The sequence below is a fragment of the Enhydra lutris genome, unplaced genomic scaffold (assembly GCF_002288905.1).
Source record: "Enhydra lutris kenyoni isolate GAN:26980312 unplaced genomic scaffold, ASM228890v2 scaffoldscaffold3, whole genome shotgun sequence".
In the NCBI taxonomy this organism is placed as follows: domain Eukaryota; kingdom Metazoa; phylum Chordata; class Mammalia; order Carnivora; family Mustelidae; genus Enhydra; species Enhydra lutris.
The window spans coordinates 62227014-62299102 of record NW_019154087.1 but is presented as its reverse complement, the minus strand read 5'-3'; positions in this window follow the sequence as shown (position 1 = coordinate 62299102).

Genomic DNA, 72089 nt, shown 5'->3' with positions numbered 1-72089 from the left:
TAAATAAAATCTGAAGAAGAAAAAAAGTTCTGCTTTACCGAGGATAGTCTGGAAAATCCTAAAAACGGTGAGCAGATTGTAGAGCTTCCATAATTCAAACAACATGGTATTGGCACATGAATAGACAGAGAGATCAATTGTACAGAAACAAGACCAATCACAAGTGGAAATTTAATATAGGATAAAGGTGCTGTCTTATATCAAGGGGGAAAAGATGGACTTTTTAATAAGTAATATTGGGTTAAATGAAAAGTCATGTGAAAAAAAGATAAAACTGGGTCTTTTCTTCATCCAGACACAAGAAGATAAATTTCAGATGGGTCAGAAATTTAAACATAAATGAAACAATACACATATTAGAATAAAATATGGATGAAATCTCCTGTAACATGGGAGTGGGGAAAACTCTCCTAACTATGACTCAAAATTCAGGTGCAATAATGAAAAAAATGGGCGAAAGGCATCATAGCAAAATAAAAAAGGAAGAAAAAGGAAATAAATAATAAAATGAAAAATTGTTATGAATTCAAAGTTATATGAAATGGATTAAGTAAAAACTTTATAGATCTGAATTTGAATTGAAGTATCAGTATGAACTCAAAAATGTTTTGTCTGCAAAAAATACATATTTACTCTGAAAAGACCAAGAAGTGAAAACCAATCCTCTCCCAATGAACATCCCTCAGGCCCAGATTGTGGTCTTTAGATGTCATTTCCACTTTAAAAAAAAAAAAAAGGAGAAAAATCTGATTTCTGTGGGGGGAAAAACTGACTCTGGAAATATACAAGACAAGCCTGGAACATCTTGTTATATAGACAGCAAGGAAGACATCAAAGACCACTGGAGTTGGGTCAAAAAACTCAGGAGCCAACTTGAAGAAGCTCCCAGGAGCCACAGGTAGAAGAACATTATGATCATCGATAAGAATAATAAATGCAATGGATTTGAAACACCTAAATACATTTATTTAACCCATGAGTTCTGAATAATACTTTAAAAAGAAACTCACTGGGCACATTTAGTGGATGGTAGGGAAATCAACAAACAATTTTGGATCAAACATTTATCTTGACTTTCCTATATGAACTGTACCTCAGGGTAACCAAACAGTTGATGAGAAGTTAGAAGTAGACTTGTTAATAAGTGAAGAAGGAATGATAGAATTAGGATAACACCACTCTGCAATCCCTAATGTTATAATGGATCTGAATGATAATCATCAATGACTGCTGTTATCACAAAAAGGGAGACAAAACAGACATCATGTGCATTTTCATGGAGTACGCTGAACCTGAATCCAAGGGAGACTCCGTCCACATCTAAAAACCAATTAAAAGGAAACAGAGTGGACAAAGGAACATTGAGAATAACAACATAAAAATGTAGACAGCCAAAGCTGTAGAAAACTACAGGACAATGACTTCTTTCTTCAAAGAATAAATTTCAGGAAAAGAGAGAAGGAGGGAGTGAAAGAGGGTGAGGAGATTAAAAAAAAAAAAGGGAGGAGGAGCTTATAAATTAAAAGCAACTTAAGAGACATGTCAACCATTATAAGGTGTTAAGCTCATTTGATATATTATTCAAATAAAGAAACTATTAAAAATAAGACAATTAGAGAAATTTGAACACTGATGGGATATTTATTATATTAAATAAAAATGTTATTTTAATTTAGCTGTGAAGATGATATTTTGGTTACATCACAATTTATTTTTTCTTTTAGAAATACCATAGCAATACTTTTGAAGGAAATAATATGATATCTTAGATTTGCTTCCAAATCATCATGAGACAAGAGGAGATGGAGGAAAGTGTGAGTATAGAGATGAAACAAGATTGGTCCTGAGTTGATCATTCCTGATGATTCCTGAATGGCTATATGACAGTTCACTGCATTATTCTCTCTGCTATGTACATTTGGAGTTTTCCATAATAAACAAAATGATTTAACTTTCATTTCCTTGTATGATGAATTCTGGTTAGCTTGGGTGCGGCAGAAGTATCTCAGGAAGCTTCTCACTTAATGAACACTTACTGTATACATAATGTAATGACATCCCCAGCTGGAAACTGCAATAGTCCAGGTGAAAAACAATGTGGAATTACAGTGGTGGTGGTGGAAATACGGAAAAGAAAAGGACAGAAAGTTGTTTCTTTATTAGGAAAAAATGTTAGCCACTGTGAAATCTATACAGACTCCAACAAAGGAACATTTATACATGTTTTATTTAATGTCCTTGGAAGGACTGATGAACAAGCCAATTGTCTAAAAAGATAATAGATTTCTCTATTTGAATGGAAGTTTAAGTTCTTTGAATTTTGTTAGAATTAAATACCTTGAGAATTTACATCCTTTTATTCATTTATGTTCAGAAACCAAACATTCTATTACAATTTACAAGGTCTGCACTGTTATCTATAAAATAAATGGGTAACAAGATTCCTTGTAGAATAATTAACAATGCTCCATATTGTTGCTGCTACTTATCAATTCAGGCCTTTATTTTACCTATTTATTCCAACCTCTGCTTTCTCGCAGCAACCCACATTGGGTTTGACGTGGTCTCTAAAGAGTGCCTGTGAAGGGTCTCTCCTCAAGTTGCCTCGAAGAACAGGGAGTCTGTGGAGATGGGTAAAGCCCACATCTGGAATTAGAAAACCATCTGGAACCAGAGCAGCACCCAGAATTCACTAGACTCTGGGTCTCTCTCTCACAGGCCCTGCTCTCTCCATGCAGAGGCTCTCATCTCCACTCCTTACGCTTTCCTCCTTTCCCTGAGATTCTGTGCAGGCTTCACTTCAGCTTGCCCAAGATCCATGAGGATCTTTCCAGACCCATGCGTTTACTCTCTCCCTGCCACTTTTAATTTCAATTACCAAGTGAAGAAATATGACTGTCCAAGTCCTATTTTCCTGGTCCATGGGGCAGCCAAGGGACTGCCCCTGGACAAGGGCCTGTGCTTGTCCAGTCAGCTGTGGCCCAGGTGGAAGTGGTTGAGTTACAGAGCAGAAAACATGGCTGCCTGTAACTGCACCTTGAAGGGCCTATGGGTGGGGCAGAGCTCCTTAGAGGGAGACCTGGGAAGACTCTGCTATACAGGTTTCTAATACATTGTCAACCCAGGTCAACTGCTGCTAATTTTGATATGAATCTCGAAACCAGTTTGGGTGTCCACTTACCAAACCCCAAATTCTAACATGTCTAAGTGCAAAAGGATTCATTTAAGGTCGGACAGCCTATGCAGTATACCCCATCAGGAAACAGCCCTGGGTCCCAGGAAGTAAACCATTATCAATTCCTGCCATTCTCTCAGCTCTATAGAAGATAGAAATTAAGCAAACTACTACCTTGGCCAGTAGGGAAAATGCTTGGGGTGTGCTGGGGGTTAGGGGTCAGTTTTGTTCCCGATTTTTATCTGCGTTTAAAGCTACCAATTATTATTTGACTAGCTGCAGTTTGTCGTACACGTGTCCATCAGCCTGCCCAGGACTTTCACATATGCCACCTCATTCAATTCTGCCAACAACAGTAGGCACTGTCTCTGTCTGACTGATGAGCAAAGCGAGGCTGAGGGAGATTGAGTAGTTTATCTAAGGTCACACGGCTACTAAGTGGCATACCCAGAATCTGAATCTGGAACTGACTCCCATATCAATATATTGTGTGGTCTTCTGTGCTGACGTCATTGGATACAAAGCTGTCCCATGACCACTTAGCTCATGGGGCCTCAATCCTTCAGTAAAGAGGAACCGTATTTTTAATCAGTGAATGTTTTTCCCAACTTGTTTGGACATTGTCAGATGTCCAAGCTGCAGTGTCAGAGAGTAACCTAGCTCATTCCAGGGGTAAATGTCCCTGATTTAGCAAGCTCATTCCGTGACTACAATGTTTTCTAAGAAGGGGGTCTTAGCCGACACAGCATGCAAATACATTTCCAAATGAACTCATTTATGATTGCATTAAGAAAAACTCCTATGTAATGAGTTTCTGTGGCCTTGTTTATGAATAGGAACTTTAAGATTCTGCAATTACCCAAAGCAGTAAAGCAGCAAAGAAAGCCAGCATGTTAAATAATAATTGCAAATTTTATATAAATGAGAGTGGTTTGATCGAATTTATTAGATATGTGTTTCTGGCATTTTAAGATATAAAGCATTTATCACAAAACGATGATTTCTTCACTTAAGCTCATTAGGAAATCACACATCAATTCACGCATAATTACAGAGGAATTTCTGCTGCTCCCTACAAATCATTACCACGTTAGCTAAAGTTGAATTGGTTTTTACAGGATTTGGGAAGGTGAGTTCTCAACAGAAACCTATGGAGAGAGGAGTATGTCTCATGGGGGGCCCCATCTCCTTGAATCAGTCAGAGGAAAACATGGCCCAAGGATTCTGAGATAGGAGCCTGGGCCTAGTCCTGAAGTAAGAACCTGAGGCTTTTTTTCTTCCCATCAGCATCTTACCACACAAATCCTCCTACTCCCGTTACTTAATGAAGAGTTAAGAACCTAGAGATAACTATTCGCACCAGCCAAATAATGATCGCTATTTCAGAGTAAATTAGAAAGAAGAGAGAGTTATAAGAAAAACAAAAAGTAAAGGGGTGCAAATATAAGCTTAAGAAGTTTGTTGAATTCAGGCATTGATTTATAGTCAATGAGCAAGATTCAAGGCTACCAAGTGTCCATCAGCAAACCAAGAGGAAGAACAGTCTTTTGATACAGATGCCAGGTAAGGGGCCTTTCCGGCTTTATATATTCTTTCTGTAAAATAGCTACTCACTGGATATTCAAAAGTATACTTCCTTGCAAGCCTGACTGCCATCCTTCTTTCCTGTTCATATAAACAAGATATATAAGTAACTATGTGAGAAAGTAATAGGAGAGATGGTAGGAGAGAGAGTGAGAAAGGTGATTTTGGGAGCAATAATTGATGACTAGAAGTAAAAAGGGGGGACTTCAGAGGGCATGAATCACTGATCCATTTCCTCAATATATAAAGGGCTTTTATGGATCAATAAGAAAATAATCAACAATTCAATAGAAAAATGGGTGAATATCATGCAAAGGTAGCCAACAGGAAAATAAATACAATTGACTTTCCAACACAGGGAAGATGTTCAATCTCATTTTAAATTAAATAACTATAAATTAAAATAGTAACAAGGTATAACTTGTAACCTATCCGATTGGCAGAGATCAAAAAGTGTGGTAATACTTCGTGTTGGTAAGGGTGCTGAGAAACACTCATGTATTTGAAGTATAATGTGATACAACTCTTTTGGGAAGTAAACTTGTCCATTATAACAAATTTTAAAATGCACACACTCTTTGGCCAAGCAATTTCATTTCTACAGATTTATTCCATAACTATACTTACATAGGTTGACAATTTATACCTGGATATTATCATAGCTTTGTACTGGAAATCCTAACTTGACCAACAATTACAAACTAAAGAATGTGATGTAACAGTTAAAGAAGAATGAGATAGGTTTATTTTTGTGTATTGATAATAAACTTTTACTATTGATTCAAATCCAAGAACTATCACAAAGTTTTAAAAAGGGCAATAAACTATGTTAACATATATATAAACAAAAGAATATGTATGCATAGGAATACAGAAAATACTCATATAGAGAATATATATGAAAACGGAAAAAACCTTTTCCCTCTGAGAATGAATAACAGAGTTTGTTATTTTATTATTGTCCATGCCAAACCAGCATTAAAAATTATAAAATTTATTCACTAGAACTCTGAAGGGTTTTTTTTTTAATGTGGGAAAAGCAATCTTTGAAATATAAACTCTGTATGTGTGTGTGTATGTGTGTTTGTGTGTACATAGAAACACTTAATGTGGTTGTAGATAGACTATTTCTGGAAAGAGAGTGTCACAGTCTTTAGGGAAAGATGGGTCGGGGGACATGGAATGAATATCTTTTACAGTAAATGCATTCAGAGCAGTACACTTTTTTTTTTTAAACCAAGTTCCTATGCTACGGTTTTAATTAAAAACCAGACTTAAGGAGACAGCGCCTTGTGATATACATAGAAATGGCATCTGTAAGAATGACTTAAACCAAGGAAAATCTCAATTTACATTGTTGGGAGCAGGGAGTCCTCATCTGGAGAAGACAGACAAGGTCAGACAGAGGGGCCACTGTGAAGTTGGACCATTGTTGGACTCAAATGATTTTCAATTTCTCTGCTTCTAAAATGGCGGAGGAGGAACATACTTTCAGCTCCTCCTACCTCGGAAGAGTTTTCAAGGGTGAAGGAACTATTATATGAAGTGTTTCCTAATGGCTTTTCTACAATATGTCTTCTCAGAAAAGATGTGGGAGATAAATGACATACATCAGTATTAAAATTCCTCTTCAGAGAGCAAACCACCCTTTGGAGGGAAATGGCTTTGGAAAGTGAATGAACTTCTTCAGGGAATTAATGCAAGTCAAAAATCTTCAAAGAAAATCGCTTAATTGAAACTTCAAGATCTTTTCCTATGGGTAGTTCTTGGGGCTGAAATTTCTCTTCAACTTGCCTCGGGCCACGTAAGGCATTTGAGGCCCTCAATCCCACACTCCCACCAGCAGGGCAGAGGCAGTGGGCTAAAGAGCTGTCATTTGTCCTTGGACCCACTGGGAAGTCACAGATAAATCACTCTAGGCACCCCTGGATATCTTTCAGTGTCCTGAAAGTAAGCTCGGAATCAGGAACATCCCACTTCTGGGACCTTATCTAATTCCTAAATACCAGGACTGGAGTCTCTGTCAGACCTTCTAGACACATTCAAGGTTTTGGATGCTCTTACCTCAATTCCAGTGAGACCAGATGCTGACCAGAACATGCCATATCAGAGCTCCAGGAGGCCAGTTAAGAAAACAGAACCAAAGATTTTCTAAAAAACTCTCTGCGCTGAGACCCAGGCAGCTCAATATATTTTCTCCTGTGAATGAATTTTGCAAAAATTCAGCCGAGGATCTGAGCTGTTCCATTCCAAAATTTGTTAGCCTGATAGCCAATAAAAACAAACAAAAGGCGGGGGGAACCCCACCAAATTCTTCTTGAAGGACTAGTTGAGGAATTATACTCTGTCTTTTTCCATGTTCAAATCACCAGACAAGTTGAGAGTAGGAACAAGATTCTCTTGGTAAGAATGGAAGGGGGGGAGAAGGGGGAATTCATCTCCTTTTCAGGTGCTGAAGGAGAAAAGCAATGAATAGAAACATGAAATGGTTTTCCCCTTTTTGGGAAAGAATAGTTTTAACCTTCAAGTAACTGCAGAGGTTGTTGGAGCTTATACAAGGAAACTCTTCAGAAAGACAGGGACATGAATCATGGGTCGTTTTATCTCCACTTTAAAGCACTAGAACATTCAAATTCCCTAATGAAAAGAGAGCTGGTGGTGCAAACGATCCAATCTAATGGATTTATTAATATCCCCCAATGCCAGCCCAGGAGGATCCTAGGTTTCTGTTGGTGACAACAGCAGTGCTTTTTCCTGAGTCTGAGTCACAGTTTCCCCAGTTGTGGGGTTGAGGTCACCAGAGAGGGGAAGTCTGAGCCACACAGGGTGTGCTTTTTATTTTTAATGTACTAGTGAGAAGTCGGCAGGACATGGTTACAGGAAGTCATGGGCTGGAACGTGGCTGCTTGATGCTGGGAGTTTGACAAATGTCTAAAGGATGTTCTGTTAACAATATGAAGGCTCCAAATGGCAAAGTGGGAAGGAGCAATCCAACTAAGTGCATTTCAAAGGGGTGAGTGCACGTTGCCCAGTGCAGTTCCATGCCCCTGCAGGTTAGCGAAGAAATAAGAATGGATGGGAAGTAGCTGGCCTGCCTTTCCCAGTGATATATGAAGGAGTACAGGGGCAGAAGTCTTATGATAGGAATTTATTTTCTCGGGAAAGGGCTGATGCATTTCCTTTTCTGGCAACATACATCAGAGTCTGACATTTATTTGACATTCTCTCATCAGATATTCATGAACACATTCCCAGAGCTGAGCGTTGTACTTGGAATGGCATGGCAGGCATGATGGATGAGAGCCCTTCCCTCAGGAAGCTTTCAGGTTGCTCATGGGAAAGGGCCAACGATGTAGTGTGTGGGGGAGGAGCACAAGGAGGGTAAACACGGATGCCTGGGATACACAGGAGGGGCAATTGGGGGTCAGAACAGGTAGCTCTCGGAAGAAGAAGCAATCAGGTCCAGCAAGATGTGAAATAATAGAATATCTATGTATCAGTGTCTGCCCCCAGTTTCTGGTGTCAAGCTTCTGAAACTTTTGGGATTTCCTAAGTGATAAGAGCACTAGGAACAACTTTTATTCTAGAATTTGGCTTTTGACTCTGGTTCCTGACTCCTTTGGGCTTTCCTGTGTGATTATGTCTTTTATTCTAATGAGGTGACTCCTCACTAGAGATAAGGTGGATCCTGGGTGAGGGGTGGTCACCAGAAAGACTAAGCCATGATTTTAGAAGCTTGGAATTGTCAACCCCACTGCCATCCTCCAGGAAGGGAAGAGGGTCTGGAAATTGAGTTAATGATCAATCACGCCTATACGATGAAATGATAAAAATCCCAAAGTACGACATTCGAAGAGCTTCTGGGTCAGTGTTCACGTCTAGGGAGGGTGATAGACCCCGGATCGACAGGGACAGAAGTCCCTGTGCTTGGGACCTTTCTGGAATCATATGTGTCTCTTCACACGGCTGTTTGTCTGTATTCTGTATCATATCCTTTATTACATAATAAGCTGGCAAATTTAAGTGAGTGTTTCCCTAAGTTCTACGAATTGCTCTAACAAATACTGAAGTTGAAGGGGAGGCAGTCATGGGAACCTCCGATTTATAGGCAAGTCAGACAGAATTTATGAGTAACCTGGGGACTTCCTACTTACAACTAGTGTCTGAAGTGGTGGTCGGGGGAGGAGGTCTCGTGGGAGTGAGCCCTTAGGCTGTGGGGAATTTGCTAACTCTGGATAGTGTCAAAGTTGGGTTGCATTGTAGGACCAAGCCAGTGTTGCAGAGGACACCCTGATGTGGGAAAAGCCCCACATATCTGATGTCAGAAATGTCAAGGGTGTGGTAATTGTGTGAGAGGAAAGGAGAAACACAAGAGGAGTATAGTTTTTCTTCACATAAAACAAAGAGTGAAGTGACCCTGGTAGAGAAAGCAGGGTGGTCAAGTAGTAGTAGTAAGAGAGAGCCAACAGTGGGCCCTTCAGTCACTTGCCCACACCTCACCCCGGGTACAGTATGTGGGACCCTGGTCCGACAGCCCCAACAGCAGGAGCCCTGGAGCCAGCCTGATGCCCCATCTCTACGTCCATCTCAGTCCAGGTTGTGGCCCTGGCTTTCGGATCTCCAGCCTCAAGGGCTACTCAAAGCTTTCCGCCTCTACCCTCCCTTTCCCTCTTCTTCCCCTTCTCCCACTCAATGCAAAAGACAGAGAAGATTGTGAGGGACAAGTCAGTAGAAAGAGAGGAGGAGAGATGGCATCCATGAATTATTTATGCCAGGAACAAAAACAAAGCCAAAAAAAAAAAATCTTTCAATTAAAATGAGTTTCTCAATTCCATCTTGCCGCGCCCCACCTCAAGCCCTACTGGGCGGGACCACAGAGCTGAGAGGGAGAAAATTCAATGTGACAACTAATTTTTCTACATGCTGTCAAATGTCCCTTTTGAATGACTTTTCATCAGACTGTCCAAACATCTCTGTTTTTCATTATAGATCCTTAGACACATGTCACATTTTCCCCAAAGCCCTAGTAGACTTTCCTAATGGTTTTATACCTTTATATCTTTTTATTCTTATAGTGCCTAACCTACTCAACAAATTAATTTTGAGTGGGTGGATGACTTAAATTGTCCTTGGGTTAAGTTTGAAGTTGCTCAAAGGCAAAACCCAAAAGAAAAGCTCTCTCATCCAGGCAAGGTTAATTTACTTTGTAGAAATCACAAATGGTCCCCATTACTCAGGAGATAGAAGGGTAAGTCTTAACTTTTCTAACTCAAAGCTAATCAGATCAATACCTAGCTGCTCCCTATGAACAGAATACATCCAAATAATATCAGGAAAGCAAACTCTGCCCAAAGGTATTTGGTCTATTTAAACTTTCCAATGTCTTATTTATATGTCAGAGACAGTACCAGGGGATAAGCAGAGAGAAATTCTTTTTGGAGCAAAAGTCTGAGCTAATGTAGAATCATCTTGAGGCTCACCCTTGGGACTTCATTCTCTCCTTCTGCCTCTGGTCTGACAGGCCATCACTTACACAGATTTTTAAAATCAATCTACTGAATCCTTCCTCTGCCCAATTTACCATAATGTGTCTTTAATGGCATTTGGATCTGGGACCAATAATCCAAAATTATTACTAGAAGGACCAAAACAATCCCACCAAGACGTGTGCATCCATGGTACAAGCCCATGACAAGTAACCCAAGTCTTCCGGTATTTTATATTTGAGACCTCAGAGTCCTTTTGATTTGGGTTAATGTTGGAGAAGTATGCTTGTTTGGCTGATTGTCTTACCCTTCCAAACTTCCATACCCTTTCAGACTGAAAGACAATACAGTCAACTTGCATGTTAGGAAACTCTGGAATCCTCAAATTCAGAATCCGGTAAGTAGACAATATCAAAGCAGGCATGCCACGTGGATGCCAGGAGGCAGTGTAAACTCACTCCCCAACACCTCAGTGATATTCGGCTTCATACCTCAGCCAAATGGCAAACCTGACGTACAGTGGCCTTGAGATTGGAAAATAAATCAACCAACTCACTCTGAAAGTGAGAAGGTCAGTCTGTGGGTACCACAATGGTGTCATGAAATAACCTCATAGATTTAGGTGTTTCCCAGTGTAGAACAACTTCATATCCTTTTCCCTAAGGAGAATGGGATGGAGACTGAGAAAAACATCCTGACAAATCTGAAAGAAGCAAAGGTCCCTCACGGTGTGAGCAGTTACGGAAAAAGACCAAGTCATTATGGACAGACGTACAAGGGATATTCTCTTTTTCTGAGTTTTCTGCTGGAAAGGTCAAGGTATCTGGGTACACCAGGGTGCACCACAGAGGTGGCACCAGTGGGAAGCACCTCTCACCCTTGCTGGAGACAGAGCTAAGCTGCTCTTGCTCGTGGCTGCTTGCTGGATGCTTGGCAAAGTTTCCCTGTGGCTGCTGAGCAGGTAGATGCTTCTGGCTGGAAGCCACAGCTGGGTCCAGAAGCCCTGGGGAGAAACTCAGCTGTTTGACCCTCGTGTTTTCCTTGCTGCCAGGAATACTCACTGCTGATGATGCCAAGCATCACCTGATCCTTAAATTAGATGAGAATTAGGGAGTGTCCCACCACACGTGCTCCTCAGGAAGCTCGTTTCCTCCTGGGTCTGAGGCATTCCTGCTAACATGCTGACAGACTCACAGCCCTCCTCAGACAGGCCCCTGCCTCCCCCATAGAACAGGGCTCGGGCAATGTGGGGCATGCCACCTCAGGCCTAAATAAGCCTAGAGCCCTGGGGGCCCCGGGCCCAGGTGACCTATGAAGTCAGGCCAACTTCCAGGAGGAGGACACCTGGCCCTCCTCCTCTGAACACCAGAGCCACAAGGAAAGGACCACAGATGTGTCCTTGCCACTGTTTGTTTGGGTTTTTTTTCCTTAGTTCATCAAGCAACCCCTCTCCCAAATATTAGTTTCAGCAAAGGCAGCATGTCTCCTGCTCAGGACCCAGGAACAAGGCTTTCATCTGCACCAAGGATCCAGTGACCCCAGGACCCCCGCTGGCAAGCTTGCGAGTAGAAATTTCCCAGCCTGGCAGCATCTCTCTTAGCCACCCTAGGCCCAGAGCAAGAGTCTCTTTGTGGAGGCAGCACACACTCTGGCTGGGGCAACAGCTGACTGATTGCTCTAGAATCCAGCTCCCTCGGGCTCTACCCCAGCTGCCAACCCAGTACCCTGAAACCATTTTCTCCCTTTCTTTTGGAATGGGGATGAGTGATCTAATGGGCCTCTTGTTCTCCACTACCTGGTAAAAGGAGGGTTCTCCTTGGCTGTTCCCCTCAGTGTGTCCAGGGTGCTCCATGTTTGAGCTGAAAAGAGGTGCTTCCAGAGAAGTCCAAGAGTGGATTTCCTTCTCACCTTCATGTGCCAGCTTCTGGGAGCCTACTGGACACACTTGTGTCACAGAGAGAGCTGGGCTCTAGCTTGAGGACCTGGGCTTTCAGGGGAAGGAGAATAAAGAAATAGGAGGTAAAAGAAAACTAAGAGAAGAAAAAAGAAAACACTTAAATTGAATTATGGAGCCACACATAAATGTATGTCTATATTTGCATATGCAAATGAATCTGTAAATGTAAAGGCGAAAAAGCAAGTAGTCTGTTTGGCAGATCCATTTCCTTATTTGGCAATACTTTTTTGAGACTTATGATGTGCCAGACCCTTCTCTGATGATCCCCCATGCCCAAAGATATCAGACTGTGGAAACTAGGGTTCTGTGGGTGTCTCTGGGGTGCTTTTGTGATTTTGGCTCACACAGTAACCTCCTCCCTCTGCCCTGAGACCTTTAGAGGAGAAATTCCACCGCAATCCCTGGGTGGAGGCTCACTCTCTCTTACAAATTGGATAGGAGAGGGACCCATGCCAGGCCAGAGGCTGGGAACAAGTTTGTGACAGCTTCCTTAGTTCCCCTTCTGGCTCTAGGCCACCTGTTCCTTGTTTCCTTCATGTGGTTCATCAAATGCTCTTGAATCAACAAACCAGACACAAAGAATCCATTCCAACCCAGAGCCTTACCAAGGGGGTAACATACAGCAGTATTGTGAAGACAGCTGAGGTATAGGAGAGCCTGTGCAGAGAAAAAAATGAAGAGATTTTATAACTCAATAGTATTTTCTGACATATTAAGGTATTTTTATAGGCCTGTCTGTTCCCTTAACCATAAAGAATATTAACTGACATTATGGATATTTGAAAAGTAGATGTAAAACAACCATTAACCACCATTGTCTTTTATTAACAAAAATAAAATAAGATTCCATGGGTACAGGGAATTATATTTAGTTTTCATAGATGTACCTGCTTCTTTTGATTCCAGACCACCCCATTTAGCTATGCAGACCTTACAGACAGATCTCAGAGGAGCTCTCTGTAGGGTGGCTTGGGTCAGGCAAAGACACTCTTAGTGAAGAGGGAGGAGGATGAGGAGGATGGTAGAGGTGGTCATGATGGCCCTGATCATGGTGGAAGGTGATGGTGGTGTTGGTGGAGATGATGTAATGGAAGGATGGAAGGAAGGAAGGTAAATCCGTTAAACAGTTGGCCCTTTCAATATTTTAAAACAATATCCTATACTTTTAAGCACTCCATGAAAGACTAAACCAGCCAGCCTCTGTCCCTGTACATTTTTTTGCTTTGTTACACCTAGATAACCAATTTCTAAAAGGCTAAACCATAAAAGTAAATTATTTTGTATCTCCAGATACCGGGATCATTTCAGGATTTAAACTAAGACTCTACTCCAGGCAGAGATCACGCTTTGTTCTTCAATGCTTCACCAAGGGAAACAAGTTCTAAGTTACTTATAAGCCTCCTATATACTTGTTCAAGACACTCTTCTAATGATCTGGTCATCTCTCCCTTTTTTCCGGCCCCCAAGATTGTCACCCAGACCCAAAATAAACCAACTACATGCAAAAAAGGAAAGGGGTAAATGAAGTCAAATGGAGAGTCTAAGAATTAAGCCTTTGTTCGTTTGCAACTTTGATAAGAAAGCTTCCACAATATCCGTTCCTTCATTCCTCATTAATTCAACAAGTATTTACTTCCAGCACCGTGGGCTAGGCCCTGGAGAAAAATGGGAAATAAAAGATTCCCATCCTTCCTTCAAGGATCTTAGACTAGAGAAGATACATTAAAGATAATATTCCAATTTGAAAGAACAGCAAAGGCTGGGAGGACTCTAGAATCTCAAGGAATATGGGAAGTAAAGATGAAGCAGTTTTTGAACTTCCCTGTGACAATCCTTTTAAGATTTCCCTCTGGAACTACAGGACTCACAACAGCTAAGAAGCTAGAAGGATATATATCCAGCTGGTCCATGGTCTAATGGCATTATAATCACCAACCACTTGCTTAAAAAGTGGGTTCTGAGATTTCGCTGCAGGTCTAAATCAGAATTTCAGAGGGCAGGATCAGGGCACCTGCCTTATGAACATGCCTATAGTGATTCTGATGCACATGGGGTCACCAAACAAAATATTAAGCTAAGAGACTGAAAAATAGGGATTAGGAAGGGCTTTTTATGACCAACGCATGAAAATAAGATGGCAGGGAACAGTTAAATAGAGATTTCTTTTGAAGAGCAGAACATATGAGAAACTGTTTGGACTGGAAACCAAGAGATCTTGCTAGTACTGACAAGCTAAATAGTCTTCATTGCATTTCTTTCCCTTTAGGACTCAACCCCTCCATCTATAAACTAAAGGGCATGATCTAGCTCTGCATGGTCCAATACAGCAGTCACTGGCCATATGAGAATGTTGAGCACTTAAAATGTGGCTATTTGGAGTTGAGATTTGCTGCAGTGGGAAATACATACAGGGTTTGAAAGACTTTGTGTGAAATAAGAATGTAAGATGTCCCCAAATGTTTTTATGTAGAATAAACATTGAAATGATAGTATTTTGGATATACTGGCTCAAATAAAATTAAGTTAAATTAAAATTAATTCTATCTGTTTGGGGGTGCCTGGATGGCTCAGTTGGTTAAGCATCTGCCTTCGGCTCAGGTCATGATCTCAGGGTCATGGAATCAAGCCCCGCATCGGGCGCCCTGATCAGCAGGGAGTCTTCTTCTCCCTCTCCCTCTGCCTGCCACTCCCCCTGCTTGTGTTTTTCCTCTCTCTCTATCAAATAAATAAATAAAAATCTTTAAAAAAATAATTTTACCAATTTCTTTTACCTTTTTAATGTGGCTACTACAAAATTTAAATTATATATGTGACTTAATAAATATGACTTGTTGGATATTTTGACATGATATATGACATGATGCTTGCCTGTGCTGGTCTAGATGATCTCTAATCCAGCATTAATACTCTGTGCAAGTTAGATGGATCAATGAAGATGACAGGAAGTACCACCTGAATTGGTCCTGGCTCAAGGGTTTGGTCCTTAGTCAGAAGGCAGCCGACTTCTAGCAAGAAGTTCTACCCGCCCAGAGTAGGAGGAAGCAGAGAGAGGAGGTAAACTCTGAAGAGCTGGACCATAGCACAATGTCAGATACTTTCTATAACACATTTGATGGTGTTTAGTTTTTTTTTTTCATCTTTGTTGTCATTTACCATCCCTATAGTGTTTGTTAGATCTCTGGTGTCTGGCAAGGATATGTGTACTGAAGGTTTTCTGGACAAGGAGACATTTCTGAAAAGCCACTTTTGAAATGAGTTTTCTTTTTGTGTGTGTGCAGACTTTATCTTGGAGACCAAATTTGACAATATTGCATATTGGAAATCTTTTTGATTTGTTGATAATGAAAAGAAATTTTACTTTCCCCTCTTCTAAAGGAGTAAAAATAAAATATTTTAAAGTTCAGCTCTATGTTTGCTAATCGTACTGTGTTAAGTATGCCTAAGACAAATACATCAGCTTCCTAAAAAGTTCTCATACACTCCTAAGTCTCTGTGATTTTGCTTTTTATTTCCAGTCCTGGTACTTGTCAGCACCCCTGCCCCCATTTATCTTGGCACTTTCCCACCTCCTCAGAGGCCTTAGTTATTACCTCCCTCAGTTTTCCTGTGATTCTATTGGCTGCTCCTTCTCAGTCCTTTGTTGAGTCCTCCTTGTTTCCCCAACATCATATTATTGGGTGCACTAAGATTCAGAACAAGCCTCTCCTCTTCTGTGTCTACATTCATACCCTAAGTGATCTCCTGCAGTCTAAGGGGCTCATAGTACACCTGTGTGTAAATGACACCAAATTCTCATGTCCAGCATGCCCTTTCTCCTTCACTCCACATTTTATCTCCCACTGCCCACTCACCAGTGACACATGCCTATGAACAACTCAAGTTCTAGAGCCTTCCTCTCTCATCATGTTAACTCAATCCTTCCAATTGTTTAGACCAAACTCTCTGGAGTCATATTTGATTCCTTTCTCTCATGGGTCCTAAATCTTACCCATTAGCAAAACCTGTTGGCTATCCAACCAAATATATCAAGATACTTACCATTTTCCACTGCCTTCAAGTCACCATCATCTCTTATCTAAAGGCAGTAGCCTCCTGACTGGTCTCTTGCATCCATCCTTGCCCCTTACAAACTGTGCTCAACATAGCACCAGAGTGAGACTTTTAAAATGTAAGTAAGATCAGACCACTCCTCTGCTCACTCAGTAACACCTTACAGGGACCTAAGATGTCTTATGTGATTTGGCTTTTTGGCCTCCCCAAAAAAACATGTACCAAAATTTGACATAGTAAATATTTCTTCATTGTCTGTTTCTTCCCACTAGAATATAAGGGTTTTGAAGGCAATGACTTTGTTTTCCTCAAGCTGAGTTCTCAACAGCTAGGACAGTGAAAGTAGTTTTGAAAAACTAATGAAAAAGTGTTCCATAAGGGGATCCAAAAGATGAGTGAATGATGAAACTAATTAGTGTACATATGTTGGAGTTGTGTTTACAACAAAGGACCCAAAACTTACCATCTTTGCTTGGGCTAATGTGGAAGAGAGGAAGCATTTATGGAAATACAGTGTGAGCGTTGTCCCTCTCCTTTTCTCTCATCTCATGCATGTATTCACTCAACTGGCAATCACTGATTCAGTCTTCATTCATTCATTCATTCATTCATAGTCTTCGTATGTCATGCTAGATATGGGGCATCACTCATGGCCCTCCATGAGTTATTGTACCTAGATGACATGCAAGCATATGACCTTAGAAAAGAGGTAGGCAGTGCTGTAGAGCTGTGTCTGAGGAAAGGTGAAGTCCATATAAGAAAGTTATGGGAGGCCAAGAATTGGAAAATTACAAGACCCAGCGCAAGAGAGGTCAGCAAGGGTATATCATGAAGGGCTTGTTCTTACATGGGACTTCATTCTCCAAATACTTTGAAAGTTAGTTAAGCAGCAAGTTAACATGACAAGGGAAGAAAACAGTAACACACTATAACCCCATAAGTGCAAAATTTGAACTACCCATTGAGTTCTTGGGCACACAGGGAGGGGGAGCAGTGCCCTAGTCAGCAGTTTAGAGGATTGGGGCAGGAAGGAAGAAGGAAATGACAAAGCATCCCTCGGGAGGGGACACTATGAAAGTTCTTAAAGAACAAGGAGGAGTAAGCCAGGCAGGCAGGAAGGACAAGGGCTTTCCCAGGAGATGAACAGGCAGTTTCAAACCCAGTGTGAAAGAGCATGAGGCACAGCTGAACGCCTACATTAATACCCACTCCTTCTAAACCTAAAAGGGTCGCCTAAATCCTTTTATAGTTCACAGATTGCTTAATCCTCCTTCTCCTTGATCTTCATCATAAAACCAAAGAATCGTAATACTAAAGAGCTGGAGGGCATCTTAGAGCACATCTAATCCAGTGCTTCTCAACCTTCTTTACTCAAGTACCCTGAATAATAGAGGAAAACACATAAAAATGAAATTTTGCATCCTAAGTTAAGATGTTTGTATTTGTGTTAATATAAGATTAACTTTTTTTTCCCTCAAAACTCTTCTAAGATAGGTTGATCTTTGACAGGAAGTTGCATCATCCTTGCTCACAGACACCTTCTGACTATACCCCCTCGTGTGTGTCTCCTTGGGAAATCCCTCCTTTATAGATGAGGACATGGAGGCCAAGAGAGATTACATCATCTGCCTGAGGTCACATAGTGGGTTAGGTATAGAATGAAGCCTGGAACAAGGACCAAAGCTCCCCTTGGACCCTCTTTCCACACAGGCCCTGCATTTGACACTGGGAGCCCTCTTCTTTCCTGACACTAGCCTTTTTTCCTCTTTCCATGTTTCACCGACTACTTCTTCATCCCATCTCACCCCTTCCCAGCCCCATTATGGCTCCAGAGACCTCAGAGGGAAGAGTGGAGAGATAGAGCCCCACCAGGAAGGGAGGTCATAGAAAACTGCACAGAACAGCCCTGGACTGATTGGGCCTTGACAGCTACAGCTTCTTGTTCCTCCAGGATCAAAGGTTCATGAGGGCACTTTTGGCTATTCTTCATTAAGTATACCTTTACTTCCTGGAGGCGCTTAGAACATAGTTCTGAGAGTTGGCTTAGAGCACAAAAGGGGAAATTAACAGCACCTGTGTCTGACCCAGGAATCCTCCCATTGTTCATTTTCACCTGTGTTGATAGTTTCATGAATATCTTTAGCAGGCCCCTTGGGTGGACAGTGCCCAGACTTCCCTTCCGCATAGGCAAAGAATTTCTATTTGTAAGAAGCCTGAGTCACTCCGCAGTCCTAGAGTCAGCCAGTGCAAGAGAAAAACACTAACTGGGAAGCTTGTGTGGTTTCTCTTCAAAACACAGATTTAATCTGGTTGCTCCCTCTGCTTCAATCATGTTAGCAGCTCTCATCATTTTCAGGATAAGGACACCTCCTTGATGTGGCCTATCAGGGCCTGAGTCTGTCCCTTCCTCATCATTCTGGACTCCACCTAAATCCTCTTTTTCTTCTGTCTACTCCAGCCACACTAATGCCCTTTGCACCCCCATTTACTCCAGTGTCCCTCCCACAGGTTTTGTGCCTGCCATTTCCTGCCACAGAGCCTTTGCTCTTGTCATTTCCTCGACCTGAAGGTTTCTTTTACCCATTCTTGACCTAATTTATTCCTTGTCATTTTTTTTAGCTGTCAGCTCAAATTTTCCTTCCTCAGGCTGACCTCCTGACAGTCCAACCTCCTATTATAGGCTCTTGGAGCACCAGGTGTCTTTCTTCATAGCACTTACCACAATCACAGATTTATAGTTATTTGAGTGATTAATTAGTAATTAGTGATTACTATTCTCCCATAAGGCCGCATGATCCACAAGGGTGGAGTCCATGTAAGGATTTACTCATTTTCATATCTTCATCACCTAACATTATGGCTATCAATGGTAGATGTTTTAAAAGTCCACTTAAATGACAAATTAAATAAGGAAGAGAAAAATGAATACTCGATTTGATAAGTTCAAAAATGAATTGGTGAGTGAACACCTGAAATTGTTTATAAAGGTCTTGGGGACCCAGAATTTAATCCTTGGACCTACATGTCTGTTTGGGAGAATTTATTATAATTAGCAACACTACCCCTCATTGCTTCCCATTGCACCATCTGTAAGTGTCTTTTATGTGTAAGTTATGGGGGAGTACTCTGCTAGAAACTTTCTTGGCTACCCTCATCCCTCATTATCACCCTCTATTCCAGTCATCAGCAAACCCTGCCAACTCCATTCCAAGATATATCAAATTCCATCAGACATATAAAAGCTGAGAGAGTTTATTACCAACAAAGTCACATGAAAAGAACTTTAAAAAAATATACTTTTGGAAGAAAGAAAATTATCTCTGAGGGAAAATCTAAGACGCAAGAAGCACTGTAAGTTAAGAATAGGCAAACATGCAAATAAATCTAAAGAAATAGTTACTGTATAGCACTAAAAAATAGCACATAATTTAGAGATTTTTAAAAAACAGTCAACAGTAAGTGTAAGATGTGAGTGAGTGGTCAGATTTCAATGTGCTAAAAGTTTAAGAAAAGAGTAAGAGATACTGAGTAACTTTTGCCTTTGTTAACACGATTAACTTTTAAGGGTAACCACTAAAATAATGAAAATGCAGTTTATAATTTCCAAAAAGTAATAGAAAAAACGTTTTATAAAAAAATCCTTAATTAAAACAAAGCACAAAATAAAGGAAAATGTATTCAAATAAATCAAATAAGTAGCACAAGATGGAAATAATAAGTTCAAATATATCAACAATTACAATAAGTGTAAATGGGCTAAAGTTGCCAATTAAAGATAGAGGTCATCAAATTATATATTAAGTATCTAGCTATATGCTATTTATGAAATATCTAAGAGTGCCTGGGTGACTCAGCCAGTTAAGCATCTGACTCTTGATTTTTCACTCAAGTCATGATCCCAGGGTCATGGGATGGAGCCCCTCGTCAGGCTCGCCATTCAGCAAGGAGTCTGCTTGAGATTCTTTCCTTCTGCTCTTCCCCCTGACTCTTGTGTCTTCTCTTTTTCTCTCAAAGTAAATAAATAAATATTTTTTAAAAAATAAGAGACATATCTAAAACATAAAAAAATGGAAAGACTGAAAGTTACCTATCAAAGAGGAATATTAGATAAATATTAACCCAAAGAAATTATATATAGTTATAAATATAGATAAGATATACTTTTAAGCCTCTTAAATATTAGAAAGTTATTCATAATAATAAAATGTTGAATTCACTAGAAAAAAATAACAGTTTTAATCTTGTATGACTAATACAAGTGTCAAATACAGCATCAAAGGTACAAGTCAAATTTGATAGGAGGTAAGTGAAATGTGGGAAGGGGTCAAAAGCACAGAATTTCAGTTATAAAATACATAAGTCATGGTGATGTAACATACAGCATGGTGACCATAGTTAATAATACTGCATTGTATTTTTGAAAGCTGGTAAGAGAGTAGATCTTAAAATTCTCACCACAAGAAAAAAATTTTTTAGGTAGCTACATATGGTAATAAAAGTTAACTATGTTTGTATGGTGATAATTTTGCAGTATATACAAATATGGAACAGTTACACTGTACACTAGAAAATAACATAATGTTATATGCCAATTATACCTCAATACAAATAAATAAATAAATGAAATAAATAGTTTTTAAAAATAAAATTTGATAGAATGATAAGGAGTAATGACAAATCCAGAAACCAATTGGGACATTTTAACATATCTCTCTTAGAAACTGATATATCAAGCTGACAAAAAATTAATAAATGTATAGGAGGTGTAACAACACATCTAATCTGATTTCATGGACATATATTGAGCCCGGAATTGAAAATCAAACAACACATGTCTGAAATTTATTTTAGAACATATGTGAAATGGTACACGTGTAAAATTGACCTCAAAATCAAGGTCAGTAAATAAGCCTTGACATATTTCAAAGGATCCGTATATTTACAGATCATATTTTGTAATGAAATGCAATTGGCTTAAAAATAAATAATAAAAGGTAAATTTTTTTTAAACATTCACTTTAAAATTAAAAATTTATATCCAGATTATTCATGTGTCAAGAATGAAATAATCATGAAACTACAATAAAATCATTATGAACGATAATGATAGTAGTACATGTTAAGACTTAGAGAATGTGGACAGTGGTACTTAGAGGGAATTTTGTAGCCCGCGGGGCTCACTGAAGCTTTCCTTCATTTCTCCAATTACGCAGTTCATTGATTTATATATTCATTCAATAAATGCTTAATCTGGCATTGTGAAATCATATGAATGGAGGCTGCAGAGCCCTTGGCTCCTGCAAACAGCTGTAATCACTAAAAGCTCCAAAATGAAAGTCCTAGGTTAGTCTAGTCCTTTCTCCAGTTGCTGATCTGTAAGAGCTGCCTGGAATTAGATTCTCTTGTGACAGAGACACCAAAGGTAATATAAATTTCCCATGATTATTCTGTTCATGGTCAGAGGCACTGACCATAGCCTCATGCTCAGAGGGACAACAGATACTGGAATTCTCCTAGCTAAAACGTGATACAAAGCATTACTGGGTTATTTTCTTGTCTTCTTGACTTTCTGCCCTCATAGATGGTATTTCCCATTCTCTGTTTGACAGGAAAGCTTTCCTCCATATTCTGTCCACTCTAAAGTGAAAAGTATCATAGGACTAAAGGATAGCTATTTCTGCTTGTCTAGAAGCTATCTCAGAGATTGTGTAGGAGACATAAGAGGAAAGCAAAAGCATCTACAGGTTTCCCTGGAGCAAATTTCAAGTGGAAAGAAAAGGACAGCAGCCGGCAGAGTTTCTTCATGTTTGCAGTGACACAATAACATGGTGAAATTAAGGCTGGTAATGACGTTGATTTTAAGAGCTAAGCAGAGTATATTTATTTCTATCTCTGATATAGCATTATTTTTTAAAAACTGTTATCAGATCCCACAGTAGAATCAGGATAGGTTCATTCTCTGGACCCTTTCCTTTTGTCTTTCCAGGTAGTCCCAGGTTACTGGTTCTTGTCAAGTACATTGTGTTCTGTATTTTCTCACCATCGGTTATCTCAGTCCAGTGTTGGGAAGGTGGTCCCTAATCTTGTTTTCTCTAATAGCAAAGGCTGTTATTCATTTCTCAATTGCAGTGACAAGTTTTGAGGCTATGTAGTAGTAGCTGGATTTTAAGGCAACCCAAATCCCAGTATTTGTTTGTTCTGAAACATAATCCTTGCTGTACTTTATTTATTAGATTTCCTCATTATACAGGACATTTTAATTACAGGGCTATCATAGATAACATTAGATATGGTGCTTCTTCTTATAGTTAAGAATAGTGCACATGTAGCCGCTGAATTTAGAGATGCTGGATCTGGGTGGGTAACACTGAGTGTGTCACTGTAAAAGCAAACTAGGAAAGATAAATACTACTGCTAATCATTGGAGCCTGCTGTGTTAGCTATTACAGTGTGACTGTTCAAGTTAAAACAGTGGCTGTGAGTCAGACTGTTCCTCCCCCCAGACTTCAGAAAACTCGGGTCTCTAACCATGAAGGGTTTACCCACGAGCCTGTGTGTGATGAGGGTACTGTAAATGCCTGATCTGGGGCCAGGGTCTAAGATGGGGTATTGGAAAGTAGGAGGATAGAAGCAAAAGCAGGGTCCACAAGTTCTGCTCCTTGAGAACCTCCTCTCCCCAAAGCTCTGCTGCTGTTTATTTTAAAAAGCTGAGATTCCACAGGTTGGTCTTCATCTCTGGGCAAACTTGATAGACGACTGGCCTCGAGCAACACAAAATTTATGGATATGGGCTGCCTCTACATGCTGGCTTTTTATAGATGGGCTTGAGGGCATGAGTGAGATGCTTGGGTGATGTGCAAACCAGCATCAACAAATCTCTGCAGAGAAGACACCACCTATCTCTTTCTTTTGAGATTAAATTAAAAGCAACTTTTTAAATGCCTGCTTTGAAGACTGTGACTGCACACTTCATATTAGTTTCCGTTTGGTTGTCTCTAATGGCAGATGCCCTGAACTAAGCTTTAATCTAAATTCCAGATACGAAGTCTTGACTGGAAGAAACCAAAGGCACAATTTTTCAAAATAGCACTTACTGCCTTTTTTTCCAGATTACAAAAGTAATAAATGTTCATTGTAGAAATATTGTTAAAAACAGAAAAGCAGGAAGAGAAAATAAAAGTCATCTAGGATCTTCTCCCTGAGAAATTACTCACTGTATCTTTTCAGGTTTTCTTTTTTATTATTTTTTTGTAGGCACACAGAGTTTTATAAGATTAGATCATGATATATATTTATGCAAATATATAATAGGACTTGCAAGTTTTCACCTAATGTATCATAATCACTTTTTCAAATTATTAAGTATTATCCCAAAATTTGCTTTTTTTGGTAGCTACATGGATTGCATCATATGAATGTACCCTAATTTTTTGGACCAGGCCCCTACTGTTGAACATAGAGTTTTCAATTATTCACCATTATAAGTCCTAAAATCATGAACATTCCAGTATATAAGAAAAATATTTACATTCTTGGCTGTGCATATTAATTATTTAATATAGTAGTAGTAAATTAAATTTCCCAGCACTGTATTTTATTTAGAAGTTTTGTATCTATTAATGGGCTGTTACTAAAACCTGTGAGAAATGCATACCAAAAAAATCCTGTGTCCCATGTTTCCGGGAGAATTGTCTTGGGCAAGGAGGTCAAAACAGGTGGCAGCTGATACTGTATGGGAAGAGTCTTGGTGCCACACCTATTTAACACTGTGTTTGCAACAAGTCCTCTGAAGAATGCAAAGCCAAAATCATTCAATTTGCATTGGTATGAGAGCAACTGTTCTATTATTGTATGCAAACTCCTTCTATAAATAACCTGACAGTATCCATCTGCATGGGATGCAGAAAAATAAGAAACATGCAAAGTAAAGACCAAAATAGACCCGGGGTGCATCTGGTGCATCCTCTCCAAGGGGCCCCAAACAGATGGTACAAATTCCCAAGATATACCTGCCTAATGGTATTGTCCTGTCTCGGGAAGGTGGGGGGATTCCTTCCATCAAATGGCCCAGCCGAAAAGGAAAGAAATGAGCCACTGAGATTCATCCTTTCATCCAACAAATAAATCCGTGAACACAGACGGTTCCTTGTTCTAGACCCTAGGAATAAAATGATGAAGAAAAGAGACAGGGTCCCTGAGCGGATGAACTGATTACAGTTACTATTTTCCAGCCCCATTTTGCCAGATTTTCCTTCTCTCTTTCTCTCCACCTGGCTTTCTTCTCTTTCCCAGTTGGATTACCCACTTAAGTTTCTTTCTCTAGACCATTTTGCAATAGTGAGTAAAAGTTCAGCAATTTGCAGTGTCTTCAGATCCAATTCTTACTCACTTGACTTATTAGCCAGTCCTGGAGGTCAGAGGCTATGACCTGTTTATCTTTGAGCCTCTGGCCCAGCATAGTGCCCAGCACCTAAAAAGTGCTCAAGAAATAATAAACTTAAGAAACTTTTAGCCTTTCAAGGAAAATGTTTAGCCTCTCATAAGCAGAGACCCACCACTTCTGAAGAAGGCTTCCAGAAATGACACTGTCTTCACTCCCTGATCTCAGAGGACTAGAAAAGATACTAACATTCTCCCAAGGAGGTGTGGTGGTGGGTCTAACATGGGTCACTTCGGGTATATAACGAAGCATACTTACTGTGCATTACACCTGAAGGGGCTCTTTCTTTATGGGTCTCGCTAGCATTTGTCAACTCTGAGCATAGTATATATATATATATATATATATATATATATATATATATATATAGACAGACAGGTAGATATATATAGATAGGCTGCTAGATAGAGATGGATGGATGATAGAGGAAGTGGAAACTGGCAGGGAACACCATGTGTCGCCCGCAGGAAATAGATGAAAGATGAAAAGTAAGACTGATTATAGCCCAAAGCACCAAAGCTCTGAGTGATCCACAAAGAGGTAAGAATCATTGGGAGACTCAGGAATTAGCACTTTCCAGGAGACAGTGGCAGAGTTTGAAAGGTTTTTTAAAAGCAAGGCCTCCTCACTTTTACTGCTTGCAGCCAGAGGGAAAAAAGAAAGGACAGTCTATGAACGTGTTCAGCAAAGGGAAGTGAAGACACGTACCCATATGCACGGGGCTGAGAGGTGTATGTACCAAAAAGTAACGGGATGACTTCAGGTCATCCATTTTCTACCAAATCCAAGCCCTGGATAGATCTCAGGATATGTGCCTTTCAACAAAGTTTTCCTCAATGCCTGGAGGGAAGAGAGCAGATCTGGGATCCTTCCAGAGTCTGGATCCTGGGGTTCTACCAGGCAGGTTTAGAAAATGATGACTTTGAAAACAAGGGCTCTGCCCTTACTTATCCTCTGAGTCGTGCTTTTCCCTCAGGGCCCTGCAATGAGAGGTGCTACTGGTGGGGCTGGAGCTACCACGTGGCCTCCAAAAAGGTAAGCTGATAAGAAAGGGAGGGCAGACCCAACAGTCCGTGCGCTTGGCTCAGCATCTCTGAGCTTCCTGGCAAGCCATGACTCATGGGCAGTTAAGCCAAGTCACAGAGACTAAACTCAAGTCTGAATGTGGTCCTTAATCTAACCCAACCATCAGTGCCAAGAAGGCTAAAATCAAGTGGAAAAACTTCCCACTTGACCAAACAAACAAACAAACAAAACCCATTGCAAGAAACATCCAGTTAAACTTGCCCTCTTGTAAAAAGTCCTGGTGTAGGCTCTCAGGCTACTACTTCTGCTCCTCCATCCTCCTTTCAGGAAGTCCACCTCCAAACATTCTGGGCCAAGTGTGGTGGAATTAAGAGTCAGGAATATGTAGAATCGAATTCATTGCCCAGACTTACCCAGTCATTTTTATTTCTAGGAAACTCTCTGGCCAGTCACTGGATCCACGGAAACGCTCAAGCCAAGGGGGAGAAAAGCTCTTTTGTGGAGGCTGAGTACTCCTGAATACTCCCCGCCCCCGCCGCCTTTCTCTCCCTAAGATTAACAGGAGCCAGGTCCTGATATCAAGAGAAGAGTAAGCCACTAAACGCGTCCAGAGAGACAGGTATAAAATGCTTATTAAATGGGATCCATCGTCTGCATGTACAGAAGATGTCAGAACCCATTTCCATTCACCTCCCTTCACGAACACTATTTCAATGGCCTTATTGTGGGGAATCAGCCCAAGTGTCAATCCTGCTAGTCCACCTCCAAAATTAACAAGACTTTGTGGAGGATGCCTCCCCTCACCTGTCAAAACTAGGGCTCTGTAGAGCGCTGTGGGGGACAAGCCCTTCACAGGTGGGCAAGTGCTGATGTCAGACCCAGGCCCCATCTCTAAGCAAACATTCGGATTTGCTGTTGGGTCTAAATATATCCTTTTAAGAAAAGAGCTTAGGCCTTTCCTTGGCAAGTAGATGTTGGCCTATATTTTTAATCCATGAGGGGGTGTGTATAGATCACATTTAGGCAGTCATTTTCTCGCTTACAGATGAACCTGCTGGCAGGGAGACTCTGCCCATTGTAAATGCAGAATTTGCCGTGTCCCTTGGCCTGTTCCACACGGAGTTTTGAGCGTGCTCTCATACAGGCAATGGTGGCTGGGATCTCATGGCATATGTGGGCACAAACTACGCCCTCTGAGATCGAATTTGTGGCTTTCAATCAATTCCTGCCTGCTAGTATCTCACTTACTCACAGAGTATGAGGAAAGAGAATACAGACACTACCCACCGGGTGAGATGAAGATGACTTCCCTGGAGGGAATGATAAATTGTACTATGTCCTACAAGATTCGTGAATGGGCTTAAAGATTTATTGACTGAATGCTGGATGTAGTCATACAGAGTGTTTCATTTATTCCTCACACAGCAAACCTGGGAAGTAGAAATAGCTAGTCCCATCTTTGTAGGTGGGAGAACTCAAGCTCGGTGAGGCTACACATCTTGCTCAGTCACCCACAGAGTACTTGGCATAGCTGGGATTTAAACCCGGGATTCCAAAGCTCCTAATCCCATTCTTACCACTCCTGGTCATCAATTATGTGCATCATTAATGCACAGTCCCAGCCACACAGTGGTCCCAGATCTTTAGCTGGTAAGGAGAAACACAAGCCAAGGTCAAGCATGGGGAAAGCAAGGGTCATTGGCTGGAGGAAACCAACTAAGGTAACTGGTAAATCCCCTTTCCTTAAGAAGAAACCAGCAGTCCCTTACACTGAGTCCTATTTAAGTACTCAAAATGTGCAAGGTAGCTGGCACAGAGGGCAGTGTGAGGACTTCTAGACAGTGGTGGTTCTCCAGAACAAGAGGGTTCTGGATCATCTGCCAGGCAGTCAAGTCAAGCTGAACAAAAAAGAGAGCAGAAGTCAAAGAAAGCTCCGGGAAAGGGTATGTAAGAACAATATTAGAGGATGGGCTTCCTAGTCAGGGCTGGGATGCACACCAGTGTACCTCCCCAAGGGAAGGTGAAGGAAGAACAAGTCTTCATTGAATTAAGCCCAGGGTCTGAATTTGAACGTGCTGTCACTCAGGCAGCAGTAACTGGGCTCTCATGGAATATATGGGCCCAAACTAGTCACTTTGAGAATGACTTCATGAGTTTCAGTCCATTCCCGCTTGCAAGTAGCTCACCTGTTCACAGGGAATGATGAAGAGAGAATGTGTTCTTTCTCAGGCACATCCAAACTCCCCTGTGACCCGAAGAAACAGCCAACAACAGGACCAGCTCCAGGCAACTGTTCCTGATGACGCCCTAGAACATCTCACCCACTGCTCCCTGCATTTCCCCCTGAATTCCCAACTCAGTTGGCTTCCTTGGACCCCTTTACCCCAGAACCCAGTGGACTTGCCTCTTCTACTTCTTAGACCTTAGATTTCCTAACCTGATTTCTTGCTGCTCTCTAGCTCCTGACCTCTGCCTCCTGTTGTAATTGTCCTTTTTCAAGCTGGTATCATTTGGAAACAAAAATGGGAAAGAGGGAAATTATTCTTTCGGCCTGCTGAAAATATTACTAAAACTGCAGCCAGTGGGAATATCTGTGGTCTTTTGTCCACTGGGAAATTCACTGGAATTGTCTGCTGAGGTTTGGTAATTATTGTGAGAGTTCTTCTAATAGGTTTAAATGTTTAAGAGGATGGAGTTAGATATTATAAATTACAATGCATGTTCCAACTTCAGGAACAAAGTAAAAGTGATGTGGTGGGTATATTCTTATAGTGAGTTCAATCAAATTTGATTTAATGAAGTTTGAGGCAAAAGAGCAAAGTGTTAAACATCAATCGATTGGTTCAAAAATGAGTTATTTCAATGTATGATTGCCTAGTGTTTTCCATTGTTCGTTCTGACTCCTTGTGTTGAGACCTGCAGTAAGTCAATGGAGCCAGATGTATCAAAGAGAGCTAAAGACATCCTTGTCAAGACTGGGATGGTCTTATTTACAGATACTACTGGGCAAGAAGCCAAGAAGAGCTACAGAAGTCAACAGACCCTCTTGAAGACATCCCAGACAACCAAGGTACAGAATCTCCCTCCCCAAGAGATGCTGCTCTAGAAGGCTCTATAAGGAGGCGTTGGTCAAGGAAACAATAAACAGAAGCAGTACAATGGGGGGACAGATACAGTCAGACGAGCCATTAGAGAGGGACCTTGTGAACTCCAGGTGCATCCTGTCCAGGTCCCAGACTGTGAATGTTCCATCACAATAGCCATGTCAGAGCCAAACTCTGAAAGACCGTTCATAAACCTACCTTGTCTATGCTGAGCTCTCACTGCTTTCTGGAATACAAGACCAGACAGAGATTTATTAGTCCTGGGACTTTCTGCCTGTCCTGCTATGTTCAAGTGCCCGCCCCTCTACAGAACCCAGCTGGCATGGGGCACTGAGCCATGCTGTGTGTGAGAGACTACTTGGACAGAAAGAGGAAGAGACAGGATGTTACCTGCAGGAAACTCATAGTTTATTTTTCCAGAACTTTCTTTTATAGACCTTTCCATCCAGAATCATTTCACAACATTTCGCCCAGTAATACCGTGAGGATTTCAGTTGACTTTATAGTAAGTCTACATTATTTTGGGCAGAAGGACAACTGTACAATATGCAGCTGTTCCTTGATCCATGTAGGAACAAAGCACCTGGCCACAACTTCTTAAGATGTCTTTGATCTTTTGTAAAGTATGTCATGTTTCTTCATATAGGGTACATACATTTCTCTAAAGAGAGTTTCTTCTAAGTAATATTCTGTTTTGTTCATTCTTTAATTCATTCGACAGTATTATGCAAGGCACTAAGGCTAGTAGTGAGGAAGACCTCCTCTATCCTACCTTCAGGATACAGTCTAGTAGAAAAGACACTTGAGCAATAATTGGTAATTCTACTGTCTAAAGTAAGCATGGAGTGCTCTGAAAACACACTACAGGGGGTACCTCATCAGTCTAGAGGATCTGGGAAGCCCTTCCTGAGGACATAATATCTACAGTTACAGCTGGTCAACAGGTAGGAGGAGTCTGACTAAATCCCATAGAGAAGGAAGCTTGCTCCAAGTCAACACTTTTTTGTTTGCCTCTTGTATTTTTCTGACTGAATATTCCACGTAATGCAGGAATGTTATTGATTTCTTCTTTTAACTGAGCTTTAGATGAAATTGTTTGGTTTTAATTGCTTTTTAGTTCATTTCCTTGGGTTTTCCTGGCAAATGAATGTACTATATGCAAATCTAATCTTTTAAAGGCTACTTATAACTTTAATTTTTTTCCACTTCTTGGGATAAGGAATTTTGAAAGTTGATTTTCTGCTGGATAATGTGGTATTTCCTTCTATTTGTCCTAAGTGTAGAAACCTCTCTTGTTACCCATTAGTTCTGGTACTCTCAACTGTGGTGAGCAGGCTCATGTTCGTCCTACTTCTACCTTTCATGAAATAAGCAATTCATTCACAGACCAAAAGCACCACTACAGGCAGTGAAACCCTCCCCCTTCTTTCATCAGGGGAATCCAAAAGAATATAATCCGAGCGGGTGCCGTCCCTCCTGGGTACCACAGAGAGAGCAATTTTATTGTCAGTGTGTGGCCCTTGTAATGTAATACAATAGCAGATTCAAGAAAAAAGCCAAATGCTTTTGAGTACAATAATGGCAGGGCTAATGTTATGGAAAGGCCAAGAACAAAGCTTTCCTAATAGGAGCAATGCTTGTCCTTTACACAAGTGAAGATTGTGTAGTCTCCAAGCAAGTTAAATTTGGCTTGGGTGAGCTGTGCTTACCTCTCAGGAGCACGAGAGAGGAAGTAGGGAATTAGGATCAACACACCTCCGCTGTCACACACAGCTGGGATACTAGAAGCCAGTCTCTCCCCTGGTGTGGCCAGCAAGACATAGGAAGGGGTGAGAGTGGAACCTCTTGTTCTATAAGAAGTCGCAGGCTCTTCCAGAAAAGTGCAGTTAGTGGACCAAAGGACTTGAAGAGGGGACTTCAAGTGCAAGGGGTTATCAGAGAGAGAGAGAGAGACTGGTTGGGAAGGAATATCATGGTAGACCTCCTTTTCCCAAGAGTTGGGTCTGGAAAGGCCTTCCCTTATGTAGGACAAGGGTGTTGACCAAGTTGATGAGGGTTCCAACTACTGGCCCTCACACTGTTTACTAATCTGAGAACTTCCTGACTCTTCAGGAGAGAACTTCTTTTACCTCCTTGGTATTTCTGCCTATCTGGTCTTGTGGGATGATGAGGCATGGTGGCTCCAAGATGGCATGGGCTTCACCTGCATTGTTCTTCCTGTGAAATGTGAAACAGATTCAATACCAGAATCAGAATAAGCCCAGAAAGCACCATTTGTTAGCTGGAGACACCCTTTACAATGGAAAACAAGGACACCTGTCCATATTGCAGTTACATGATTCATAAACATCTTAGAAAAAGTAAAAGCTAGACTACAGGAGGCCCACGTGGAGGACTGGCCTAGGCCAGCCATATGTCTGGTGGGAGCATTCCAGCACAAAGTTCCATCATTAGTGGAAGCCTGAGTCTCTGGCAGCTGGGGATTGAATGGGAAGCATACCCATACCTACCAACCAGCCTCCTTTGGAGAAGTTGTCAGCTCCCTATCCTGCTGACACTCTGTCCACAACAGAAAGGTTGGGAACGAACACTTATTTTTCATCTCTTTGAATCCCCACAACAGGAATATTAAGGTAGGTGTTTATGAATGAGTTTTACAGATGAAGAAATAGGCGCAAAGACATTGTAGCAGGTACTATTGGTTGCCAACCCAACAACCACTCACCCATCATCCTCCTTTCTAAGAGGGTCCTGGTTTTGCTTAGGCGTCCAGACTTTCTGTACAGCCAGGTGCTCCAGGGATCCCATTATCAGCCTCGGAGGGAGGAGAAGGTAACTATAATTTCTCTGAGCTAATCATAATTATTCCATACTCTTAGCCAGTGATTGGTTCAGAGGTGGGCACGTGACACATTCCTGGCCAATAGGATGTGACGTTGGGTCTACTGGAGAGCTTCCAGGAGCAGCTTTCTTTCTGATAAAAGAGACAGACCTTCTGCTGCTCTACTTGCTGGGTCAGTGTGGGATTCTCAGAACTGAAGCTGCCATCTTACAATCCCAAGTCTAGGTTAGGCGCCCGGGCCAATCCACTGAAGATGGCAAAGGACAATACTGGAAAGAATCTGGCCTCTTCATTTACATTGATGAGCTGCTGAATTCAGTATCCCTGGAGTTACCTTAAACCAGAACTTCTTATTCTAGGATATTAAACATTTTCTGTAATTATGGAGTCATTTTGGGCTGGGATTTTTCTTGTTTTCAGTCAAAAGCCCCCTGCCAGATACGGAAAGTAAGTGACTTTCTGAAGTCCCACAGCTAGTAAGCCAGAGGGCTCAGATCAAATTCCGGGTATGGGAGATTACAAATAGCACACACTTTTTAGGCTGCTGGGGTGAAGAGTAATTTCATAGGATTCATTAGAATCCTTCCCCACACAAGGATCTCTCTGTTAGTCAGAGATCTGTCAGCTATCTACACTAAAAAAAGTCTCCATGAAAATGATTTAAAAAAAAAAAAATACAAAACAAACCTCCTTCTCTCTCCTCACAGTGTTTTTCCTTTCGGAAGCATCACACTGCTTCTTATTCTGTCCATAGTGTCAAGATAACAGGATTTAATTACCAAATTTATATACCAGCAGCATGGCATAAATGCATTGGCCTGAACTAAAATGAATGCAGTTATGAAAAAAAGAAAGAAAGAAAAGAAAAGAAACACTGCATCAATACAGTGACAGCAGACCCAGAGACGACAGTTTTATTTACTTTATCTCCTGGCAGGAAGCAGTTAAGCCATTTCAAAGAGATTATTGGGTTTTAATGATCCAGGACATTAAAAAAAATTTCTCCCAGCAACATTGACACTGCACTTCAGGTAAAGGAGGCAATAAATTCAAGAAATAATGACCTGTTTTGGCAGCCCCTCTTGACTCATGCCTGATGGACCCCACGGCAGCCATTCTCCAGTTAGCGTGGGCCACTGTCTGGGGATGTCACTAAAGAATGTTGTTTAGTGTCCTCTCAGTAGGGCTGTGAGAGCTCTCTAGATGAAGACTTAGCAGCAGCTTTAGGCTCCACAGTGAAAACCACAACTGGTGCTGGGCCCTGCCTCCAGAAACCAGGAGGAGAAGGAAAAAGGAAGCGTGGGTGGGTGGGAGAAAAGGTGAAAAGGAGGCAAGGAGAGAGGCCACCAAGCATGGCACCCAAAAATTCTATCAGCTCTCCAGCTCCCTCCCCTATGTAGGGGGACATCCAAATTACATGGACTAAGTTCAGGTTCCAAGAACCAGATTCACCTTTGGTTCCCCTGGGCCTGACAAGCATCTAGAGATCAAGTAGGGAGTGGTTCCCAAACTGACCTGTCCTACAGCAATAGGGACCCCCACCCCCTCCCAGAGAATTCAGCAAAGCAGACTGACTTTTCCCTTGTCTTATACTTTGGACTTTCAAACAAGGGTTTTTGGTTTGGTTTTGTTTTTCAAAGAGAAACAACCACAATTTTAGAAGTTTGGAAACTGAGGCTCTAGGCCAACCTCGGCCATCTAGGCAGGTCTATTCTGCAGAGACTAAGGACCATGAGAGGAAGTTAAACTCTGGAGGCACTTGAACAGAGAAAAAGAGCTGGAACAAGGTCTCCTTAATTCCCAGGCTGCTCCCAGATCCCTCCTCATGGGATATGGTTGGCACTTGAAGGGGTGATTTTTGAACTTCTAATCTTCCCACCAGAAAACTCACTAGCCAGGAGCTAAGCTCTATCTAGGGAAATAAGAATGTGAATAAGTAGCCTCCTCTTCCCAGGTGCTCTCTCTTGGATTTACAAAATAAAACTTCAGTCACTCACTGGATATTCCCATAGAGTCAGAATCCACCCAGCCTCCTAGTACTTTACAGGCTCCTGAAGTTGTCAATGAAAACCCTATTCCAGATCTGTTTTCTTGAAAATGTAAAGAACATAACAACTTTATTAACCATTTCCCTAATGATAGCCCCCCACCCTCATCATGTTGGTGTATGGCTGGGTTTTATAGAGATTTCTGGACTTTTCTGCTGAGGTTAACAAGAATACAATATTTAGATGCGGTTTCCAATAAGGTCGTGGTTACCAGAGGTTATTTCCAAGCTTCAGTGGGGCCTTGGCTCTTCGTCCTGGGGGAAACTCACAGACCATTTAGCCTAGAAAGTCCTCCAGAAACTGTGTTTTTTCTGAGAAGTCAGGGCCCCAGCATCTGGACCGTTGAAAGTGCTCAGCCCACAATGGTCTTGAGAGGAGCCTGTGTGAACAGGTTTCATGATGATAATGTAGAGGGAGGAAAAGAAATCTGGGTTGGAGGTTGCAACTGGGAAGAACTTGGTGCCCTTGTCACAGAGATGCCAAGTCGCCTGGGGGGAAGGGGGACACTGAGGGAATCAGCAGAAAAGAGAGGCCAGATTAGGCATCCCTACAGATAAGGGACCCTCAAGGACAATTCAAGGCCTCAGATCTATAAGGGAAGCCAAAAGAAACAGAGACCATTACTTGCTACATACCCAATTGTTTACAGTGCAAATATGGAGACAAGCAGATTCTATAAGGATTCATATGTTGTGTCATTCACTTCTTACAGAAGACAAAGAAAAGAAAACCCAGTTGTGAGAAAAAGACTTCTGGGGAGCCAGCCCAGGAGCAGATGGCAGCTGGAGGCTGGAGCCAGTCAGCCTGTGTAGGGGAACCAGGCTCCCCAGTGAAAAAGCTGAGCCATTTGAGGCAAACTCTTCAGCATCTCTAAGCCTCAGTTGTCACAGCTGTGAAATGGGGATACCAATGGCATCTACCTCTTGGAGCAATTGTGAGGGCTAAGAGAGAACAAGGTGCTGGAAAACTCCAAAGAGGACTCTTTCAGGCTAATCAGAGGCCCACGGAGACCACTCTGGGGGGCCACCATGCTCTGTGGCAAAATCAAGTTCTAAGAAGCTTGGGAAGAAGAGGCGTAGGAAGGGAGCACAACCTGAAATCTCTCGCAGGCTCTCAGACAGAAGAGGAATTACCGGCTGCGCTGCTCCAGAAAACAGACTTGAGTCCACTCATAGGACAGAGCCAGGAGGCAGCCCAAAGAAGACTTTTCTCATAATAGAGAGCTGATCAAGAACAGAAGGAGCTGCCTGGAAAGGCTCTGAGCTCTGCTCTCCCAAGTTCCTTTAATGTGGTTATAATGGGTGTGGCCTAAACAACCCTCAGAAGAAAAAACTGGTGAGATTTTGCCTCAGGAAGTGTTTGAGCAGAAGCTGGATGATCCAGGGGTGACACGGGGCACCCTGCATGGTACTGTGACCAGGGGACCCGTACCTGGGGGCCCGAAGATCTACAGCTAACCTGCGTGGAGCACCGTCTCCATGCCAAGCAGGCACTATGCGTGACTCCATTTTCCAGAAGAGAACCTGAGGCAAATGGATAGTAAGTTAGTTGTCCAAGTTGCACAATTTCTAGAATACGGAGCCAGGATCTGAATCCAGGCACACAGTCAGTCTCAGAGCCTGTGGTGTTCCAACTGATACGGCGGGGGTGTTGGGGGGGGGGGGTGGGTCACCCATCCCCCCACCCCATCTGCAGGCTGCCTGTGGCAGGGGCCACTGGTGAGGAAGAGGATGGAAGCAGAGAAACCTGGGCAGTGGGAGGGGCCAGGCAGGCCGACCAGAGGTCAGTGTCAGCAATTACTGACACTGACCTCTGGCCTGGCTTGGGACCCAGACCATAGATCCCTACACTACGGGGAGAGAAAAGACCTTGCCTGGGGCCGGGAGGACTGGGGAATTTCCTCTAGCCACAATTTATATGCCTATTGTTTCTGTGTGTAGGAGCTACCTGATCCCCCACACCTGCCAGCCCCCGTCTGTGTTCTCCTCCCTGGAGGCCCCCCGGCAGAGGTATGGTGGTCCCCATGCTGGGGGCTGCCCTTTTTCCACCCTGGTCCTCCACTTCTCCCTGGCCACCTGGAGATCATGGTCATTAACAACCAAGGGGCAAGAAGAAACAGAGGAGCCAGAATGGAGATATAAAAACCCGAAGGGCGACAATAATTAATATTTAACTTGAAAATTGCCTGGGAACAGAAAGTGTAGGTTATTCATGTGAAAATCACATGCAAATCCTATGCAAACAGTCTCCACACCAGGGCCCCTATCATTATCCTGTAAACCTGCCTGGCCAGCTCCAAGGGGTAGCTTGAGCCCACCGTGCAACCCCCCAGTTCTGCTCCAGCTGCATAGCTCCCCATGCTAGGGGTGGGGGGGCCTCCAGGTGACAGTGGCTCCCCCCACCCCGCCCCGACTCCAGCTTGCCCAGGATCCCTCAGGTCCCTTCCAACTCTGAAGTCGTACTGCTCAGCTAGAGAGAATTCCCAGCCAGACACCTTAGCTCCTCTCACCACTCCCCCGAAGTGCCTTCTTGGAGGTTGTCCAGGCCTCCAGGTGCCTCAGCTCCATCATCCATGTCCAGGCCCACCCTGGACTGTTGATGCCTGAACCAGCTTCTCTATGACACTGCCCATCCCCCAACCTCTTCCCTTCACTCTGGCTACCCTTCTCTGGCCCTGGTGGGATTAACTCCAGGATAGGGGGAGCTTGAGTAGGCCCCTTGTCCACACTTCTCAGCCCCTCTCAGCTAGGGGATGGGCAAGACTGGGTCACTCCTGAGGCTACGGGATGGGGCTGGGCCCTGCCTGAGCTTCCGTTGTTCTCCATGTGGCCAGAAAACAATTCAGCCTCCCCTCTTTCCCCAGGTCAGCCAGGGCCAACCTACCCTGGAGCATCAGGGTCACCTGCAGGGTCAGGTGACCGAGGCCTTCAGGGCCTGAGACCACAGGCTGAAGACAGACCTGTGAGGAGGTGCGCTTCCCTTTTCCCTCACAGTTGGGAGCTCTGGAGCAGTAAACAGCCCCTCAGGCCTGAGCTCACCATCGCCCCTGGCTCTGAAAGGGCATCTCTCCAACTGCAGCAAAGATGGGCAAGGAGGGGAGTCTCAGGCAAAGGATGAGGGGGCTGGGCAGTTCCAGTCCGCCCCACCCCTGCAGGAGAACACTCCACAGGCACATTTGCTCCCACATCTGGCGGCTTCCCTCACTCTGGGTTCCCTCACTCTGGGTCTCGGGTTCTAGGAGGGTCTGGTCTGTGGTGTATCCCCGGCAGCCAGCATGTGGTAAAGCCTGATTCACGTGGTTGGAGAGAAGGGCCACCAGCCAGCCCCCATTCAGCACTCATCAGTGGGGACTGCCCTTGACACTAAAGGTTGGGACATCTAGTCCTCCACTGCATTCCAGAGCCCAGGGCAGTGTGCGTGCAGGCAGAGGCCAGAATCATGGCTGTCACCATGTTCAGAGCAGGATGTAAAAAGCAGATGATGGGGGAACGAGCTCCCAGACCATGTGCCCTACTGCACCACCAGGAAAAGTTACCAAGTGGCCCCAAAAAGAAACTGATGGTCCACCTGGTGAGCTCCACAATGACTAGCCATTCCTGAGGGGGGAGGTGAGGGGATCGAGGCAGGAGTGATGTTAATGCATTGAAGGGTGGGTTTCTTTAAGAAAGCCCTCAGACGATAGAGGTGCCTGGGTGGCTCAGTTGGTTAAATGTCTGTCTTCAGCGCAGGTCATGATCCTGGAGTCCCTGGATCAAGCCCCACATGGGGCTCCCCAGGGAATCTGCTTCTCCCTCTGCCTCTGCCCTTCCCCTGCTCATGCCTTCTCTTTTGCTCACTCTCTCTCTCAAATAAATAAATAAAATTTTTTAAAAAAGAAAGAAAGGATGGAAGGAAGGAAGGAAGGAAGAAAGAAAGAAAGAGAAAGAGAGAAAGAAAAGAAAAGGCCCTCAGAGGAGAAAGAGCTAGAGCCAAGATTCAAAAGTTGGACTGGGAGTTTAAAATGAAGGAACAAAGGAGAGAACACACTCAGGGTTTGGTAAGAGCTTGGGCCAATAGAAGGATGTGGCTGTGGAAAGGTTTAGAGAAGAAGCTGAGATTTGGGACCTGTGTCCTGGGGCTCATCATCCATCTGCTCCTCCATGATCTTCCCAATTCAGTGACACCCGTGACTGCCTGGGTCACTCATTTCGCTAAGTATTTACTGAGCACCTGCGTGCCCAGCACTGAGCAGGCGCCAGCACCAGGCCCTTCTCCTACAGAGCTTCCGTACCAATGGAAGAGGGTGGTCCTAAAACAGCCTTGATTGACCAGCAGCTCTGAGAGGAAAAAAATAAGACGTTTACCACCATCCAGGAAGCTCGAGCGAAAAGAATCCAGAGCGACATTATAACATTTAAAAGCAAGATACGCATCCAAGTCCTTCAGGAACTGTGCTGGGCACTGGAATGTCACTGGAAAAGGCAGTAGCCACCTTCTCCAAGATGCTGCTCCCCAGCCTCTGCCTCACTGCGTGTTTGCCTCACGCGCCTTTCTCTGCCCAGTACTAGAAGTCTCTGTTCGGGCTGGCTGGGGCTCTGACCTTTGGGCTCTGACCTTTGGGTCCCCCACTGCTGGCCCTCAGGGTGTTCGTTCCAAATTCCTGGGGAGAACTTCAGTTGGGTCAGGGCAATATCTTGGATATTGGTTTGACAGCTGCAGCAGGGAGACCCCAAAAGGACTGTCGCCTTAAACCAAAGGGTGCATTTCTCTCATGAAAGGCTAAGAGGTCATGGCTGCTTTTCCCTGTCCAGTCGTAAGAGCTCAAGGCTCTTCCCATCTTCCTGCTCTGCCATTCCCAGGGTGACAGCTTTGCCCACAGGATCCAAGATGGCTCATCACCAGGCCCGGGTCAGGACAGAGGGAAAGCGTGGCGCTGCACACATCCGCTCCACTCCCAAGGCCAGGATTTGCCTACGTAACTAAGCCTTGCTTTAAGGTTGCCTAGGAAATAGCTCTGCGCTAGGTAGTCACGCAGCTCCCCGGGACAGTGGTAGAGAAGATTCTTTGAGATAAAGGATATAAAGCACAGGGGTGTGTCAGGCATATAGTAAAGAAAAGCGGGGAAGTATTTTTAGGTTCAAGGGTCCAGAAGTGAGAGCCCAGATCCTCTGTAAACTACTTAGTCCAGATGCTCAGGCAGTCTTACTTCCCCTTTCCTGGCTCTTGGCACTCCAGTTGTAGGGTGCATAAAATATGCACCCCCGAGTTTGAGATTTCGGTAGGCTTTGGGTGGCCCCAGGAATCTGCATTTTCATGCCAGGAAATTCAGGGCACGCAGCTGAAGGGCTGAACCTGGAGAAATTCCCTTTGTAGTCTTGCACAATGACCCACGACACAGTATCTCGGCTCCTCTGGCCACTTTTCGGGTGGCATTCTTGAGCCTGGGGGATAGATGGGGGTTTGGGGAGAGAGCCAGGCAATGACAAAGGCTTATGTGGGGCCTCCACAGCCCAAAAATGGCCTCCGCCTCAAGTCTCCATGAGAAAACTAACGCTGGGGCAGCGTCTGTGGTTGTCTGGGAACCAGAATGTGCGGGCGGATTGTGAGGCCAAGCTCAGGAAATGCAAAATGCTTCTTTGGGGGACAAATCCTTTGAGAGCCCAAGACACCTCAGACTTGAACTGAGTCCTCTTGGCTAACACCTCAGCTGTGACCTCTGGTGCCCTGGCTGGGGCAGGGCCTGGCCACAGCTGAGCCAAGCGCAGCCCTCCCTGAGGTCACACCTTCTCGAACACCAGACACAGAGCAGACCGTCAGTTCTCTACAGTATAAAATGTATTGCATTTTTTTTTCTCTGATGACAGAAGAAATAGGCAATTATCATAAGAAGTGTTTTTGGAGATACAGAAAGGCACAAAAGAAAAATAACAGCTACCTGTAATCCTATCATCCAGAAATAACCATTAACATTTCAGAGTAACACACTACTAGTTTTTCCTATGCATACATTTGCATAAAATTGCATACATCAAATTCGGATTTTTTTTTTTTTACTAACTCCCCTGCTCTGTAACCTTCTTGCTTCACTTAACCATATATAATAATTTCCCACATCATCAAATGTTCTCTGACCATCTCATTTTTAATAGTTCATCATATTCTAGCATATGGGTGCATGGCAATTTAATTCGGACATTTGGGGGTTTGGGTTGTTGTTGTTTTTTCTTGCTATTATACATTTTATTGCATGTCAGGTATGTTTTTCTTAGGATTCATTATGAGAAACTAAATTTTTAGATCAATTTTTTTTTCCTCTTAAGTTGGAGATACACACCACCAAACTAGATATTCAAGCAACGCTTCAAGAAGGCATGATGAAGGCCAGGGCCCACATCGGGCTTTGGGGTGTGGAAGAGGCAGAGCCAACTGAGGACTGTCTAACCCCAGCTCAATTTCCGACACCACAGAGGGGCATTTGGTCAAGCCTGGAATGTTCAGAGGATTCCCCTTCCTTTAGCTCCCATCAAAGAACCCCCTAAGAGTCCCTTAATGGTCTACCAGAAGATTTCTCTTCTATGATTACACTCAACCCATTTTAGGGATTCTGTGCAAATCTTGATCTGGCCTACAGCAATTATTTCTGAAAACCAGACTTCTGACAGAAGTACACTTAACTTTTTTAAAAATAGCATTTTTTAGTGCATGCTATTATGATCGTTACTTACTCAAATGTGTTGATGGGGGAGTAGGTGGAAGGGTGATGCTTGCATTGGCATAGCAACCAGTGACTAACTGAGGCCCCTTTGCAGTCCATGATGGCTTCTTTGACTTACCCGGGGCTAGATTTTTTTTCCCTCATATGTCATTGGCTTATGGTTGAGAAAAGGTTACTCATTCATGATCTAACCGTTTTCTATTCTATTTATATGTTCATCTTGTGCCACTTTTGAGGCTAATATAAGTGTAGCGAGTTTACTTCCCACCCTGTGAAGTAAGCTTTTCTTTGATCTATAGTTACCTCTTTTAGGTGGTACAACATGCTCCTTAACTATTATAATAGCTAATATTTATTGACTCTTTACTATGGTACCAAGCACTCTACAAAGTGTTTCTTTTAATCCTTAAAGAAACCCTATGATGTGGGGACTATTACTGTCATCCCTTCTTATACTGGTGAGAAGCCAAGTGGAGGTCAGATGGCACACCAAAGGATATGGAGCTCACAAGGTCTTGAACCTGAAGAGGTGAACTCCAAAGGCTGAGTTTCCACCCTGGCCACCTAGAGTAGAGGGGTGTCTCCTTCTGTTGTTGGGATCTGAGATTGGAAGAACCTGTCCATGGTCAAACACAAGCTTTTCTTTCATGTTATAGTCCTTGAAGTTATCCTTTCTCAGACTTTCTGGGCTATAAACAAAGCAGTCTATCCTTAAGTAAAAATTCATTCTTTTGTTTTCCTGGTCTAAACAAACTCTAGAAACAAACCAAGATTTTGCTCTCCTTTCTTTGGGTCAAACAATTAGTCCCGGAACCTTGTAAACTCTCATTGTCTTCTTCTCTAGAAAACGTAAAAGCTAAGAACTGGCTCACATGAGGATTGTGAAGATGACAAGAGAGGGCTTTGGCAAAAACCCTTCATGCAGCATGCAGTAGGTGCTCAATCATGCAGTAGGCACTCTGTAAGGCTTACTTCTTTCCATCCTTTGTTGCACCACCAGAGGTAGTCCGTCTCCATTGTTAAGCCTCTCGATTGTGGCCATTTCCAACATCTCCGTGCTCCTCCTGAGCAGACCTGACACTCCTCTTTTCAGGACTCCCACTCAGGCCCCATTGGGACCCATGGTGGTTTGTGTCCTGGCCTGGTTCTCTGGTGAGTCACCTTGCTGGAGTTGCCAGGCAGACAGAAGGGAGCCTGGGCTCTGGAAGGTAATGGAGGCAAGGCCTGAGTCAGCATAAGAATCTCTTTGGATTCGATGGAAAGAGCAACTCTATAACTCATGGGCAAGGCTCTATCAGTGGCTGGCTTGTACTTCAGGCATCAAAACAAAGAACATTAGTGACAAAGCCCTGGTGAAAGTCTCGGGGAAGACTGTACAAACAAGGACAGGAAATGATTAGACGAGAACAGTTAAGAATAAAAGGAAGATAAGAGTTCTAGAAGAAACACAAGCTGGATGTGTGCCCTTTGCCACTCTATCAGAACTGTGGGCTACGTGGAACAGGAAGGATATATACCCACATTTTGAAGTAGCTTCCGCTGGGTGTTTAGATTATGGGTTGGTTCTTATTTTTGTGTTTGCAAAATTTTCTGCAATAAACATTTTCTTATTTTGTAATCAGGAAAAAAAAATAAGCATAGTTGGTAAAGATCACCATCATTTTACTGGGTAAAATGGTAAGGCTGGTAAGGCTGGAAAGATCATTTTTTTCACTTGAGATCGTAGATTAGGTTCTGTCAAGAATACTGGGCTATCTTTTTATTCAGCAGATTCACTGATCACTTGTACCTGTCAGGCACTGTTCCAGGCCCAGTTCTGGACTCTGCTGTAGGAGGGACATGAACAAGTTGTGAAAGTTCAAGGGTAGTAGCGTCGCTGGAGAAGCAAAGAAGGTTTATCGGTCAAGAGGGACCAGGTCAGTGTGACTCAGCGCAGCTTTCAGATGAGTCGCATCAGCACAGCCAGTTAGAGAAGCAAATTCTTACATCCTACCCCACAAGGACTGAAATAGAGTCTCTGGGGCAGGGCCTGGAAACTGGAGTGTTAACAAGCTCTTCAGATGATCCTGAAGCAATCTAGAGTCTGAGAAGCACTGGCCTGGGTTACTGTACAGTAAGAGTCCTCTCATACCTCAGGCTCATGGTGACACAGATTGCTTTCTTACTCATAGTCCATGCCCACTGTGGGCTGGCTATGCTCTCCTCCAGGACCCCGGCTGACCCACCCAGCCACCTCCATCTAGAACATTGCCACTCATCCTGGCAGAGGGCAATGAGAACATGGCAAACTGTGACCTGGCTCTTAAGGCTTCTGCTCAGCATTGTCATCGCTCATTTCATCGGCCAACATCCGCCATTGATAGAGTTGGGAAATACACATTTTTCTCAGGACAGGGCAATAAATGTCTTTAAATCATTTTATGTTAATTATTGAATCACATGCATTATAAAAAATAATGCAAAGAGAGTCAGTGTACCCTTCACCCAATTTCCCCCAATGATAAGGTCTTGCACAATCATAGACCAATACCCCAACCAGGAAATTGCCATTGGTAGAATCTGCCAGACTTATTCTGATCTCACCAGTTTTATACACACTCATTTGCATGTATGTCTGTGTTTAGAGCTAAGTGATTTATTTTATCACACAGAAAACATTTTTGAAGACTAATCCAGTCAACCACACCAGGTAAAGGGCTAGGACAGATTAATGAGTGAGGTAAGGCTATTCTCACCTCTTAAAAGGCTTCTTATCTTTGAAAAATTAGGTTATGGAGAATAATATAACTAACTGGGAGAAAACAAGAGTTTTGAGATTTATCCTTAAGGGACTGTGAATGTAGTGGGCATTGTATATTTGGTTCACCATCATCCATGCCCCCTTCTGGGGACAGAACTCGTATTTAGCTTTAGGAAACCATCACCTCCCTATTCTCAGACCACATGTGCTGGTGGGTCAACCCAGTTCTGAGTTTTGAGGATGGGCATCTGGTTCGGGCCTGGCCTTGTCACATGTTCTCTCCTCCTGGCTATAGTCTCTGGTTCAGAGACAGACACATGAACCAACTGGCCCCAGGGCTTTTCACTAAACCTGTTGATAAAGAGATAAGCTGGTTGTTATAAGCTCAGATCTTCTAGGGATGAGATAAAGAAAGTCTGGCTGAGAACCAAACCCAAAACTAAGAGATAGAGAAAGGAGACCAAACTTTGATGACACCTTGTGATTCCCTGGATCTAGCCATTCCTGAAGCTTCACTACTTTTGGACTCTCCAGATAAATGAGCTAAAGAAATCTTTTTCTTTTTATTGTTGCTTAAACTGATTTGAGTTGGGTTTCCTGACAATTGTTCCTAAATCTTCAAGTCCAGACTTACCTCAGTTCCCAGTGTTAGACAGAATAACCAAAAGGAGGAATGGTAGTTCTCCTCTTCCTGAAGGTTTACATAAAAATAAGTACATAGAGAGGGACACATGCACATACATATATTTTTCCCCATCTACCTATTCAGAAACTGCCTACCTAACAATGTTTTATTAAGCCCCGGAAAATGGAATAAATTCTCTTCTTGCCCTCTTCTTTGTTTGGGGTTTTCCATATTCGAGGAAATGTCCAGAGCTTAAAAAAAAAAAAAAAAAAGAATTGTGGAAACTCTTAATTGCTGAATGCTTATGATTGTAAGACTTGTTTTACCAGGTCAATTTTGAGCTTAGTAATTAGGAAGGCTGTAGAGAAAGCTGTAAAAAGAACACTGTTCTCAGGGGTTCACAATATTATTTTGACCCCCAGGGGGTTCTAAGCCCTTCTCAGTGTCCACTGGTCATGCAGGCAAATGTCAGCAATTTGATGCATTTCCCTTCTTGAAAGAAAACCGTGAATAAACAAAATATTTTAAAAAACGGGTCAGGGCTGGGGGAGGGCACCTGGGTGGCTCAGATGGTTAAGCATCTGCCTTGGCTCCAGTCATAATCTCCAAGTCCTAGGATCAAGCCCCAAGTTGGGCTCCCTGCTCAGTGGAGAGTCTGCTTCTCCCTCTCCCTGTGCCTCTCCCCTTGCTGGTGCTCTCTCTGTCTCTTTCTCAAATGAACAAATAAAACATTGGGAAAAAAAGAAAGAAAGAAAAAAGAAAACACGTGTGCGCGTGTGATCAATAAAATATTCAAATGAAGGCTGAAACATGGGAGCACATAAATGCGGGTATTTTCATTTCCCTGGATACGGACACATACAGCCACAAGACGTTTCTTTGGGAGTTCTGTCATCTGCCATTTACAGAAAGTGGTAAGTTGTGCAGCCATTAGTCAAGGAGAGGGAAGCATTATCCCCCAGCCTGTGAAGAGCTCTCGGCACAGTTCAGAGAGGCCATAAAGTACCAGAACATGTGAGTACCAGCCACCCCCAAAATGCACAGATCTTCCAGGAAAACTACTTGAAAACTGTAAAAAGTGAGTTCTAAATTGTGAAATGACACTTTGTTCTTCTGCTTGCTCCAAAGAGCCATCATTTGGCTGCTATTGTGTTTTTGAAACTCACTGTAAGGAACATTTATGCCACCGGAAACTTAATCGTGGCCTGTTTCGAAGACCAGTCTTTTGTGGAAAATTACAGTTGAGTTTTCTGAGCCCTGTTTTCCATGGTCCGTCCCTTCCACCGGGCCTTCCTTCCCAAGTGAGCTGCTGGAGCCAAGGCAGCTGGGCTATCTCGGTCATGGTGAGAGTCCAGGGGTCCAAGCACACCTGCACCCAGCTTGGCTCATTTATATATATATATACTCGTGTATAATCATGACCTGTTGCATATCCTTTCTGAACCTTGGTTTTCTTATGTGTAAAAAATAATACTAATATCTATTTCATAGATTTGTGATTAAAAACAGATCATAGATTCATGATCCCTTTGTAAACAAAAAAAGCACCATAGACATACCAGATATGATTCTGCAGACTCTATAGTCCTTTTTAGAAGACACACACACACACACCATAAAACCAGCCATATGTAGGGAGAATGTGATTTTCTGCAATGGAATAGGTTTAGTAAAAATACAATGGGTAGACTTGAACACTTTGGGGCTTAGCCACTGAAAACAATCAGAAGGGATCCAATTTGGAAGTAGAGTAAGGAGGCAAAAGATTTTAAGTCCCTCAAAATGCTGAAAAGGACAAGAAAGTTCCTGGACCTTGGTATTGGGTAAACATAGAATAAGAGCGAGCACATGAATTTTGGAGTGAGAACAAGCAGAGTTGGACTCAATGCCTATGTGGCCTCATGCACATTTCCTTCTTTGGTGCCTCCGAGCCATCTTCTCGTCTGTTACCCTGGAATTCAAATACATCCCAGAGAAAGCTAGCATGAGGATCAAACAAGATTATGCAGGGAAAGCTTGTAGCCCCACGCCTGGTGAGAAGTGAACGCCAAGAATGGCTATTATTTGAGCAAACTTGGGATTCCAGGAGAGTTAAAGAAAAGTATTTTTTTCCAAGGCAGGGCAGAAAATAGAGACGTAAACTATTCAAGGTTTGTCAGCAGATTAGGCTCTATCTTTTCTGTTTTCCAGGTACTGACGATTTTCTCTTTCATTGTCACCTCAACTGCGTGTTGCTCTGATTTTCTAAAAACCCTGGATCCCAACAGGAAACCCTGTGGAAATGAAACACTTAATGATATTTCCAACTTTCGGAAAGATTTCAGTAAGGGCAGCCGTTCTCTAGGTGATGTTTTGCGTTAATCCAATGAATGAAGCGTCTATTTGCAACATTGAGACGGTTAGAGGAAAGTTTTGAACAGAGATGCAGGCGAGGGAAACTGGACGGGTTCCCAGACCCAACCGAGTCAAGTCTTTCCAGTTCTGCTTCATCGTGTTGTTTGAAATAAATTCCCAGAACATAAGATTCTGCCGTATTCAAAGAAAAGCTCCAAAGCCCCATGTAGATGTTATTTGGGCTGATCAACTTCTTGAAGACGGTCAAAGCTGTTTTCCTCACCATCAGTACAAATAATCAAGAGCTAACACGGGCTAAATGGGGGGATATTTTAGAAATACCATATGTAGCATTTCTGACATTCTATCGTACCTCATCTTTGGATGGCCAACTACCACCTCACCTGCTTTCTTTCTCACTCCAAGTATGCGTTACAAATCATAGTCACATAGGAAAATGATGGATCTCCTCATCAGTTTGAAGGAGAAATGAGGACTCTGCCTTATTCAACTCTGTGGGCACCCAGCACAGTTGCTGAAATGGACAATGATCAGTACGAGCAGATATACATAAGAAGTGTTGAGAGAATGGTTCTCTCTTCAATGAAAGTACTAACGAGTTAGAAAGAGTCATGCACAGGTAAGCCCATGGAGATGACTAGCGCGAGAATGCACAGCCTCCATAAACAGTTACTGAGAGCCCACACCGTGCTGTGCACTGTGCTCAGGGCCAGGGTGGGGGGCGGGGAGGCAAAGACAAGCATGGGACAGTTTCTGACTTCACAAGCTGTGGTCTGATTGGGGAAAAAGCAGGTACGGGTCACAGTTCTTGGCTGCAGACGATATGATCCACTCTAGCTAGTTTAAACTGAAAGGAGTTAATTAAGTTTACAGAATCATTGGGGAGAAACAGGTTCTAGGCTAGGCTTCCGGGACTCCACCAAAATAGTCTGCCAAGAGACAAGCGGGCATGGCCATGGACAGGCATGTGCGGACGGGTGGCCATTGTCCCCACCGCTGGCTCCAGACATAACCACACCACAGAGGCCACTACCAAAGCCAGCAGTGGAAACCAACGGCCCATGCCCGGCTTCTTTTGCCATGAAACTTACATGCGCATCCATGGCCTGCCTGAGTGTATACAAATCCGTATCTGCACTCCAGCACAAAAGGCTGGGAACGGTTAGCATTCTTGGATGGGAATTTGAGATTTATATCATGGGGAACTATCGGAACATGCAGAAACTTTCAAAAGATTTCAGGCTGCTGGAAATGGCGATTGTTTGCTGCCAAGCTTAACTGAATAGCTACAGTATGAAGCGAGGGTGCTGGGATGGAAGCAGACCCAGAATACTCCAGAAGTTAATCTCTGGGTTTGGCCCTTGCCTGAGTAGGATTTAGTCAGCCAAGGGAGTGCAGGGAGAAAATATTTCAGCGACATTCAGTATTCCAAAACCTATTCAAATTCGTGTGAACCAACTGGTTTTGTCTTCTGTACTGAAGAGACAAGACAGTCGTGAGCAAAAAGACCCTGTTTCTTGCCCTGATGGAACGAATAGTTCAGGGCAGCAGGAGAAGAGCTGCAAGCATTTTCTGCAGGCAGATTGTCGCTGACTAGTGCTTGGTATGGTGCTGGGCTTCAGGGAGATGCCCCAGGTGGTCTTTCTTCTGTCCTCAGCCATGGGCCTCTGAGTTGGCACAGAGCAACACCTTTCCCAAACAGACGATGGTGACCAGCTGCTCAAATCTGATTCTCTTTCTATGTATTGAATTGAGAGCATGGGGGCTGGGACAGGGTGGAAGGTGGGGGATGTAGGATGAGATAACTCATTCGCTGATGAATGGAACCAGAAGCAGAAAAGATTCACCTGCACCTCACACAGCAGGAGCTAAACAGGCCCAGGGCAAACCCAAGTTACATGGAAATAGAAGACACAGAATCTACAAGATACAGGAGTGGTGTCCTGGCCAGAGGAGGTAGGAGTTCGTTGGAAAAGCAGGAAGGAGAAGTCAAGGCCGATTGGGACTGGGCCTCAGTAATGGCGGAATATCGATAAACTCCTTCCCACGAGGAACCAGTTCCAAGAGCTGTGCTAGATCCTTCCATTTCCTGGACTCTGCTTCAATCTTTGCGAGGCAGGCTATGTGCCTGGCCCTCTGCTCCTGGGAAGTCCTGCCTTTTTCATCCCCACCTGCAGCCTCCCCTGGCCATCCTGTGAGCTAGCTTCCCAGCATGCCTGTTCCTTGCATCAGCAACCACAGTGGAAGTTGAAAGGTCTGGAACTGGGCCCAACCAACCTGGAAACACCAAAATATTTTTCTCCAAATGAACAAGAAAACCAGAGTCTAACGGTCATTGATAACCATTTAAATTTAGACGTAATTATATTTATACCTCTATGCTTCATTTCTTACTAAAATACTATATCATTTATTGACTTGAGGTGCTATGAAATATATGAAAATGTTATGAACATTGAGTAAAATAACATGTGCTGTGATCACCTCTTCCCACGCCAATATCCTCTGACCTCCTGGCTCCCTTCCTGGAGATGAAGTTGGAGAGCATAAGGGGCCTGGGTCACCAGTAAAGCAAAAAGCAGGAATGCATGGCTTATTTTATCATTGTAAAGGAAACCTACTTGATATTCAAAGCAAGGCAGTCCTTCTTTCTTGGCTCCAGCATGTAGTAAAATGCTAAACACCTATCTGGTACTCTTAAATGCACATTGATTGATAATGTTTAAAATCAAAGGACGTTCAAATAAAAGTTTTTGCTTCTGTGTAACATTAGATTGGAGAAAGAAAGGCTCTAGGTTACCGTCCTAAACAGGGCAGACGTATCTCATTGCTGGAACTTTTCCCTTAGCAGAGGGAGTTTTATTGGTCGCCTGCCCAGCGAGCCTCAGCTTCCACTGTTCCAGCTGAGGGAGGGGTGGGCAGCTCCAGGTGGGAGGCTGGGGGTGTAGCTGGGCAACCAGGAGAGAAGAGACACTCTCGTCCCGGAGGACCCAGAGTCCCAGAGACAGGTGAGAGCCACATCATGTAGTGAACCAGCAGAAGTTGGAGATACAGATGTGGAAATATGACTAGAACTGGACCAGGGTCCTTTTGGCATGTATGCATTCATTCATTCATTCATTCATTCAGCAAATATTTATTGAGAGTAAAGATACAAACCTAGAAGACACAGTCCCTGTTACAAGCCAGGAGTCCCACCCTCAGGGTGATCTAGATGTGATACTCGGGTGCTTAGGGGAAAAGTCCAGGCTCCAGAAACCATCTGGGATGACTCCCCAGTGAGAGCTGCGTTCCCGTATGGGCTTCAGTGCCATCCAGTGGGAGCCTATTAGGTGACAGCAAACTACAGCAAAACACAGGTACCAGGGATCCCAGCAGAAGGTCAATTAGGAAGTCTGCTATAGTCATTACAATTATTAGCCAAACACTATCTTTTATTGGGTGCATATTAAGTTCCAGACACAATGCTAAGCACTCTCCCTCCTTCTCTTCTTCAATCCTCACAAACTCCCTTTGAGGTGAGGATTTTCCAGGAGAGGCTACACTGGGCCATGTGCAGCTCAGCTCCTGCCACACAGCTGGGCAGAGCCAGGGCAGCTCAGGTCCTGTCACACAGCTGGGCAGGGCCAAGGCAGCTCAGCTCTGGTCACACAGCTGGGCAGGGCCAGGGCAGCTCAGCTCCTGTCCACAGCTGGGCAGGACCAGGGCAGCTCAGCTCCTGTCCACAACTGGACAGGGCCAGGGCAGCTCAGCTCCTGTCACACAGCTGGGCAAGGCTAGGGCAGGGATCCAATCCACGATGGCTCTCACTGGCCATTCTCACAGACCCCAGGGCTCTGCTCACATCTTGGTGCATGGGCATCTAGGGGCATAGCTGGTCCTGACCCCACTTGCTCCGGTGGAAATGACTGGAATTTGAATGGCTGTTTTCACACAGCTTAAGGTCAAAGGCAGCTGTGACTGGGCTGGGATGGGAAGAAGGGGCTAGTTCTCCCATCCGGAGAAAGAGAGGTGAAGAGACTCTCTGAGGTCTCGCCTCACACCAATAGTCCATGCAAGATGTTATGGACATTTGGGTGTTGAAGTAAGTTCAGTGGATCAACACAAAATGGGGGCGGGGGGGTGAGGCAGAAGCTAGAACAACAAAGGTCGTTCTAGATTCCCGGGATCCAGAGTTTGCCTTTCAGCAGTTATAGTTCCTGAAGTGAGAGGTGCAAACGTCAGAGAAGGCTGGGGAGATGAGGATGAACCTTGCCCGAAAGGAGCATGGTCAGGTGGTAGAAAATTAAAGAACTCATGGTTAATCACACAAACGAGCAACCCAGGCCAGTAGCAAAAAGGAACATAGGGATGGATGGACGTCTTTGAGATGAGAGAAGTAAGTCTTGCAGAGATAGTTTTATGGACGCAGTTAGTTTTACCTTTAGTGATTTCCCATCTTCATTGAGACTTTATTCTTTTTCTCCTAGTATTCAGTTCCATAGGGACATTTTACTGAATGCCCACTGTGAAGAAATAGGCTCATTTAAATAAAATTTAACATTAATGTGATAATCAATCTTTAAACTGGAAACGAGGGGGCTAATTTGTCTTGGTCGATCATGTCACCATTTAGATGCTGATTTATTTCTGTGGCTTTTCATCCTCCTTCACTCAGAGTCCTCCCCACCACTCTTCGCTGTGATTTCTTACTCACTGCTCATGGCAGGCTCAGAGGGTTCTCCTTCCTTCTGGAGGAGGCATTAGGGGGGTGACAGAGGGGACTGCCACTCAGAGCTTGTTGTCCTGAAGCTCCAAGGGCTTCAGCATCATTTGGACAGAATGCCATGGGAGTTCAGTCAAGGGAGCAAGGCTTTCCATGGGGGAGAACCAAGGTAGGCTTCATGGAGGGGGGGCTAGTCCCTGAAAGGAGGCATTCTTTAGAGTGGAGGGGACATCTAAGGGAAAGAAGAGAAAATTTAAGAGTGGGAAGAGAAGGATGGGAGCGAGGGTGGGAAACTGGGGAAGAGGGGCATGGAGCAAGAGCAGGGGGAAGGCTGAGTTTGCGTTAGGAAGGTGAGCTCCTAAAGCTGCTACGTGCCCTCCGCTGTGTTCCTTCCGATTGTACACTTGGGTCCCTGCGGCGGCTGTGAGCAAGGTCTTTCTCCCGAGCCTTCCCAAAAAGAAGCTCCATCAGAATGGGCTTTGCTTGCAGCCCCCCATGGTCACCTCTCCATGGGTGTGGTCTAAACAACAGCCCTGTTGGTGTTCAGGGGGAAAGGGGTCCGTAACTTGATGTCTGTCCAGCTGATCCTGCCATCTGGGACCGTGCTTCAGGAACCGCCACTCTCAAGTATTCTTAAGGGACACAAAGGACCAGTAAAGGGTCTGAGAAGAAACCACCTTTGTTTTTGTCAGGGTAACACCTTTATTGTCCTTTTTAAAGCGATCTTATCCAATTAGATGAGCCAACTGCTGTTCTAGAACTCCCTCCAAAGATCTTCTGGGCTTTCCAGCGACTGAGTTCCAGCCAGAGTTTATCCTCCTGAGTAGGAAATACCTGTTGGCAGGACTCCTCGGGCCATGTGGGGTCAGGAAGTGGGGTGCTCTGGTCTACAGCAGTTCTTCATTGCCCATGATGCCTGGGGCTCCCCCATCCATCCGGAGGGCATCCTCAGTAAACTCGCACTTAACTACCTCAGTGGCCAGGCAGGGAAACCTAAGAAGCTACCAGAATAAATGCTGCTTCTGGGTTCCAAGGCTCAGGAAACCGGGCAGCAAATCAGGCCTCCTGAGGCCATCTAGAAACTTCCCTGCATGCTTCTGGCAGAGGAGGGACCCCTCACTGTCTGCTCCTGTTTGCCTCCCATTCTCCCAGCAACCGCTCAGCCTCGGGACTAACACAGCTGGGGTCTTATTTTCCATTTATGATTGTTAAAGAAGAGAAAGAAAGACTCTCTTTCACAATAACTTCCTCGAAGCTTAGGAAGCCAGGGCCATCTGACAGGTCATATTTGTACAAAAAAAAAATCTTTGAAGTGTGTGGTGAGGTAGTAATTTCCTTCATGCTCATCACAGGGAATGTCTAAAGCAGTAGGCTCGCTCTCTCCAATAAACTTCTGAGTCTGTGGCACCCCATTTATTTGGAGCAAATGGGAAAAGGAGAGGTCTGGGGAGGACTTGGGAAGAAGATTCCTTCAGAAATCACGTTTTGAAAAGATTATGTATCTGTCCATGCCAAGGAAAACTACTAGACGGTGGAATATCATGTTAACAGTCATTCCTCTGGTGGTAGAAGCAGTTTGTATTTATTCTCTGTTTTTGTGTGGATTTTGCAGTTGGGAAAAACAAAAAGCAGGCGTTTTTAAAAATCAGTCTTAGGTCCCATTGCCTTCGGGGTGTGTGCAGGACCCAAGAGCCACAGGCACAGGCCGATGAAAGAGAAAGTATCAAACAGGAGAAGAAGGTTCTCAGGCCAGACAGAGAAGTCCAGGAAAGGTGAGGGTTGGCTCGTCTTTGTGGGATCTCTTTTGCAGGCTAAAGACAAAAAACAAACAAACAAAACCCATTTAATTTTATTCCCCAAACGAGAGAACGAGCATTTAATCTAAAGAAGCATTCTCAGGTGGCGCTTGGGTGGTTCAGTTGGTTAAGCATCTGTCTTCGCCTCGGGTCATGATCCCAGGGCCCTGGGATCCAGCCCCAGTTCGGGCTCCCTGCTTGGTGGGGAGACTGCTTCTCCCTCGGCCTGCTGATCCTCCTGCTTGTACTCACACATGTGATCTCTCTCTCAAATAAATAAATTAAAATCTAAGAAAAAAAAAGAAGCAGCAGCAGCAGCAGCACCCTCGGTTCTAGGTAGGCAAGGCAGCCCCATCCCAGGGCATGAAGCCCTCCCCTTCCTCCAGAACACCTCTGAGATGGGGTGAAGAGCCTCAACAACCAGTCTAATGACTTGGCTGAAGCAAGTCCTGGCTGGCATCTTCTCTGCCTTCCCCCCACTCCACTCCCCAACCAGAAAGGATCTGCGTTTCTTTTCCTTTCCTCTTTCTCCTCCCATGTCTCCCTGGAAAGAGGAATTTACCTGGTGCTGCTGGGTCTTGTAAAGCACCCCCCACCCCCGCCGCATGCTGCTCTTTTCTCTTAGGCGCTTTCCTTCCACATCCCAGGCTGGGCTCCAGAACCCTGGAAGACCACGCACCTGCCTGCCTCCCTGACTCCCCCTCTCAGCCCACAGGGTGCTCCGCACCGCCACTACCACCGGCCCCTCCTGAGCAAGTACTCTTCAACAGCTGCTTGCATGTGTGACATGGGACACCTGCTCCTTTCCACTCTACTACCCTGGCCCAGAGGGCTGTGGTCTAGAAGATTAAGACAAAGATCAGCTTTCCCCAAACAAGATTTTTTTTTTTCTTTCTAACTGTAGGTGAAAGAGAACCCAAACCCAACAGGCAAAGTTATGTAGTCAGCTAATAACCCAAAGTCAGGGCTGGACTCAGTTGAGAAACCACCATTGAATGGTGACATTCAATAATGTCACCAAGGACCAGTTTTCTTTCTGGGGCAGTTATTTATCTCTCCCCATGGTTTTCCTTGTGAATAGCCTTGAGTTGGTCATTGATGGGGATCATTGCCATTTTTTTTTAACCCTCTACTAGAAGTCTCTCATTTCATGATCCCCCCAGGTGGGGGAGGGAACAGAGGCTTTCTTCTCTGTGCTCCAGGGAGCCAGTGGCATACTTGGGTTTATTTTCACTGTACAGCAGCACCAATTCCATCTTTACTGTGCATCGTCTGGAGGAGAAGAGAGAAAATGTTTGGTAGTTTTTGTGCAAGCTCTAGAATCAGTGCTCTCCTTTGCCCAAGTTCTATCATGGACCCTCCCTGACCCAGTGAATTCAAGGGGGTGATGCCCCAGTTGGCTAGAGCCAGGTCATGAGAAGTGGAAGAAGGAATCCATGAAGAAAGAGAACCCAGGCAATAAATATGGGATATCGTAAATAAAATTACTCAGATCCTTCCCCCAGCTTCTATTATGCTAATGTACACTGTAAACCACCAAAAAAGAGGTGTGAAGAGGAAGGATATAGCCTAGAGCACACTTTAGAAAATGCTAGAATAAATTGAAGGAAGATTGGTGGCCTCTAAGTGGAGTGACTATGCATCCTAGTCTGTCTGGAATAGTCTCGGTTTATACCTTGGTTGTTCCAGCTTAACTACAATTAGCCTTCATGTCATTCTCAAAAAAGTCAGTTTGAATAACAAAGTATATAGTCACTTCCATTGACCTGGACTGAGGAGTCCCTGGTGCTCCATGTTGGATGTGAATCACTGACCCAGTCAGATCTTTTCTTAGAAGTTTGTAAATTTAAGACTTATAAAAAGAGAGACATCAGAAAGAAATCAAAAAAGACCAGCAGAAACAGTAACAACATAGACAGAGAAAGGCTAAGTCTTGAGTCTGGTGGGTCACCAGAGTAGTAGCAGTGTGGGAATGCTTTTCCAAGAATGGCAACAGTGGGAGGGGAGGGGCAAGCTTGAGGGAGATCTGACAAAGGAGGGTTTAAGATACTAAGATGGTCAGAACACCTATACTCCCTGCCACAGGTTTTTGCTGTATAAGAAAAAATATTTCAAAAAGTTTTGAAACTCATTTTCAAAAAACTGATTTGCTCTAGATGATGAGACTACAGCATGTTTTAATATCGTTTCTTTTTGTTGTCATATAGTTTTTAAAACTTCTGCAGTCTACAAATATATCTTCACAACAAGAAAATAATAGTTATTAAAACATAAAGAAGTAGAAATAAACCCTTACACTTATGGTCAGTTGGTCATCAACAAGCCTGGCAAGGTAATTCAATAGGAAAAAGAATAGTTCTTTCAACCAATGATGCTGAGACAACTAGATATTTACATACAAACGGATGAATTTCAATCCCTACCTCACATCATACACAAAAATTGCCTTAAAAGGATTATAGACCTAAATGCAGGATCTAAAACTATAACACTCTTAGTAGAATACATAAGAATAAATCTTTATGACCTTGAGTTAAGCATGGTTTCTTAGATATAACACCAATAGCATGAGGTAAAAATAAATAAGTAAATAAATAAATAAATAAATGGATCTCATCGAAATGAAAAACTTTTGTTCTTCAAAGTAGACCATTTAAAGAGTGAAAAAAAAAAACCCATAGAAAAACTATAGAATTGGAAAGAATATTTACAAATTGTATATCTGATAAGTACCTATATCCAGAATACATCAAGAACTCTTATAACTCAACAATAAAAAAAGCAAAAAATCCAATTTTAAAAATGAAAAAGGATTTCAATAGACATTTCTAAAAGGAAGATACACAAATAGCCAGTAAACACATGAAAAGGTGCTTAACATCTGGCATGATGGGTATGTTAATTAGCTTGATTGTGGTGATTATTTCATATATATACACACATCGAAACATCAATCTGTATACCTTAAATATAAACAACATTTGTTTTTCAATTACACTACAATAAACCTGGGAAAATAAGGAAAATGTGCTCAATATTACTAGTTATTATGGAAACGCATATCAATATCACAATTGAGACACCGGACTTCACATGCACTAGGATGTCTACAGTAAAAAAAAGACAGACAATAACAAGTGTTGGCGAGGAGAAATTGGAATGTTAATACATTCTTGGTGGGATTATAAAATGGTGTATCATTTGGAAAACAGTTTGGCAGTTCCTCAAAAAGTTAAACACAGAGTTACCATATGACCCAATAATTCCACTCCTAGCTATCTACCCAAGAGAAAAAAACATCTGTCCACACAAAACTTGTACATTAATGCTCATAGTAACATTATTTATAATAATCCCAAAATGGGAACAACCCGAATGTTCATCAACTGATGAGTGAATACACAAAATGTGGTATATCCATACAATGGGAAATTGTTTGGCCATAAAAAGGAATGGAGTACTGATACATAATACAACATGAGTGGATCTTGAAAACTTTTTACTAAGTGAAAGAAGCCAGTCACAAAAAATCATATGATGTGTGAGTTTGTGTATATGAAATGTTCAGAATAGTCAAATCCCTAGAGCCAGAAAGTAGATTAATAGTTGCCCAAGAGTTGGGGTTGAAGGGAGTGACTGCTAACAGGTATGGGATTTCTTTTGGGAGTGATGAAAATGTTTTGGAATTGGATAGTGGTGATGGTTGTACCACTCTATGAGTACATTATGTACAATGGACTAGCACATTTTATAAGTGAACTTTTTGGTATGTGAATTATACCACAATAAAGCTGTTATTAAAAACTAAACCAAAAATCACTTTCCCTCCTGGGGTGCTCAGTCAGTTAAGTGTCTGACTCTTGATCTCAGCTCAGGTCTTGATCTGAGGGCCATGAGTTTGAGCCCCGTACTGAGCTCCATGTTTGGTGTGGGGCCTTCTTAAAAACAACAAGTAAGTCAGTGGTAGGATTGTGGGAGTGAACCAAGGGCATTTCCAGAGGTGCTGAGGTTGGAAATGTGGGAAGAGCTGGAAATGAATAAAAATGAGTGGAGGTGAGAGGGTGGGGGTCCCCATCCTGCCTCATTTGGTCCACTGGTCCACTGATCTGAATTCCTTTAACTGTCATAGTGCTCTGGGACATATTTTAAAATCAAAATATAATTGAGAGGGCAGTTTTGTCTTGCTAATGTATTTGTTCCTATTTTTTTTTAAATACACTTTATTTTTTTAGAGCCTAAAATCATGGAACTAGTACAGAGAGTTCCCACATAGCCCACACCCAGTTTCCTCTATTAGCAACATTTTATGTCAGTATCATATCGTACAGTATAGTACATTTGTCACACTCCATTCAGGTTTCCTTACCTAATGTCATGTTTCTGTTCCAGGATCCCATCCAGGATACCATGTTTCAATTAGTCATCAAGTCTCCTGAGGCTCCTCTGGGCTGGACAGTTTCACTGACTTTTCTTAGTTTCCATGACCTTGATGGTTTTGAAGAGCACTGGTCTTCATTTTGAAGAATAGCCTTCTATGGAGACTTGTCTGGTAGCTTTCTCATAACTAGACTGTGATTATAGGAATTTGGGGGAAGATCACAGAGGTCAAGTGGCATTTCTATCATATATCAAAGGAACATGTTATCAACATGACTTCCCACTGTTGATGTTGACCTTGATCACCATCAGGCAGAGGTAATATTTGCCAGGTTTCTCCACTTGTAGGGGTACTCCATCCCCTTCCTTTCCCATAGTCTTTGGAAGGAAGTCCACACTGGGCACAACACACACTGTTACATTCCACCTCCTTGTGGGTAGAGTACACATAAACACAAATTATTTAGAATTATTCTGCACAGAAGATTTACCTCCTCTCCCCAATTTACTATTTATACAATCATTCTTTAATATCAATACACACTTAACAAATGTTTATTTTATACTTTCGGCTATATTTAATGCTACTTTTGTTGTTATTGTTGTTTAAATTGGTCCAACTTTGGCCATTGAGAGGTCTTTCATTTGGCCTGCTCCCATAATCTTGGGGTTTTTTATTTGTTTTGTTTGGTTTGGTTTGGTTTTTGAGTCTTTCTTTACTTTTTACAGTAAGAGATTCCATATTTTTTAATTACAAAAATATCTCATTGAAACAGAAAAGTAAAGAGAATAGTATAAACCTCATATACTCATGAGATTTACAACTCAGATTTAACTGATTTAACTAATTTAACTTATTTAAATGTAATCAATTTAACTCAGATTTAACAACTGTTGCATTTTTTGACCTATCTACCTCGTTTTTTGCTTTTGTTTTTGTTTTTATGTCTAACAGATACTTTACAAACATAGCCGTAGTATCACTATCACACCCAACGAAATGAATGCCAGTGCCTGCACATCACCTGTCATAAGCCATCACTCAATTCTCCCTACTCAAAAAGAGCCATTTTCACAGTTGGTTAGTTCAAATCAGGTTTCCATTGGATTTGGCTAATTGTTATCCTCATGGTGCCATATCAAATATTCATCAATCGTCAAAATATTTCTTATAAATAAGAGTTATACCTAGGAGCTTGATCGTAGTGCCCCAAAGTTAAGAATATCCAATAAGGCAGCCTACACCAGGGCTCGAACTTCCAATTTAGACGGCACTTATCTCCAGGGGAAGCAAGGCCCTTGGGGACCCATGTTTAGAAGGAGAAGGGGGGAAGTGAAGACTGTGAAGAATTCACAGCCGGTGATGCCAAGTGCAAATACCAGGAGACATATAACCAGGCTCCTATTTTATTAGGGTTGTGATTGTTTTTGCTAGTGCTCTGGTTACCAAGTTCCACAGATTTTTATGGACTGTCCTGGCTCTATTTTTCCCATAAGCCCTATTATTTTTTAGCATGCTATTGTAGAACTCAGACTTTTTAGCAATGTGTATGTGACGTTAGAGCAGAAATGAATGGAAAAGAATGATAGGGAGTCAGGACAGTCCTGGAAATCTCAGAACAGTTGATATCTGGATGTCTTGGGGCCCCATTTCTAGCTCTGCAAGCTCCTAGCCATCATCTTGAGGGGACTACTGGGTCAGATGGCTTCCTTGGTGTCCCCCCAGGAGGGCTCCAGGCTGGAGACTTACCTTGAGTCCTTTCTGGTGCCAGGGGGAGGTCTTGCCTCTGTTCTTGGCCTCTGTTGATGCTCCTGGGGCTGCTCCGTTACTCCCACAGGTCGCAGATCCTTCACAACAGCAGCGAAACTGTTTCTTTACAGAGTATCAGGGATCAGCGCCTGACGGCCCAGACAGCATGCCAAACGCCCTCAGCTGTCCCCATGGAAGGGCCTTCTGGAACTGGTCACCGATGAGGAGGAGGCCAGCCACTGGCAGACCAAGCCCAGGAAATGCCCGTGCATGGCAGGTGTTGCTGCTCCCAAGCAAAACACCAGATCTGGGATTGCTTGGGGGGCTTTTTAATGATTCATTTACAGCACTGGCAGAAAGGACTTTTTAAATTTTTAAATTTTTTTAAATTATTTTCTAATTTAATTCAATTTTTTTTCAGTGTTCCAAGATTCATTGTTTATGCACCACAGAGAGTGCTCCATGCAACACCTGCCCTCCTTAATACCCACCACCAGGCCCACCCAACCCCCCACCCCACTCCCCTCCAAAACCCTCAGTTTGTTTCTCAGAGTCCACAGTCTCTCATGGTTTGTCTCCCCCTCCAATTTCCCCCAACTCACTTCTCCTCTCCATCTCCCAATGTCCTCTGTCTTATTCCTTATGCTCCACCAGTAAATGAAACCATATGATAATTGACTTTCTTTGCTTGACTTATTTCACTCAGCATAATCTCCTCCAGTCCTGACCATGTTAATACAAAAGTTGGGTATTCATCCTTTCTGATGGAGGCATAATACTCCATTGTATATATGGACCACATCTTCTTTATCCATTCATCTGTTGAAGGGCATCTCAGCTCTTTCCACAGTTTGGCGACTGTGGCCATTGCTGCTATGAACATTGGGGTACAGATGGCCCTTCTTTTTTTTTTTTTTTTTAAAGATTTTATTTATTCATTTGACAGATCACAAGTAGGCAGAGGCAGGCAGAGAGAGAAGAGGAAGCAGGCTCCCCGCTGAGCAGAGAGCCCAATGTGGGGCTCGATCCCAGGACCCTGGGATCATGACCCGAGCCGAAAGCAGAGGCTTTAACCCACTGAGCCACCCAGGCGCCCCGGCCCTTCTTTTTAAAAAAATTTTCTCTATTTCCCTCTTGCATTCCTCCTCCCTCCCCCAACCAATGGTTCAACAAATGAGTGTCCAAAGTCTTGGTGCATGTATCTTAAAAGCCATTTAAAAAATTAAATTTAAAATGTACACTTTATAACACAAACAATGCACTACGATGTTCTCAGGAAGAAGGCACTGGGTGAAAGACAGATGTGAAATCAAACTGCCATTAGCTGACAGAGCTCTAGAAAGAAGAGCTTTGTGTGATCTGGATTTGGGGGCCCCATCTCTCCCTCTCCCAAAGGCCAGTGAGGCCCCACCAGCAGCCTCCTTTGGAACATGGATTTAAGTAAACAGAGACTGGGTGTCAAGACTGCTCCCTACGACTCTGAGTGTCCCCAAGGAGTGTTCCGAGCTATCCTCTGGGCAGGGGAAACTGGGGGTTGGGGTATCAGGCTGCAACTGGGGTTTTGTCACTTGGTCAGTAATTGCCCCATATTCCATGATGGGAAGGACTCTCTGGAGTGGTCTGTCCCTCCAGGTTCCAGGCTGCTATGGTTCCCACACTCAAAGTTCCAGGAAGTTTCTGAGGCTCTTGACACAAACAAAATGGGGACAGAAGTGGAGAACCTCACTGCCCAGAACTTATGGCCATGATCTCCCTTTTGTTCCTAACACCCTCTCCTTGGGACCCTTTTTTCTTTTCATTTCTCCCCTGTTCTCCCATATCTCCACTTCCTCCATTTTTTAGGACATGCCACTCCCTCCCTCAGAACACCCCAAGTTTCTTCTTGTGTCTTACACATTTCCCAGCTTCCAGAATGTTCTGGAGGGCAGAGAGAGAGGCCAGCTATAGTTTCCCATGTGGAGGCTAATCTCCAATCTCCATCACCATATGTTTAGGTGACTTTGGGCAAATGGCAGACACGCACTTACCTTCTGATTGCTCGTTGGTAAAACAGAGATAAAACTCATCCACTTCACAGACTCACTAAAAAAGGGCTCTCTGGGAGGTAGCTATTATTGTTGTGATTATTTAGCTTCCAAAGCAGTGTTCCCAGCCCACTGAGCTACAACAGCAGCTTTGCTGCAAAGCCAGACCTCCCAGCTGCGGATGGAGGACAGGCTGGGTGTAACACACCTACTGAGCACCAACCTCCCAGATAGCTGTTGGGTTTCTCCTCAGCACCCCCAGGAAGCCACCATGTTGCCTCTCCTCATCAAGGATCCATCTGGCTTCTTGTTGCATCCACTGCTTTTCCCTTCAGGCCAGACCCAAGAGGGCCTTTGCCCGGAGAATTGGGGTCCCAGTCAACAGCCTTCCCACCGACCTTGATGGTGGTCTTCCATTGTCCTCCAGATCCAGGGAGGGTCTCTGCCAAGCTCTTTCCAAGTTGGCCCCAACTTCCAAATCACCATGTCTACAGAGGGATTGCCGAAGGGGACACGGGGTATGACATGTGGCAGTTTTAGAATTCAAAGATGCTTCCTCAGTATTTCTAGTTCAACTGTCCACCAGTAAAGTGTGACAGGGTGGGGGAGGGAGGACTTGCATCACATTTCTCCTCTTGGAGCTGCAGAATTGGTGCAACAATACACTTCATGGATTTATCTTGCTCTGGGAGCTCAATTCCTTTGTCTGTCTCCCTAAAGTTGGGCCTGGTAGCCAGGCCTGGTCAAGCAGCCCCCACGGTGTGTCAGAACCTGACAGAACCATATGACTTCAGGGCAGTCGGATCTGAGGGACAGGGAGCAGTGTTTTGTTGTTGTCGTTGTTGTTGTTTTCCTCCAAATCAATTTCTCTGTAGACGGTGTGCCCTCCTATCCGCTCAGCTCCCTGGAAGTTTCCATCACGTGTGGTGGCCCAGCAGCCATTAGGAAGGATAGCTTTTTCATTTATTGACTGGCAAAATACTCTATTTACCAAACCATTCTGGGTTCCTCTAAAGAGAAAATGGAGGTAAACACAAAAGGAAAATTAACACTTTAATGCCGTCTTACAGACTTCTGCTTCATTTCATTGGAAATTGAGTGGGATAAAACCCAGCATTGGCAGCCTGTGTAAAGCAGCTGTATAATTTCCATTCGTGCAAGGAACTAATTCTCAAGCATAAGACTTCTCACCTAAGAGAAGTCTAATGATGGTGGATGGCTCCTGTACGCTAATTATGTCTTCCTTTATATCTTTGGCTTGAACTCTAATTTGCTTACAGTTTAATGAACATCAGTTCTCGCTGCGAAATATCTAAGTACCTGGGAGATTGAATCCTTAGGCAGTCAAACGCGCTCTCTCTCAACACTAATCTCCAAACCTTCTGCATTCTGAACCAACTTCCAAAGGAGAGTGGCTCTTTAAAGCCTTGTGAATCACTTTTTGAGCAGTAACTGTGCACTTAAATTAAAAGCCATGATCTGGCAGGAGACTCGGCTTGTGCTAAAAATAATAATAATAGTAATTTTTATAAAAAGGCTTTTCTGGTTTCAGTACTAGGCACGACTTGCCAGCTTCTATCACAGCCTGATGTGAAAGCTGCATGTTTTATGGCCATTTGTTTCACTGACTTTGGTTTTCCCAATGGTTTCCCCAGAAAGTCTCTGACTTTCGTCAGGTGTTTTCTCTTCATCTCCGAGAATTTGGGAAATGAGCAACAGTGGAGATGAGGGAGGGGTTTCCAACCCTGGCCCTGCAGCTCATTTCCAAGGTATCCACCCCCCACCCCCTTTTAACCCTTTACTCCCGGAACAGTGATGCTGAATTTAATTTGAGTAGATAATCTCAACTGATAAAATTACAACTAATAAACCATCACGTGTTCTCTTTACTATGGCTTCTCCAATGTCAGTATTTATAATGATGGACCAAGAGGTGAATGACCTGGAGGACAAAACACAGATTTGTTCTGGCGAGTCTGGGATGGTACCTGGGAGTCTGCATTTCAGAGAAGGCTGCCCGCCAGGCTGGTCCAAGGACCACACTTTGAGCTGCTTTCCCTGGATTATCTGATTTTGCTCCCATTACAACCTATGAGGTAGATACGCTTTTCCAGATGAGGCCGTTGAAGGGCAAGGGTCGTAAATAACACACCTGAGGTCACCTGCTGTAAGGAGCAGAGTCTGACTACGCAAACTCGACCCATGACTTCCTCTGCCCTGTCCAGCGGGTGCTCTTGTGATAAGTAGATACAAAATGAATTTAATACATGTATCTTAATCTAGGGAGTTCTGTGGTTAGTCCTGGACGAAGCTAATGAGCCATCTCTTCATTTATCCATGTTGTCAGAGTTTGCATCCATCCAGGCATGGCTGTGTCACCGTGAAGAGAGACCATCCTCCGTGAGCACTGGTTGGGGGCCTCACCCAGGCAAGCCCAGAGCTCATGATGAGACAATGGGAGAGTCAGCCTGACAGAGATCTCTGGTCACAGCCTATCACACTTCTAGGAGCCTCCACAGGAACCAGTATTGTTTCCAACTCCTTGGAAGTGAGGGCAGGCAGAGGAGGTAGCTTGGGCCCCTCACTTGAAGATCTCTAATGGCAAAATATACCTTTTGGTGTTGCCTCTCCAGTCTGTGAAATAACCCACTGTCCCCTAACACTGTGCCCAAAGGGACCCAACAGGAGAAAACAACAGCATCTCGTAGGTAAGTGTATGGACTCTGGAGCCAGACTGCCTGGGTTCGAATTCTGACTTACCTAGTTGTTACGGGTTTAGGCAATTCACATAAACTCTCTGTGCCTCAGTTTCCTCCCTTGTAAAAGAGAGATGACAAAAATGAAAGCATCTGCCTTGTAGGCTTAGAGAGAAAATTACACGAATGGATTCGCATGAGGTGCTTGCCATGGAATAATTCCCCAAAAGATAGAAACTACAATTTTTTTTAAAGATTTTTTTATTTATTCATTTGACAGATAGAGATCACAAGTAGGTAGAGAGACAGACAGAGAGAGAGGAGGAAGCAGGCTCCCCGCTGAGCAGAGAGCCCGACGCGGGGCTCGATCCCAGGACCCTGGGATCATGACCTGAGCCGAAGGCAGAGGCTTTAACCCACTGAGCCACCCAGGCGCCCCAGAAACTACAATTTTTAACAGGCAGCTGAAACAGCCTTGCTGAACGTATCCCCTAAAAATGTAGGTGATTTTTTTTTTCTGTATTTAAGGCCAAGTAGCTGATTTGACTGATTCCCCCCAAAGGAGAATAATGAGAAAAGATCGGTCACTCGACACTCTCTTGTCCACATCATCTGGAAAGAACTGACAACAGAAATCGTCCAAAGCAGAGAGAGAGAATAAGGTATAGGTGGATGTCAGCACTTTAATGAATTATGCTTCTGTTTATACACCGAGTCTTGAGCTATTTAAATCCCTCCTTTGATTATAGCTTTGTGTATGGGAGGTGTTTGCTGGACCCAGTTCCTGTGGTATCAAAGCAGGACTGAAAAGCAAACATACTTGTGAAGTGGAAACACACTTTCATTTCCTAAGGGTCCCATCATCAAGGCAAAAGCTATTACTTGATCACATAATTAACCTTAGGAAGAGAGGTGTAAGCAGCACAATTCATGAATTTGTTAATTGGTCTTCCTGCTACTGGTATTAGCCCAAGATGATCTGTTGTTCTCCTCTGTTGATCATCGTAAATAGGAAGTTTTCCAATTTGGATTTCTCCCGGGTCAGCAAGGGAAAAGAGGGAAGGAAGAGCTTTTTAACAATTCAAGAATACGCTGTAGGTAAGTGGTTTTTTCTTAGGGGAGGACACAACTTGAAGGAAGAAACCCTTGCAGCGGGATGGGACCCCTCTCCAGACCTCTGCTCTGTGGACCGATTAACCAGATTGCTGGTGACTGATGTGGGAGCCCCCCGCCCCCCACCACCAGGCAGCAGAGACATAAAACAACTAGTAATGCTTATCGGCAGTCACGCTTCCAGACTGTGAAGCTCAGTCTAATTTAGTTCTAATTTATTTCCCCCATTGCAATGACTCCTTAGCTGAGGGGAAATGAACAGAAACACTCGATGGGTGTAGGCTCAGGCCCTGCAGACAGAGGGGGCTGTGTGGTCAGGGCCAGGAAGGCCCTGGGAGACAAGGACCAGACTCCCTCTCCTAGGAGTCTTAAAGAACTCTACTCCCCAAAGCTGGAGAATTGCATTCTAAGACAAGAGGAAACGTCCCAGCATTTCTCTCCTTCCAACATGGCACACCTGGGTGGGAATTCAGGCTGATTTCCGGAAGCAGCAAATCAATACTCTTGAGAGCCTTCTATTGGAGCCTTGGTTATGAAGCAGAATAGTTTAATTAAATTAGATCCTGAGCCTCTGATGGCTGCTTTAATTAAAAAAAAAAAAAGAAAGAAAAACAAATGCCCTGAGGTGGGGTGATTCTAGGTCTGATCTGTTCACACGAACTTAAAACTTGAGGATGCGTCTTATGAACAGTCACTGAGGACCGGCAAATGAAGAAACCACCCACTTCAACAGAGAGCTGATTCTGATTGATAAAGGGATGGTTAAGTAGCTCTCCAAAAAAGAAACACTTGCTAACAGTCTCCCCAGTTGCTTCAAAACCTTCAGGAATCTCACTGGGTAAGAGTCTGGACTGCCAACCAAAGCCACAATGGAATGAGTAGCCCACACTTCTGAACACCACAAACTGCCAAGGGCAGATGCAGAATGTCTGAGGTCTGGGGGCTTCCTGGCAACCTAGAAGGTGTTCGAAAGGATCAGGTAGCTGCAGTCAGTCTGTCGTTTAGACCTTAGGAGTCAGCCTGGACAACTGAGCTGGTTGTGGCAAGCCCCCTCCAACCACCCAGTCCTCCTGAGCCTGTGGGCTCCGAGGCTCCCCCCGGTTCTAGAGCCTTTGAAGAGAGCCGCCAGGGAACATGGTGATGTTGGTTCTAGGAAGGTTTGGAAGGTCAGGAGTAACACACAGTGACAGCACACCCCGTCACGGCCACTCCGGGTACCAAGAGGTACTGCAAGCTTCCCAGGTATGACAAACCCTTTGGCATCCAGGGAATTACACTTGCACCCTCGGGATTCCATTTAGCAGGACCTCACACCCCACGAAGGATGTTCTTCTGACTCATTGCTCCTATTCTTCCACTTGCCCCACTCTGGCCTTTTTGAGATTTTGGTCTAGAATTTCAAGGGAAATACTGTTTCCAAAAGAGCTATCCTGAACATCACTTTATAAAAACTTCAGTGATTTTCGTTGGCTGAGAAGTATTTCTAAGTAAAGCAAATGCTTCAAGTACCTGGTGGGAGAAACTGGAAGTAAAACCCAGCACCAGTTAGAATGCCATGCTGAAAAGGCAGGTTGGGGAGGGGAGGGGGGCTCTATCCTTGGGGCTCCAGAGGGGCTCCTGCCCTTGTTCCTGCATACACAGGGCTACAACTCAGTCTGTCCATCTCCACATGCTCCCATCAGAACCTGAAGTCAAGAGCTCTGGATCCTGGTAGTTCCAGCTCTTAGTGTAAGTTGTCTTCACTCTGGGACTGAGGGATGGTGGTAAAAATAAAGTACCCTTTATTAAGAACTCATTAGCCAGAGATGGTGCTAAGCATATTATATGGCTCATCTATTCGTCCTCCAATGGCCTAATGAGGAGGGATTGCTATCAGACGCCTTTTACAGATGAAAAAAAACAAAAAACAAGAAACAAAGACAAGGAGAACCCGGTAAGTTGCCCCCACACAGCTATCATCTGTGCCTCCACTTAGCTGTGGAACCCTTCCAGAAGGAGTGCCCCTGAGCCCCTCTTGGTGCCATAAGACTCAGTAACTTCTGGTGACTAGCTAGACTGGAACCTTGTCAAGAAGGACGCTGACTGGCCTGGGCAAAGAAATGTCATTATTTCTGAAATCTCCCACACCTACTTTTTGATCCTGCTTTAAAAATAAAGTTTTAGCCCAGGAATGCAAAAAAGGAAAGCATATCAAATGCTGCATCCTCTCCTTTGCCCAGCCACAGAGGCAAACATTTGTTACTAACTAATTCATCCGTGTGTCTATCTTTCTATAAAATGTGCTTATCCTCTATTTTGATTTCTTTTTCATTTTAGACATTGATAACTTCTAATTATGGTAGATGAGGATTTAACTCTCTTTCCCTCCACCCCACTTCCCTCCCTTCCCCAGCCACATACATTTTAGCAAAATCTTTCATCAGTATTTATGTTTTTATGGCTAGATGAACATGGTTTACTGGAGGGCTAAATAGTACACTATACTTATGTCTTTTTACATACTATTTTGAATTAATAATGGTTTCATTTTTATCTGTTGCTTTGCTTTTAATATACTGAAACTTAAAAAAAAATTTCTAACTTTATCATCAGATGTCCTGAATACTGAGGTGTTTTTTTAAATGATCTATCATGATAATGAGATGGTGTTTATCACTTTCTTTTATATTCCTGGGGAACTTTCTCATAAGGCCCTCCGCACTCATACCTCAACTAGTAGTTCCCGAATCCCAGTGCTTATTATCATCCTAGAAACCCTCTCCTGCACTGAAACCCTTATCTTCTGCCATGTTTTCCTCTTTCATGGCATTTTTCATTGTTTTGTAGGACTGTATTTTCCACAAGCTTCTTAAGACCAAGTTTGTGAGAGGTAATGTTTGCTATCCTTGTATGTCTGGAAATACCTTTATTCTGCCTCTCACTTGATCAATAATTTGTCTGGGTGTGCAATCCTAACTTGAGCATAATTTGCCTGTAGAGTTTTGCAGAACTTTGTCTTCTAGCAGCAGATGTTGCTGCTGAGAAGTCTAAAATTGCAATTCTCATTTTTCTCCCCTGAGTTTTCTTTCCACAAGTTTTGAGGGGTTTTTAGCCCAAGTGTTCCAAAATTTTGTAATGATGAATCATTATGGGTTTTTTTTTTCACTCATTTATTCAAAGGGCACTGAGCAGGCCCTTTCGATCCAGGAGTTTTCTTTCAATTCTGTTAATTTTTCCTGTATTTATTTTTGAATAATTTACTCTATGCTATTTTATTTGAAACTGCTATTATGTAGAAGTTACAGGTCCCAGACCAATCCTCTATTTTTTTTCTCTACGTTTTCTCTACTAATTTCCATCTCTTTTAACTATTGTTTGATTTCCCCAATTTTTATTTTCCATTGAAGGTTTTTCTTTTACTTTTAAAATTTCCACATTTTAGTTTCTATGGAGCCTATTAAAAATTGTATCCCATCCCTGTATTATAAAAAGCAGTATTTTATCTTTCTGAGGTTGTCATTATAGTTCTTTTCCAAAGTTTATTCCACAGATTTTTTTTTTTTCCTTATTCAACTTGGAGGTCTTTCTCAGATACTTGGTGACTCTTGACTATTCATATTTAAGAAATAGACACTGAAAAGTGGATAGAAAGCTCTTCGTTTGTGGTTGCAGCTCACCGAGTGAGGCATTTCTCCTTTGATTGGGTGGGGAGCCAAGTTTCACTGGAGCCAAGTTTCATTTGCCTTTCTGCCCAATGCCAGTAAATGGAGACTTTTTTTCTCAGGTTGTTCACTTCACTGGGGAAGAATCCTCTGGTAGATGACAGACTGTTGGCATTCTGGAAGAGGGTAGACTGTAGAGAGAACTACAGACTGTAATTTAATCTCCATCATCATTTCTGAGTTTCACCCTGCTCCCTTCTCTGGTTGTATACTCAGTTTGGATCACATCCCCTTCATAGTTCTTGTAAATGGCATGTGTGAGGGGAGTTTGGGGGGCTCACAAGGTAGTCTGCTGTATGCAAGAAGATGAGGAAGGGAGGTGGGCTTCTGTGTGCTCTTACTTCAACCATCTTCCTAGTTCTCACCCCCACGTCATGCCCTTGCCTTCTGCAAAAAGAGGAATTAGCTCACTTCTCATTGTTATTGCCCTCTCCATGGACACTTTAGATGATAGTTTCTCTAATCTACTCATCTAAAGACAGCTTCTTTATCTGCTTTCCTTCATCTAAAGTTGTTGAAATCGTTTGTGTACTTGAGTCCCCTTGTTTTTTTCCTCTTTTGGGGATATGCCTTTTTAATTTCCCTACTATTATCTAAGTAGGTCTTTGGAGACAATACGGTAATTTGGCATTTTAAACTGGATTGCATATTACTTTCTAACAGGGGAGGTTGTTCTCACGTTTCTGGCACATTTTGGAAGGTGGTTTGGGCATCGTGTCCTGAAAGTCTTACAGATCTCCTCTTCCGGATTAAGTTTGAAATGATGGCCTGAGACATGGTCACCAATACTATCATTAGCGGTAACAACAGTACTAAAGATGGCTACCATTCATTGAGTAGGTAATCAGCAAACCAGCACTGTACCAGATGCTTCATGTTCTTTCATGGGACATTCACAAGCTACTTTCTCTTTTATAGATGATGAAATAGGTTGAGAAAGATTTTTATACTCTCCTAGTCACACAAATGCCTGAGAGAGAATTTGACCACAACTGTCTATCTCATTGCTGCTGCTGCTGCTACCAGCTGATTAGCACTTTCTGAGGATTTACTGTGTATTTGTATAACTTCTGCAAGGCCCTGCTTCTCCTCATGGCTGTAATAAAATGCAAAGCGTACTCCTTATTAGCCTATTGTCTGAGACACAAGTGCATCGATGGTGACTTAAAAAGAATTGAGGGGGTGGCACCTGGGTGGTTCAATTGGCTAAGCATCTGACTCCTGGTTTCAGCTCAAGTCATCATCTCAAGGTCGTGAGTTCAAGCTGGGTCTATGCTCAGCGCAGAGTCTACTTGAGATTCTCTTCTTCTCCCTCTTCTCCTTGTCCGGCTCACATGCACACCCGCTCTCTAAATGGATAAATAAAATCTTTAAAAAAGAAAAAAATTTTCTTACATAACTAAAATATCCTTTTTTTTTTTTTTTGTAGAAATAGCATATTTTCACCCCTGAATGATCTGGAAACCACCTTTCTTTTAATAATACATTATTTTACCCACCTTGCCTACCTATATTCTCATTACTATGTGAACCTCTTACAGTAAGTCCTCTCTGTATAGGTAACTCACCCACTTTTGATTCTGCAATTGGAAAAAGTGAGAGGGGATTCAGTGTAGCCAAGCCCTGCCCAGAATTGTTACACACATGTTCTTCAAGCATCCATAGCTGAAATCCAGGACCTGGTCTCCTTTATGGCTCTGTGGCAGCTCCCAGGTTGACAGGTTGGGACTGAGGGCTACATCACTTTCTACTATGACCCAAGACACACTACACATTCCCACGCTTGCAAGGCAGTTGTGAGTCAATAATGTCATTTAGTACTTAAGAGCCCGGGCTCTGGAGTCATAATGCCTAGGCCTGAATCCCCATTTTTCCAAGTTTTCCCCCCTTAACTGTGTGGCCTTGAGCAAGTTCCTTGACATCTCTGGATCTATTTCCTCATCTGTAAAATGGGATTAATAATAATACATCATGAGACAGTTGAGATTAAATGAATAAGACATGATTTTAAAATACTTATAACCATAGGGATGTCTAGGTCGCTCAGTCCATTGAATCTCCAATTCTTGATCTTGACTCAGGTCTTGATCTTAGGGTCGTGAGTTCAAGCCCTGCACTGGAGCCTACTTAAGTAAATAAATAAAAATAAAATACTTATAACCATGCTGAGTTTTAGAAAGTGCACGTAAGTGTACAATGGCAGCTAGCTACCATACTTCATTACTGGTAATAACCACAAACCTTTAATGAATACTTAGTACATACCAGACACTCTGTTAAATGCTTGACATACAACATCTCATGGAATCCCTATAACATATTACCCCATTTACAGATGAGGGAATTGAAACTGAGAGAGGTAGAGGTGGATGTTCCTTGAAACTGACGACGCTAAGCTTCAGGGTCCGTCATTTAAAAGATCCCTGTGAGAGTTAGGGTGGCTGGGAGTCGTAGATGGGTGGGAAAGAGAAGGAAGGCTGCAACAGAAGCACTTCTCTTAAATAATTCTGGCAATTGCCTAAAGAGATTGCAGAAAGGAGGAATCTGCAGTATCATGGCTCCTGAAATTTGTTATAATCTTTATTATTCTAAATGCTCGCTTTTGGATCTAATTACGTGGGGTCTTTTCTTTATGAGGGTCCTTAAGTTTATAAGCTTCAGTACCCCCAAACCCACATCTCTTACCAGAAGACGTGCATATGGCTTTACTTTTAACCTCTATACTTTACTGTGTCCTTGCTGGATTTATTTAAGCTGGTCACACTCACTTCACAGAGATAGAAAACATCCTCAAATTGAAAGGCCTGTGGTAGCAGGAGATTATACTGTCTTGCTGATTGCATTTAGCAAGGCATAAGGGTTCGGTAAAGTCTTAATAGACTTCATCAATATAAGTTTAAGATGTCTGGCAAGTAACCTACCTTTGATGGTGAGTAGTGGTTTGATGTCTATTTTATAAACCCTGAACCTCCTAGAAAAAGGGTAAATTGGTAATATATTTTTGTGGTCTATTATATTTGAACCTTTGATTTGCAAGTGTGATTTCAACATATTTTTTTCTTTTACAGACCATAACTGCTAAAGCAAAACAAAACCCAAAGATAAACAGCTTTCATAGGTTTCTACCACGATAGATTTTTCAAAGCAAGGAATGAAACGTCAAAATGTCCACTCAGTGGTTCCTTGTCCTTAAAAATCCTGGGGAGAATCAGATCATCTGAAATAGAAACTCTGCTATTTTTATACCCAATTGCAAATCGGGACGTTGCCAGGCTTTCGTCTCAGCAACGAGTCTTCCTAGGAACTGGATCTAGAATTTATTTATACTTTACACTTTGGGGAAAGGTACATTCTGAGTCCTTTCAATTTTTGGTGTTCCCTTTCCCTGAAGAACCTTTGAAATTACCTTTTATATTTTTTGGTCTCCTCTATCCAGAAAGAGAAGGTGGTGGAAGGACGAAGCTGGAGAGACCCTCACGTATTTGGGCACCACTTGTATTAACCAAATGGGTAATGAAACACGTTGCCTAGTGAATGATGCCATGTTATTTCTGTTTGCAATTCAAATCAATGACTAGGCACTCCCAAGGAAAGGGGGCTGGGTGCAGCCACTTTGAATCTAACTCAAAATCCATCTCATGGGGCAGGAGAAAATGTCCATATCAAAAATTAGGCATCAACTTTTCAAATTACCATACAGTTGCTTAATGGAGGACTCTCGGAACATTGTGTGAACACACACAGATCCTCTTCAGCCACTGATCTATCCTGGAAAAAACTTGGGAAATCTCCTCTTGGCTA